This window comes from Suricata suricatta, chromosome 2, assembly GCF_006229205.1.
Source record: "Suricata suricatta isolate VVHF042 chromosome 2, meerkat_22Aug2017_6uvM2_HiC, whole genome shotgun sequence".
NCBI classification, from domain to species: Eukaryota; Metazoa; Chordata; class Mammalia; order Carnivora; family Herpestidae; genus Suricata; species Suricata suricatta.
The window spans coordinates 63,105,281-63,176,835 of record NC_043701.1 but is presented as its reverse complement, the minus strand read 5'-3'; the positions used below and the strand labels follow the sequence as shown (position 1 = coordinate 63,176,835).

Sequence of the window (71,555 nt, the reverse complement as noted above, 5' to 3'; positions counted from 1 at the left end):
AGGCAGCATTAATACTAGGCATAAGCCCTAATACTCATAAAGGAAAAACAAGAGATGCTCCTCAACGAATTATGCTTTTAAATAACCCAGGCGAGGGAGGATCGCCTTACATAGCAGCTCAAGTCGTAAAGCTGAAGATTTACTAGAAAGTCAAGCTAAAAAATGAAGTAAATGTGTGATGAATTTAAAGTTGTTAGTTTATATATATGAGTGCCAGCTTTTTATAATAAAATGACTCAAAGCTAAAGAGAGAGAGAGAGAGAGTGAGAAGTGTAGGAAAAGGAGAACAAATAAAAAGCCCAATGTAAGACGGAAGAAAAAAACCAAATTCGACAACAAAATAAAGAAAAACATATTAAATTTGTCAAAGAGATTTCGAGATCAGATTTTTTAAAACCCATCAGTATGCTACTTATAAGAGACATATAAAACATGAGAACACAGAAAAATTGAAAATAAAATAGAAAAATATTCTAGACAAATATGAGCCAAAAGACCAAATATAAACAATAAAAATATTTTCAATAAAACAATCCCCACATGATAATGAAAGCTCCAGTTCGCCCACAAAATATTAATAGTCTAAGGTTGTGGGGTGCCTGGGTGGCTTAGTCAGTTAAGTGTTGAACTCTTGTTTTCAGCTCAGGTCATGATCTCACAGTTCATGAGATCGAGCCCCATGTCAGGCTTGGATTCTCTCTCTCTCTCTCTCTCTCTTCCCCTCCCTACCTCCTCCACTCATAGTCCCTACCTCCCCCACTCATGGGTGTGCTCACTCTCTCTCAAAATAAACTTTAAAAAAGAGTTTTAAAAAAAGGAAAGAAAGAAAAAAGAAAACTACGGGCCAATCGGTATCCTAATACAAACATCATTCTGAAATACCTTTAAGCAAGTCACCACATGAAGAGGCTAAGAGATAAAAACTGTATGATTGCCTGATAAATAAAAAAAATCATTTAATAAAACTTAAAGCCATCTACAATAGCAAGAATTTTTTTTACAAAACTAGGAATAAGGACAATTTTCCTAAGAAACAATTTCTACCACACAATATTCTTTTACTTAGAGCTGTGACATATTAAAAGTAGACCCTTTAAAATAAAGGACTAGACAAATAAGCCCACCATCAGTTCATCTGTCCACATTATTGAAGGCAACACAGTAAAACAAGAGAAAAGAAGAAAAGGTTAAGAATTTGAAAAGAGGGGCGCCTGGGTGGCTCAGCTGGTTGGGTGGCCAACTTCGGCTCAGGTCATGATCTCACATTTGTGGGTTCGAGCCCCGCATCGGGCTCTGTGCCAACAACTCACAGCCTGGAGCCTGTTTCGGATTCTGTGTTTCCCTGTCTTTCTGCCCTGTCTCTCTCTGGCTCAGAAATAAATAAAACATTAAAAAAAAAAAAAAGAATTTGAAGAGAAAAACAAAACTGTCACTATTTTAGGATTGTTATTGCCCTCATATTAAACTGATAAAAATAGATATTACACTTGATCTTAGCTAAAGGCCAAGAGGTGATGTTTAGTTGCCCTCATAAAAAACAAACAAACCAAAGCTACAAATAAAATTTATTAGAATCTGTAACAAAGTAACAACGTGGCTAGATTTAAAATCAATGTATTAAAGTTGCATTTCTCTAGCATAGTAGCAACCAATTAGAAAACATAACTTCAAAAAATATCCTTAACAGTAGCAACAAAAATTATGATACCCAGAAATATATCTAACAAAATGTGTACAGAATCCTTATGGAGAAAATTAGAAAATTTCATTGAAAGACTTTAAAGATTAGTTTGGATGCCTGGGTGGCTCAGTCAGTTGAGTGTCAGACATCAGCTCAGGTCATGATCTCACGGCTCCTGAGTTCAAGCCCTGAGTTGGGCTCTGTGCTAACAGCTCAGAGCCTAAAGCCTGCTTTGGATTCTGTGTGTGTTTCTCTCTGCCCCTCCCCTCCTCACACTCTGTCTATCTTTCTCTCAAAATAAATAAACATTTAAAAAAATGTTAAAGAAAGACTTTAAAGATCTTTAAAAATATAGATATACACTATATTCACTGATAGGAAAATTCAGTATCATTAAGTTCTGATTCTCCTCAAATTGTACAATCAATGACATGCTCACCAAAATTCCATCAGAGCTGAGGAAGTTGACTGGCTGATTCCCAATTTTTGTAGAGATATAAGCTACATGTCTGACTCAGTCAGTAGAGCATGCAACTCTTGATCTCAGGATTGTGAGTTCAAGCCCCACATTGGACATGCAGCCTACTTAAAATATACATATATATTCATATATATACATTTTTGTGGAGGCTCCAGATGCCAAAAATAGCCATGATGCTTCTGAAAATGAACAAAGTAGAAAGATTTGCTCAGATATTTTTTCTTTCTTTTATTTAAAAAAATTTTTTTTAATGTTTTATTTATTTTTGAGACAGAGAGAGACAGAGCATGAGCAGAAGGAGCAGAGAGAGAGGGAGACACAGAATCTGAAGCAGGCTCTGAGCTGTCGGCACAGAGCCTGACCTGGGACTCAAACACACAAACTGTGAGATCATGACCTGAGCCAAAGTCAGAGGCTTGACTGACTGAGCCACCCAGGCGCCCCAATCAGATATTTATTTATTATAAAACTATAATAATTAAGATAGACAAACCAATGAAGCAAGATACAAAGCCTAGAAGTGTATGAATGTACTTTTTTGAAAATTGATATCAGAAGAAATAGCACAATACCTTGGTCCAAAGAGTATACTAGTCACTAAATGGTGCTAGAACATTTGACTGCTTGGGGAGGCGGTTTTACTTGAGACTTCTGTCTTTGCCCGTCTTGTGAGCAGGGACACGGACTGCCTTTATTCCAGGCTGTCTTTCCAAGATTCTCTGTATAGCAAACAGCCTGGGAAGACAGAGATGAGGCCTCCCTCCAGAACAAAGGGGAGATTTGTTTATTGTTCTTTAATAGAGATAATATCTCCCTCTAAGGCAAAGTCCGATTGGATTCTTGCCCATTATAAAAGATTCAGGTTCTCTAACACTCAGGATTCCTCTCCGGCAATGCAGGTATCACCCAGCCCTCCCTTCATAGCCCTCTGGGAATGTGACAAAGGGAACCAATGCTGACATGCTACTTGCTGGGCTGTGGGTGATGAAGTCCTTTGTCTCTGACCAGGGGTCTCGTGTTCTGCCGATATCCACAGACTGTGGCAGTCCAGCTTCTTAGTTTGCAAGTAGAATTACAATCATAGTGCTTCAGTTATCCCCTTGAAAAAAATATTTAGGGATGCCTGGGTGGCTCAGTCAGTAAGCCTCTGACTCTTGATTTCAACTCAGATCATCATCTCACCATTCATGGGATTGAGCCTCACATTGGGCTCTGCACTGACAGCCCAGACCCTGCTTGGGATTCTCTCCCTTCTTTTCTCTCCCCCTCTCAAAATAAATAAATAAATATTTTAAAAAGAGAAAAAAGGAAATTAGACATCTGATTCACAGTGTACACAGAAATCTACTCCAGATGAATTAAGGTCTTAACTCTGAAAAGCAACATTTTAATTTTTAGAAGAAAATATGGATGGTCTCAGGAAGGGGAAGGATTTATTGAACAAAACAAAACATAAAGGAAGTCATTGATAAATTCAACTAGCCTCAAATAAGAGACTTATGTTCAACAAAATATTCCACAAAGAAAACTAAAAGCCATAAATTGAGAGAAGATGTTTGTTGAATATATTACTGGTAAAAGTTAACAATACAAAATATATAGGGAAATCTTAAAAATTAATTTCCTAAAAGCCAAAAGAAAATGAGCAAAAGATATATATAGGAATTTAACAACAATAACAACAAAAAACACACGGGTGCCTGGACAACTCTGTTGGTGGAGTGTGACTCTTGACCCCAGGGTTGTGAGTTGGAACCCCATGGTGGGTGTAGAGATTACTTAAAAATAAAATCTTCATCACTTCTTGGCCTTTTGGCTAAGATCAAGTGTAGTATCTGTTGTTATCAGTTTAATATCTGATACGTCCTCTATCCAAGGACAATATATTAAATGGATTTTTGGAATCAGGAGATGGCATAGGCACTTGCTCCGTCCACTCCACACATCGACCTGGTATTGCAGTACTGCTGGCGACGGTGCACCAATAAATAAATAAATGAATGAATAAATAAATAAATAAAATCTCCAAAATACACACACACCCAAATGGCAAACATATGACAAGACATTCAGCAGCAATAAAAAAATGTAAGTTAATTGCAAATGATAATATTCATTTTATTGGCGTAAATTACAAATCTGACAGAACTAAGTGTTAGAATGGGTGCTCAGCAGCGAGGGTTCTTACGCTATCAGTGAGAGTAAAACCTGGCTTGATCACTTTGAAAAACAACTGGCATTATCTTGTAAAATTGAACATTTGTATATACGAAATTCATTATATTCCTAGCTATATGTGCTGGAGAAATTATTGAACATAAGCAGCAAAAAAAGAAAGGTACTAAAATGCAAAACACAATATTCATCAACAGAGAATAGATAAAGAGTGGATTGTTCAAAATTTATTTTTCTGTTAATTAATTTACCCTTACTATAGACAGGGAAATGAATAAGCCAAGTTCATAAACAACTACATGAGTGATTAGATCTGTAATGTTGAAAGGGGAAAAGAAACAAGTTGCAGCAGATACACTGTGGCTCCATTTTTACAAATATAAAAAACAAGCAATACTAAACAATATGTTAGTTAGAGATAAATACCTATATGGTAGGACTCTAAAGCACAGGAATGATAAAAACAGATCTCAGTATTGTGGTAACCGGGGCACCTGGCTGGCTCAGTCGGCAGAGCATGCGACTCTTGATCTGGGGTGGTGAGTTCAAGCCCCAGGTTGAGTGTAGAGCTTACTTAAAAAAGAATTAAAAGAAAAAAGATTGTGGTTACTCATGGAGAACAGGGAAGGATTGTAATCAAGGAAAGGCATACAGGCAACTTTAACAGGTCCTGATCTTAATGGAGAGAAGGGTTCATAGGTCCATTTGCCTCATGTTTCCTAAATTATGTATATGTAATACTTCTGTATCAAATATTATCTAATAAAATAAAAGCCACAGAATATTTTTAAAAATAACTGACAATTGTGAGGAAAGGAAAAGGTCAGGAAGGTCAGGAACAGGGGTGCCTGGCTAGCTCAGTTGATAAAGCATAGGACTCTTGATCTCAGAGTTGTGAGTTCAAGCCCCATGTTGGGTGTAGAGATTATTAAAAAAAAAAAAAAAAAACAAGAAGAAGAAGGTTGAGAGGAGAGGCAGGGGGATAGGAGGGAAGCTGTTGAGGGAAGGTGCTGGCTGAAAGCAGAACAGAGTAGAGATAGAAGGAGGGGAATAAATGGAGGGCGGTGTTGTAGAGTGGGTTTCCTGGGAAGCCAACTGGGAAAGATCAGGGTGAAAGAAGTTTATTGTGCAGGGTTCTTGGGGATCCGCACCGATGAAAGGGAGGCAGCAGCAGGGCGGGCACGAGAAGGCGGCCTGCGATGAGGCAAGCAGGCTCACAGAGGTCTCGGCTGACCCACAGGAAGCACAGACACTGGGATAGCTTTCAGGTTGTCCTGCATTATGTTGGGGCCGGGCCTCAAGTGTCCGTCACTGTATGTGGGTTGCTTGCCTCCAGGAAGGAGGTGTAATCTTGGATGTGGTGGCTCTCTTCAGCTGAGGGCAGTTTTTAGAGAGGGCAGAGGGCTGTGAGGTGGCAACCCATCCAGAAGCTGTGGGAATAAGGCCTAGTTCTGAAGAGGAGGGGGCCTGGGTGCCTCACATTGGGGAATATGAGACTTGTTGGTGGACTGAATGTGAAAGATGAAGAAAGAGAACTACTGAAAAGGCAAGTTGGTTCCTGACACAGGAATAAGAGGAAGAGTGGGGAGGGGGAGGAAGAGGAGGAGGTTACAAGTGCTTTCAAGTCCATTGTCTCATTTGCCTTCACAACAGCCCTATGAGTTAGTATTATGCCCTTTTAACAAACGAGGGATGTGAGACTCAGAGAGGCTAAATGATTTGCCCATAAGGTCACAGAGGATCGGGGAACCTGGCTGGCTCAGTCAGAGGAGACTGTCACTCTTGATTTCAGGGTCATGAGTTCAAGCCCCATGTTGAGTGCACAGATGACTTAAATAAATAATTTAGGGGTGCCTGGGTGGCTCAGTCGGTTAAGCATCCAATTTTGGCTCAGGCCATGATCTTGCAGTTCATGGGTGACAGCTCAGAGCCTGGATCTTGCTTCAGATTCTCTGTCTCCCTCTCTCTCTGCCTGCCCCCTCTTTATCTCTCTCTGTCTTTCAAAAATAAACATTAAAAAAAAGAAAGGATCACAGAAGATGGTCTTCACCACAGACATCCTCACTTCTTATTTTGACAATGGCTTTCAGGTACACTTTAGCTTTCGGTGGTCTGTGGGCAGGAGTCAGCCTGTGTCTGCCTTTCAAATGTCCTGAAACTTCAGTTTCTTGGAGGGATTAGCTGAATTTCATTTCTTCAGTGCTGGTTCCCTGTGATCCTTCTAGAACAGACTAATAGTTTGCATATGATAGCTACAAAGAAAAAAAAGAGAATGCATTTCTAAGTCAGTTTTTCATTTTAAAAACATTGAGCATCAAGGCACAAGTATACTGCCTTCTCTGAAATACATTATTAATTCTTTCTCCAAGGTATTATGCCAGTTAGATCATTAAAATTGATTCTATGATGGCCACTCCTTGGTGAACTGAGATGAGGAAATGGGTTTACCTTACTTCCTGCCACTCACTCTCTTAAATAAAAAGCAGGGAGTGCTTGGTTGGCTCAGTTGGCTAAGTGTCCAGCTCTTGATCTCAGCTCAGGTCTTGATCTCAAGGTCATGAGTTCAAGCCCAACATTGGGCTCTGCATTGGGTGTAAAGCCTACAGTGAGTGAATGAATGAATGAATGAATGAATGAATAGTTGGGAATTCCCTTCTAATGGGTGATATCTATTTCATTATCTCACTCAGGCTCAGATGTCATCACCCAGGGCTCAGATGTCAAACCCACCTATGGCTCAATCCCAGTTTCCAGAATTACTTCAATACTGGCCTTCCCTCTGGCATTAACTGAAAGTAGTTTTTCTTTTTTTTTAACTTTTTTAACATTTATTTTTGAGAGATAGAGAGACAGAGCATGATCGGGGAGGGGCAGAGAGAGGGAGCAAGCACCAGGCTCCGATCAGTTAGCACAGTGCCCAATGAGGGGCTCAAACTCACAAACTGCGAGATCCTGACCTGAGCCGAAGTCAGACGTTTAACCGACTGAGCCACCCAGGTGCCCCAAAAGGAACTTTTCTTAAGGACCAATTGGCAAATATGTTTGCAATTTTGGACTAAAGGCTGATTCTTGGACAAGCCATCATGGTGAACTATAAGATTCCTTGAAGTATGTGGATGTGACATTATCTTGCCAACAGTTTCTGGAGTCCAAACATTTACTTAAAACTGTAGCTTCCTCCAAAGCAGGAATTTCTAAAATTTTAGAAGCAGCTTTCCTTATCAAAGCCTTTACACTGGTCAGGTCTTCTGATTTTAAAAAGCTTGTGAATTCTCTTCTATGTGATTAAAACCCATTTGGAATTAAATACAGTTGCCCTGATCATGTAAAAAATGATGAAGTTGCTGTTCTAGAGCTTACTTTACTATACAGACTTAGAAAGCGGCTGATTTTTTTTTAATTGATCTGGTACTGCCATCTTGTGGTGTGTTTCATTGCAAATTTCATCACCCTTTAGTGCATTATCTGTAGATCCACTGGGTTACCTTAAAAGCATCATAGAATCAAGGGTTTATGCTTGCAAGTATAGAGAGAACTAGTTCCTCTGTGCTATATACAAGTCCCCCCATATGCCTGATAGGCTAAGAAAAAATTAACATAATTATGGAAGGAAGCTCCCAACAGAGATCCTCTTAAACAACTGAGGCTCCTAATGTTAGTTTTGGTTTTTACTTATCTTCAATTTTTACCATAATTATCCCCCAGAAGCTGTTTCTTTCCTAGATAAATCAATACAATTTTTGCTGGCTGATTTAACATCCACTCCATTTGGAAAGACAGAATTGTATAAAGGGGGAACACACGAGAGCTAATAGGATACTATCTGTGTGCATTTTTTTAAGTTTACTTATTTATTTTGAGAGAAAGAGAGCAAGTGGGGGAGGGGCAGAGAGAGAGGGAGAGAGAGAATCCCAAGTAGGCTCCACACTGTCATCCCAGAGCCCGATGGCAAGCTCAATCCCAGAACCGTGAGATCATGACCTGAGTTATCAAGAGTTAGACACTAATCAAGAGTTAGACTCTTGGGTGCCTCGGTGGCTCAGTCGGTTAAGCAGCCAACTTTGGCTCAGGTCATGATCTCATGGCTCGTGGGTTTGAGTCCCGCATCAGGCTCTGAGTTGACAGCTCAGAGCCTGCAGCCTGCTTCAAATTCTGTGTCTTCCTCTCTCTCTGCCCCTCCCCCGCTCATGCTCTGTTTCTCTCTGTCTCAATAATAAATAAAAACATTAAAAAAAAAAAAGAGTTAGACTCTTAACTGACAGAGCCACCCAGATGTGCTGATGCTGTTTGGGTTCAAATCCTAGCTCATAACTTGCAATCATGTGTACCTTTGGACTAATTATAAAAAATCTCCATACCTCAGTTTTATAATCTGTAAAACAGGGATAATAATCAATTCTACCTCATAGAGTAGTGTAAGAGACTCTATGAGACCAGGGTTTGTGGGACAATGGCTCTTTAACTCTAACCTGGGCCCTCCTTGGGCCCTCCTTTTCCCCTTAGGCTACCTCAGCCTGGTAAATCAAGGTTAGGCTTTTAAAAGTACAAAATATCCCCCCAAAAGTGCACATGATTCTAACTTTCATTTGTAGGCAGAGCAAAGAGTAAATGTGGATGATCTCCATGCCTATTGATTAACGCTGAGAAACAGCTTAAATGAGCCAGTGAACCAAAAGATAAGCCCGGTCTAGAAGCAGCTGTGGCTCTAAGCCCCAGCACGGGACTGGAAGTCCATGAGACAGCTCAGCAGATGGAGAGCCAAAGCCCTGCTCCTATAGGCTTCATAGCCGAGCTAAGTAAATATACACATCCAAAAAAAAAAACAACCCTATGAAGTAGATATTATTAGCCCCATTTTGCAGTACAAGAAACTAAGTCTCAGAGAAGAAAATGTCTAATGTCAGGTACCTAGTAGGGGGCAGCGTAAGGACTCTGACCCTTGTGTCCAAGCCCTTAACCCTAAAACTGCCCTTCCTGCTAGAGGTTATATTGCCTTATCTACAAGTATATGCTGGGAGTTCAAGTTCCAGGTCTGTTTATGAATATGCACAAGTTCTTCAAAAAATGTTTCTTAATGTTTATTCATTTTTGAGAAAAAGTGTGAACAGGGGAGGGGTGGAGAGAGAGGGGGACAGAGGATCCGAAGTGGGCTCTGAGCTAACAACAGTGAGCCCAATGAGAGGCTAGAAGTCACAAACCATGAGATCATGACCTGAGCTGAAATCAGACTCTCCTCCAACTAAGCCACCCAGGCACCTCCACACCCCACCCCATTTTTTTTTTAATTACAGGAATATTAGGTTCTCTGCTCCTATACTAATGAGTGGAGCTTCAGGGCAGGCTGTGTAGGAATATTAAATGGCTAGACAGTACCATGTCCACATGCAGCCCAAAGTAGACATGAAGGGCTTTATATGCCTCTAAAGAATAAACCCAAGAATCACCACAAATCCGCCAGTGCCCTTGGCATAGGAATTTGCCACCACAAGGACCTTGTCCACTTGACCCCCAAAATGAGTCCAATTATTTCTGGTAGCCAACCTCCAAGACAGCCCCCAGTGAACCCTGCCTCCTGGTATCCACAGTTTTGCATAATCTCCCATATTCTACCAGAGTTGGTCTAAGTGATCAACAGCATACAGCAAAAGTGATGGTATGTCACTTCCAATCCTTGGTTTTAAAATACTGTGACTGCAGTGCCTGGGTGGCTCAGTCAGCTAAGTGTCTGACTCTTGATTTTGGTTCAGGTCATGATCTCACATTTTGCATAGATTGAGCCCCCTGTGGGACTCTGCACCAACAGCGAGGAGCCTACTTAGGCATTTCTCTCCCCCTCTCTCTCTGCCCCTCTCCTGCTCACACACTCTCTCAAAATAAATAAATAAACTTTAAAAAATAATAATTTAAATTAAAACAAAATAAAACAAAACAAAATACAATACAATACTATGGGGCACCTGGGTGGCTCGGTTGGTTAGGTGTCCAACTTGGGCTCAAGCATGATTTCACAGCCTGGGAGCTGAGCCCTACATCCGGGCTTTCCGCTGTCAGCACAGAGCCCACATCAGATCTTCCTCTTTCTCTGCCTCCCCCCACTCATTCTCTCTCTCTCTTTCTCTCACTCTCAAATACATAAACATTTTTTTAAAAATAAAATACTATGACTTCTGCCTTAAGCTCTCATCACTCACAGAAGAAGCAGGTGCCATGTTTTGTGGACATTCAGAAAGGCTATTGAAAACCTACAAGTTAAGGAACCAAGACCTCTAGCCAACAGCCAACAAGGAACTGTAGCCCAGCAGGACCCATATGAGTGAGTTTGGAAGCAGCTTCTCCAGCCTCAGGCGAGCCTTTCAGTGACTGTGGCCCCACTGAACAGCTTGCTCCAACCCCAGCTATGCACTCCTGGGTTCTCCACTCTAAGAAACCACGTAAGATAACTAATGTCTATTGCTTTAAACTGCTACCAGAATGGGTCATTTGCTACACAGTAATAGTATCCATGCAGTAGAAGAGCTGACGCTTCGGAGACCGGCACACTGCTTTCAACTCTGGTTCCCTACTCCCTGAGCACATAGCACAACCTGTCCGAGCCTCAGGCTTCTCAAGAGCAAAAAGGGAGGTAACACTGATTGTAAAGGGTAAGGATCAAAGGAAAGAAGTTAGAACAGAGACTATTCCTCTTTGCAACATTTTTTCCCTCTTTGCAACATTTTAAAGCTAGAGTTAGAATTCCCTCAGAACAAGTAGGGGCGCCTGGGTGGATCAGTCTGCTGAGCATCTGACTTAGGCTCAGGTCATGAACTCCTGGTTTGTGAATTCCAGGCCCCCATCAGGCTCTCTGTTGTCAACACAGATCCCACTGAGGATCCTCTGCACTCCTCCTCTGTCCCTCACATGTGGGGGCTTGGGGGGGCGAGGGTGTCCTCTCTCTCAGTAATAAATAAACATTAAAAAAAAAAAAGAATTCCCTCAGAACAAGTACCTGTGTGACAATAATAATAGGTGATAATTGCATGACCAACATTGCAATAATAATAATAATAATAATAATAATAATTCCTTATTTCACATCAGGCTTTGTGCCAAGGACTTAAATTTCAGGTACAAACCTCTTGTACTATTCAGATATAGTTTTATTCTCTTTATAGATACGATAGAGTGTAGCATTAATAGTAGCACATCATGTATCCTCAAATTTTGGTCTATAATGGTGCCTGGATGGCTCAGTTTGTAGAGCGTCCAACTCTTGATCTTGGTGTTGTGAGTTTGAGCCCCACACTGGGGATAGAGTTTACTTTAAAAAATAAAATTTTGTTTAAAAAAATAAAGAAAGAAAAGAAAAAAAATTTTCTTTTATAGAAATGATACTTAAGAAAACCCGGGCACCTGGGTGGCTCAGTTGGTTGAGTGTCCGACTTCGGCTCAGGTCATGATCTTATGGTTCATGGGTTCGAGCCCCACGTCAGGCTCTGTGCTGACAGCTCAGAGACTGGAACCTGTCTTCAGATTCTGTATCTCCCTCTCTCTCTGACCCTCCCCTGCTCGCACTGTCTCTCTCTGTCTCTCAAAAATAAATTAAAAAACATAAAAGACCCACCCGATCTACAGGGGCACCTGGGTGGCTCTGTCAGTTGAGCATCCGACTTCTGCTCAGGTCATGATCTCACAGTTGTTGGGTTCGAGCCCTGCGTCAGGCTCTGTGCTGACAGCTCAGAGCCTGGAGCCTGCTTCGGATTCTGTGTATGTGTCTCTCTCTCTGCCACTCCCCTGCTCTTGCTCTCTCAAAAATAAACATAAAAATAAAAAATAAATAACCCTGTCTGCAGGGTGCCTGGCTGGCTCAGTCATTAGACCATGTGTCTCAATCTCAAGGTCATGATTTCAAGCCCCACATTGGTCATGTAGCCTAGTTTAAGGATAAATAAAAAATAGGGGCACCTGGGTGGCTCAGTCAGTTATCTCACAGCCATGAGATCGAGCCCCGTGTTAGGTTCTGCACTGAGCATGGACCCTGCTTGAGATTCTCTTTCTCTCCCTCTGCCCCTCTTTCTCTTTTTTAATAATAATTTATTTAAATAATAAATTTAATTAATTTATTTATTTAAAAACCCTATCTTATAGAATAAGAAAGACGTTAAATTATTAAATAAATCACACAGTGTATTTTCCTTGCTTCCCATATACATATAATCATTCAATAACTCATAGCAAAGTATTTATATGCAAGACACATTATGTGCAAGACATTGTCCAAGGTACTGCAAGGTATGAAAACTTGTCTAATGGATTATCTCTGTTCAAGGAGTTTAGAGACTTCTCAAGATAAAATAATATGAGGGGTGCCTGGGTGGCTCAGTTGGTTAAGCAGCCAACTTCAGCTCAGGTCATGATCTCATGGTTTGTGAGTTTGAGCCCCAAGTTGGGCTCTGTGCTGACAGCTCAGAGCCTGGAGCCTGATTCTGTGTCTCCTTCACTCTCTGCCCTTCTCCTGCTTACACTCTGTCTCTCAAAAATAAACATTTTTTTTAAAAAAGAAGATAAAATAATATGAAAGCCTAAACACTGTAAATAAATGAAGTTGCAAGGAAGTAAATGACTAAACAACATAGCAAACCAGATTGGCCTTGAATGTATCTGGAAAAAAATTTGTTTTTTCTAGCTTTATGGATTTAGGATTTAGGCAAAATCACTTACCTGTCTGCCTCAAGTTCCTCATCTGTAAAATTGGGCTAATAAGGTGTAAGTTAATGAGATCCCTCACACAGTCATTGTAAGGACCAAAAAAAACGTAGAATGTATTTTTTCCTGATTTAGGAAGAATCTTATTCTATTTCTAATGTATGGGTCATAGGAAATTATAAACAAAAAAATAAACCAGGCTGGAATATGGAATGTGCTGGGAGTTATAGAGAAAGTGGTTCTTGATTTGGCCTTAAGACCAAACCAGCTTTAAATGATCTGGGATGAGATGCACCTGGCTAACTCAGAGGAGTGTAGGACTCTTGATCTCAGGGGTTGTGAGTTCAATCCCCACGTTAGATGTAGAGATTACTAAAATATAAATAAACTTAAATAAAATGGGGGGGTGCCTGGGTGGCTCAGTCAGCTAAGCGTCCAACTTCGCCTCAGGTCATGATCTCGCAGTTTCGTGGGTTCAAGCCTCACATCAGGTTCTGTGCTGACAGCTCAGAGCCTGGAGCCTGTTTCGGATTCTGTGTCTCCCTCTCTCTCTGCTGCTCCCCCACTCATGCTCTGTCTCTCTCTGTGTCAAAAATAAATGAACTATATTTTTAAAAGTTTTTAAATAAAAAATAAAATGAATGATCTCGGAGGAGAAAGTAGGGGGTGAGGGTGAGGTAGGCAAACCCAGCATGTTCTGTGCATGTGGGGTAATTGGAAGGACAGTCTTGACGTTTCCCTGCCACAACAATACTGTCACCAGTAATGATTCCACTCTTTAATAAGTAATAAAACAAATCATTATAATAGCAAACTTTATGTCACGCTAAAGACTTTGTGTTGATTAGCCCACTTAGTCCTCACAACAGCACTATGAGGTAGTAATAGCGTTACCAGCCCATTCTCCAGAGAAGAAACTGAAGCTCAGGGCTGAAATCATGCGCCCAAGATCTTGTGGTCACCGAGCAGCAAAGCTGGGCCTGAACCGCCACTCCTCTTGCTCACCCCCCAAACCCCCCCACCCCCCAGGGCTCTTAACTGCTGTGTTCAGCTCTCACTGGTTAATCAGTGACACATTTTTCACTCTATTTAACATTTTCCCACCACCTAGCCAAATCCCAAGACAAATGACCAGAAATATCTCAGGAAAAGTAAAGTAGTTTTAAATTAGCTCAAGTTAATATTAAGCCAACAAAACAATATCTGCTTTGTCCCCAAGTGATGGCTCTTAACCTTCAGGAGTTGGGGACCCCTCCAAAAATCTTACAACAATTAAAGTCCCTTTTTCAGGAAAGATGTGCATATATATACAAATATAAAGTGTGCATAGAATTTCAGGGATTTCCCTGAAGCCCAGGGAACTTAAGTTAACACCTCTTGACCTCACAATTTCCAGAGGAGATAAAGCCCCCTCCCACCCCCGAGTGTAAATGGTTCGGGGAGCTATGTGGGGTCCCAATGTCCTCATTAGAAGAGATCATCAGGGGTGCTGCGACAGGAAGCTGCCTGGCCTGCATACATATTCAAATCACAAACTTTCTCTTCAAGCACATGCATTTTATTGAATAAGCATTTGCGTTCTTGGCAAGCTTCCTGGACTGGGACTGTTGATGCCTTTGTTCTGCCTGTGTGAGGGGGGCTGGCTGTGGGTCGGCCTTCTGGCGGGAGCCTGTGTAACCAGACGGTGTTGCTGCTGCCGCACACACTGCAGGTGCCACCAGCAGCTGGAGTGGGCAGAAGCCACTTCCAGCCAAGGGACCAGAAAAAAGCCAGAATTCACCCACCTCCAGACCCATCCTCAAACAGTCCAGCCCCATGTGCACTGGGGCGGGTCAAAAGCATAATACATAGTTTCTGTTCCCTAACTCTGAGCTTAGCAGGAGTGCCTTTCTCCGAATTTTCTTTTGTGCAAGGAACAAAACTCAGACAAACATTAAACAGTAAAAAATGAGTTCAGGGACACCTGGGTGGCTCAGTGGGTTAAGCGTCCAACTCTCGAATTTGGCTTCTGTCACGATGTCACGAACCGATGAACTGTGTGGACTCCTCACAGTCAGTGCAGAGCCTGCTTGGGGTTCTGTCTCTCGCTCTCGCTCTCTCTCTCTTTCTCTCTCTCTCTCTCTGCCCTTCTCCACCCCCACCCCTGGCCCCACTCACATTCTCTGGCTCTCAAACTTAATAAATATTAAAAGAAAAAAAAAGAATGAGTTTAGGGGACAGATGTAGGTTCAAATCCCAGCTTTACCACTTACTTGAGCTAGTTACTTAGCATCTCGGAACCTCCCGTTTCTAGCCTAGAAAATGTGGATACTAATGTTCATATTCCAAAATTGATCAGAAGATTAAATAATAAAACACTTAAGTTCCTGACACATACTGAGCATTTAATGAGCAGATGCTAAAATCAGACTTGATGGAATTTCTGGCTGTCAAATTTCCACTGAGAGTAGTAACCCCCTTAGAAGGGTGTATTTAAATCCTGGAAGGGCGGCTGGGTGGCTCAGTCAGTTGAGCGTCCAGCTTCAGCTCAGATCATGATCTCACGACTCGTGAGTTCAACCCCTGCGTCAGGCTCTGTGCTAACAGCTCAGAACCTGGAACCTGCTTCAGATTCTGTGTCCCTCTCTCTCTCTCTCCCCTATTTGCACTCTGTCTCTTTCAAAAATAAACATTTTTTAAAAATCTAAAAAAGAAATAAAGAAAATCAAGAGCTGTTGTAATCTCAAGGAAATGTAAATGATCCATAAATCCTAAACCTTCTAGGTCAGAGGCCATAGCTGCTTCCTTCGAGTTTTCACCATTCCTGGCACAGAGCGTGGTGGACAATTAAATGTTGGCAAGTCCACATAGGCCAGAAGGGAGTCACAGAGAGCTAGGATCCCTTCACAAGTGGAGCAGATTTCCTGTTTGCTGTCAGAAGACAGCGTCAGTGTTAAATCATGACTACACTCAAGAGTGCTGTGGGCAGGGGAGAAGATTGGTCTTCTGCAGCTTTCTCTGATTCTTTGGCTCCCAGGAGTTTACTGCAAAGCACCTTTGGGTGAGCTCTTCATCTCTTAGTGTGGAGGTAAAGGAAAGGCCTTGGGGAAGTCAGTTGGATTTATTTATATCCTGTATGTTTAAAGCAAACAAACAAAAAAGAATTTGAGGGCACCTGACTGGCTCGATTGGAAGAGCATTGGAATCTTGAACTCAGAGTCCTAGTTTGAGCCCCACATTGGGTGTAGAGATGACTTTTAAAAATTAAACTTAGGGGCGCCTGGGTGGCTCAGTCAGATAAGCTTCCAGCTCTTGATTTCTGCTCAGGTCATGATCTCACTGTGTGTGGGTTCAAGCCCCCCACTGGGATCTGCAGTGTGGAGCCTGCTTGGGATACTCTCTCTCTCTGCCCTTCCCCTGCTCGCTCTCTTTCTCTCTCTCTCAAATAAATAAACTTTTAAAAATAAATAAACTTAAAGAAAAGATTTTGAAGAGAATTTACAGTAAAAGACATACAATAAACTTAACAAAATAGAATCCAGGATTGAAGAAAAAAGAAGCAGCAGATGTGATGTCCCTAAAACATACCAAAATTATAAATATCACGCTAAGCATCATTTTGTTTGGTTGGTTGGTTGGTTGATTGGTTTGGTTCTGTTTTGTTTCTTAGTGAGCTGTGCACCCATCGTGGGGCTCAAATTCACAACCCCCAGATCAAAAGTTGCATACTCTACTGAATGAGCCAGTCAGGCGCCCTTCACTCTACACTTCTTGAATAAAAAGAAAGACAATGAATGTCATAGCTCTCATCAGAAAAACATAAAATGAAAAAAAAATTTTTAAACAAAAAAAAAAAGAAAGAAAAGGGGCACCTGGGTGGCTCAGTCAGTTAAGCATCTGGCTTCAGCTCAGGTCATGATCTCACTGTTCATGGGTTCGAGCCCTGTGTCGAGCTCTGTGCTGACAGCTAGCTCAGAGCGTGAAGCCTGTTTCAGATTCTGTATTTCCCTCTCTCTGACCCTCCCCTGCTTGTGCTGTCTCTCTGTCTCTCAAAAATAAATAAAAAACAAAAAAGTTTAAAAAAAGAAAAACAAAATGCCAATTTTTAGAGGGAGACACAACTCTTGTGGCACAAAATTCTGATGACAGTCTCTCGGACGGAACATACATAAGAAACTGCAGTCATGCCAGTTCCTGTTTTCAACAACTGTTTTACGATAAATAAGTGGTTTCATGTGGCTACTTATCATAATGACCTGAAATGAAACAACTCAGGGGAGATGATCAGCCAACACCAGGATGTGGGACATTCTAATGTAGCTTCATGACTTCAGAAAGTCAATTATCATGAAAATAAAAGGTTGGGGAACATGCTCAAGAGAAAAGATACAAGATACTTGATGAGACATAACCATTTTCTTTTTTAAATGTTTATTATTTTTGAGAGACAGGAAGAGCACACATGCAAGTGGGGGAGGGGCACAGAAGATGGAGGAGAGAGAGAATTCCAAGCAGACTCCACACTGTCAGCACGAGACCAATTTGGGGCTCAGTCTCATGAACCGTGAGATCATGACCTGAGCTGAAATCAAGAGTTGGACGCCTAACCAAATGAGCCAGCCAGGTGCCCCAGAGACATAACTATTTTCAATGCATGCCATCTTGGTTGGTAAAGAAATTTGAGTACGGGCTTTTATTAGGTGATAATAGGGAGTGATTGCTTGGTATGATAACGTCAGAGTGGCTGTGTAAACGAATGCCGTTTTTCCCTTCATTTGCTTTTAGAAATGTATCCTGAAGTATTTAGAAGCAACTTTGAAATGATTCCAAAAATAGATAGATACATACAAATGAATGATACCTGACAAAATGTTAAGCAATGTTTTACAATCAGAAGCAAAAAAAAAAAAAGACACAAGGGAAAATCTCAGAGGTGCATGTACCCTACATGTACCAGAGAGAAAAAGCTACAGATTCCCCTGGGCCCACCAGACCAGGAGGAATGAAATTGTTATAAGACTGACTTATGCGCCCCCCCCCCAAATTTGTATGTTGAAATCTGAAGCTCCAGTATTTCAGAATGTGACCATATTTGGAGATAGGGCCTCAAATGAGATTATTAGGCTGGATCCTAATCTAATCTGTCTAGTATCCTTGCAAGAAGAGGAATTTTGGACACAGACGAACACAGGGAGTGATGTGAAGACACAGGGAGAAGACAGCCATGGACAAGCCAAGGGTAAAGGCTGGAACAGATCCATCCCTGTGGACACCTTCATCTCAAACTTCCAGAACTGGGAGAAAATAAATTTCTGTTAAGCCAGCCCCAGCAAACTAATACAGAGCTCCTGGATTTGTTATCAAAGCCCAGGGTCTTGTCCCATGTGCCCACCCAGTCCTGTCCCCCTGATGCTGCAGAGCCTGACAGTGATGCCCTGTGAACCTGGCAAACGGAGATCTGACTCAGCAGAAGGCGGTTGTCCTGAGTGGTATAGACACACTCCTGGCCCCGGAGCTGCGCACCTGAACAGTGGCAGCCCCCATGTCTGACACCTGTTGTCCCCCTCCCTGTCCTAAGTGCTTTCTGGTCTTTCTGTCTTAAAAATTAAGAAGTACACACGTGAGCATGTATTGGAGAAGAGGAGATCTAGCTCTAAAAGCCCTGTCGCTAACATTTCTTTCTTTATACTATTTAAAAAAATTTTTTAAATATTTATTTATTTTTGAGAGAGAAAGAGAGACAGAGCATGATTGGGGGAGGGGCAGAGAGAGAGGGAGACACAGAATCCAAAGCAGGCTCCAGGCTATGAGCTGTCAGCAGAGTCCAATTCGGGGCTTGAACCCATGAACCACCATGAGATCGTGACCTGAGCCAAAGTCGGAGGCTTAACTGAGTGAGCCACCCAGGCAGCCCTAATATTTCTTTATACTAATTAATAACTGATACTTAACACTTAGAATTCAATTAATATTTTGGAGCTAAGCTGCCATAATTAGATTCTTAAAATATTTATGTAATTTCATACTTCCGGGTGAATAGCATTACCCTCCTCATCACCCCAGCCCCTCTCCAGAAATTCCCCACAATCCAGCAGCTAACGAGTCAGTGAGTCAATGCCTGGCGTGGAAAAGTCCTCCAGCACATGCTCCAGCAGTCGTGCCCTCTAGTGTGGCGAGGAGGACACTGTCTTTGCCCTTGCTAGTTGTGACATGCCTTTCAAGTTCATCTCCGCTCAGTGTGCTCCCAGCACTGTCCTCTAAACTCTTTGGGATGCATTATTCCACAACTCCAGGGTATCTTCTGTTCTTATTTCCTTTACATGTGAAGAATTTGAAGCTCAGAGAAATTAAGCAATTAGCTAAACTCACAGGCAGAGCTCGAAAGCACTGCTCCATATTTTCTGACTGTACGCCCTGGGACTGGTATGTCAGAATTATTTTATCCCTAGAAGAAAAAGCAAGCAGCCAAGAAGAATTCAGGTCCTGGGAGTCTGGGTGTCCTTTGGGCTCCCCTTTTCTCCAGGTAAGAGCCCCCCCTATAAAAACACTGGGTGGCTTGCTCAATAGATTAAGTCTGACTCCTGATTTCAGCTCAAGTCGTAATCTCACAGTTTGTGAGTTTGAGCCCTGTATCAAGCTCTACCCTGCTAGTGTGGAATCAGCTTGGAATTCTCTCTCCCTCTCTCTGCTTCTCCCCTGCCCATGCATGCTCTCTTTCTCTCTCTCAAAATAAATAAATAAATATTAAGGAAAAAAAGGAGGGGTACCTAGGTGGCTCAGTCAGTTAAGTGTACAACTTCAGTTCAGGTCATGATCTCACAGTTCAAGAGTTTGAGCTCCGCATTAGGCTCTATGCTGACAGCTCAGAGCCTGGAACCCATGTTCGGATTCTGTGTCTCCCCCTCTCTCTCTGCCCCTCCCTTGCTCGCACTCTCTCTCGCTTCCAAAAACAAATAGACGTTTTAAAACAATCTTAAAAAAAAAAAGAAAGAAAACACTAATAAAGGTGCTAGCTCATAGTAAAAACTCACACAAAGAACATGCCATTCTGCAACCAAATAGCTTTCTAAAGCTTTGCAAGGGAAATTCCTGGAACTCCAGAGGACCCCTCACCCGCAGGTGTGCTATCCCTCAGAGGGCGAGGCAGGAAGGGCAGGTGGGGATGACTCATTTGACCTTTCAAAGCAGCTGCAAAAGGCTGCACATCTGTCTGAGGAACGCCAAGACCTGCTTGTGGCCCTAAGAATATTGCTGCGGGGGACCCTATGCTCCAGTCCCTGACCACGCCCTGTCTACTCCCTGGACCCTCGCCCCAACCAGGCAACGTGGGGAGGCCCTGGGCCTTTCCCCTTAGTCCCTGGCGATCTTCTCCTTTACTTGTGCCTTTCTCGTGGCACTTAACCCCTATGTGACCTGAAGACTGTCCCCCTAAAAACCAGTCCTGCTCACCAGCTGGCCTGGGTACAATAGCACTTGGAAAGCAGAGTCACAGGACTGAAACCAGAAGAAAACTTATTCATGAGAGGAGCAGCTGGCAGCTGGAAAACAGAAGGAGAGAGAAAGGAAGGCCAATTCCTACCCACTATGGGACCCTATTAACAGGGGATTTTGGAGCAACTGTCACTAGACCTGCCTAAGACCCCTCCCTCTCTTAATGAAGGCAGTGGTGCTTAACACCGCTCACCCCCACCTCCCACCCCGGCCATTCCCAGCGGGGCTCCGGGGAGCAATCCCCCGCAGATGCTTTGAGATGGAAAGCGGTGGGGGTGGGGAGCAGGGCTGACTCGGGCAGTCCTGAGACGCTCTTCCTTTAGTTCTGCTCTCCAGTTCAACACCAAAGAAATATTTCTGAGGGCACATGCTACTGCTAAATAATGTTATTCGTTTTTGAACTTCACAAGTAGTATATTTTTGTTGAAGAAGAAAATATTTTAAAAAAGAAGAAAAATTACTTTAAAAGGTTAAAAAATAAAGAAAAGTCACCCATAATTCAACCAGGGCATAGCCACTTCCAACATTTAAGATACATACGCTCTTCACACGAAGAACTAGATACTACTTAACATGTCCTCAGGAGGAGATCGTGAACATTTTTCCAGGATAGCTGCTCTTGTCCTTTCCTTTCTGGGGGCCACCATGTGTTTCTTTTTAATTTTTTATTTAATATTTTATTTTCAAGTGATCTCTACAGCCCCACATGAGACTTGAACTCAGATCCCCAAGATCTTAGAGTCATATGCTCCATCACATGCTCCACCAACTGACCTGGCTAGGTGCTCCTCACTGTGTGCTTCTTGATAAAGGAGAAGGTTTTAAGCCAATCCCCTATTGTTGTCTATTTGGATCCTTACTGGTTGCGGTTTACATTCTTTTATAGAGTACCAGAAACTGACACTAGAGGGGGTGACATCCTGGGCTCTTCAAGTGGATGACCGTCGCGTCATCCCCACCACTCACTGTCTCTCTTCCACCTCACTACTCTGCGTTTTGTACACCGTGTTCCCTTACACTCCACCTCAGGTCCTTTCCTGGGTAGCCCTGTCCAGGAACATGTGTCATAGAGGCCACGGCATCATGTCTTACTTTGGCTTTCCCCCACCTCGCCCTTGGAGATAATAGGTCATAAAAAAGGCAGTTTCAGCGAGATCCCGCTTCCAGCATATTGTACTCATTAGTGGGCAGTGACTTCCAGATTACACTGTTGGCACCTCTCTGCCCACCTTAGAGTTTCTGGCCAGTCAGACAAGGGGCTCTCGAATTGGCTAGCGCAGGGTAAAAACGCACCTGCAGAGAGAGGGCTGACACAGGGTAGGAAGAAATGCCAAGTCAGAAACATGCGTGAGCGCACACACACACTCACACACACAGACGTGCACACAGAGGCACATACACAAGCACACATATTGCTGGAGGCCCGCTCCGATGGGTCCAGGGCTCCCTGAAGGGGTAGCGGTGGACGAGAGCAATGGAGACACACTCACGCAGTTTCTTAATTGGTCCAGCCCAGCATCGTCTTGTCCTAGCTCCTTATTATCCCCGTAACTCCTATCTCGCCAGGTCTTGGGCCTTTATTTATAGATTTATGACATCAAAAGGTGGAACTTTTACAAATCTCAGTGATAAAGATGCTTTGAAAAGGGTGCAGAAACAGGTTTTACAGAGACATTTCTTCAGAACTATTCTAATTACAATGAGGTAACTTACACATCATAGGATAACAGGATATTCTCAGTGAAAAGCAGATAACATACACATTTGTTTGAACTGGTAGTAAATCTTACAACTAAGAAGACATTTATCTTGAATGTATCATAGATAAGCTGCTATATAAGGATCGCCACTTCAGATAGCTGTAAAATTAGGTGGTTAACTAGTTGTTACCTAACCTTCTAATTTCTGTATAAGTCTAATTACATGAAACAGAAGTTAGTGTTTTGATTTTTTACTTTGCTTTTCTGTTTGGAGTGTCATTGCAACTACTGTATTGTAAATGATGAAAAATAATTGCATATGTTAAAAAATATGAAACTTTATAAAGTAAAAAAATAAAATAAAATTTCAAAAAAAAACAACTAAGAAGATAGCAGGATGTTTTTAATGAGAAGCAAGATAGCAAACACATTTTATAACCATGATGCTAAAATTCAATCATAGACAGGGCTAGGAGGCATTCTATTTGGCTCACAAGAGGAAGAATACATTCGTGATGGTTAGTAAGTAAACCTTTTGTCAACCTTGTTCTTTGATGTTGAAGGTGTAAGTGCCATAGGTGCCCTAGAAGAGCCGGCCTTTGCATATGAGTTTAAGTTGTAACTACTCTTACCCATCCTCACAATGGACACCAAATTAGCATATGTATGCGCAGTAGCTTATGCCTGGCTTTTGTTAGTTAGGCTTTCTATCTCCCGCCAGGGTAAACATTATCTTTGTGTTCTTTAGCCCCCTTTATTTCCCTGTCTTAAGTTTGTGAAGCTCAATAGAAGAGCCTTTCCAACAAACATCTGCAGTGCCTTGTTTAACTTCCTCTTCATAGAGGTGGGAATATGCTTCCTCCCATGAGGTATCTGGGGAATATCAGTCTAATTTGGAATATAGTGAGGCCTAATCAATAGCAACAGCCTTAATTTTACACAAGCAATCATTTACAGAAGGAGATGCCAGCTTCCGCCCCTGTGGCAGGAGCCGTGCTACGTCTACGATTTCCTTACTGTGACTGTGTCATCCAGCAAGCCCGGTGCGGCTCCCAGCAACATATATAGGCACACACAGAGGTACACACAGGCACACACATACAGTACATATAACACACATACACAAGCACACATAGAAGCACGCACACATATATAGGCACACACAGAGGTACACACAGGCACACACATACACATACATACAGGCGCACACATCGGCACACATACACACACGTGGGCACACACACACCAGTATGCACCCACAAATACATGCACACAGACACACACAGGTGCACACAGGCACACATACAGGTGCACACACACATAGGCGCACACACATACACACAAGTGCACACACATATAGGCACACATAAGCACACCTACACAGGTGCACTTACACAAGGGACACTCCAGACCCTTTACCAATAGGAGATGAGAAGCTTTCCTGAGGAGACAAAAGTTGTATCTTTCGCATTTCAGAGGGAGAAAAGCCAGAACCTAGGGACTAAATGCCTGTCTATCTTGCCCCCAAAGAAGAGAAGACTTGTGTGGGAGACATCCTGCTGGTGCTGAGCCAGCATAGGGCTGAGATTATATTGTCAGATTTCACACGAGTGTGATCTCTGTGTTTTTTCTAGTCTACATGATACTGCTTTAAGGTCTCTCCCTTTCTCATTTCCTCCTTGTGGCATTAAGAACACCCTCGAGGGGCACCCGGGTGGCAGAGTCGGTTAAGTGGCTGACTTAGGCTCAGGTCATGATCTCACGATTCATGGGTTTGAGCCCCGCGTTGGGCTCTGTGCTGACAGCTAGCTCAGAGCCTGGAGCCTGCTTCACATTCTGTCTGTCTGTCTGTCTGTCTGTCTCTCTCTCTCTCTCTCTCCCAAAAAAATAAATAAAACATTAAAAAAAAAAACCACCCTCGAGACACCAGTGTGCCTTTAAATGACTGAGATGTGGGGCGCCTGGGTGGCTCAGTCGGTTAAGCACCCAACTTTGGCTCAGGTCATGATCTCATGATTTGTGAGTTTGAGCCCCGTGTCAGGCTCTGTGCTGACAGCTCAGAGGCTGGAGCCTGCTTCAGATTCTGTCTCCCTCTCTCTCTGTTCCTCCCCTGCTTGCGCTCTGTATCTCTCTCACTTTGTCTCAAAACTAAATAAACATTTTAAAAATTTTTTAAATAAATAAATAAATGACTGAGATACAGCCTCTGAGGTAAAAAGAGCTGGGGTAGAAGTCTGGGGAGGCCACTCAGCTTTTGCTTTTACCGGCAGGGGAGGCCACTCCTCCCGGAGGCCAGGCGCATCTGGCAAGGAGTGGGAGTGGAGCAGAACCGCCACACCCCTGACTTCCCTGTTTCCTTCTCTTCCCTGTACCCACTCTTTCCAAATAGCCCAGCAGAGACAAGCAGAAGCCCCCTCTGTCTTCTCCTTTTTCTCCCACACCTAAGCATCCTCACCTGTCAAGTGGAGGGGGGAGGGTGTCTTTCTTCCCACTTCTCCGCTCCCATTGCTGCCATAGCCACTGCCCTGTCCTTAGCCTCCCTTGGAATCCAGCCTCCTGTTTGTCCTCACTGTTACCGCCCCACCTTATTAACTCCTCCTAAGCCAGGGTAGCCTAGGTGGTTGGGTGGGTTAAGCGTCTAACTCTTGGTTTTGACTCGAGTCATGATCTCACAATGCATGGGTTCAAGCCCCAAGTGGGGCTCTGTGCTGACAGTGTGGAGCCTGCTTGGGACCCTCTCTGTCTCTGCCTCTCCCTGCTCCTGCTCTCCCTCTCTCTCAAAAATAAATAAATATTCATTAATAACAAATGTGGGGTGCCTGGTAGCTCAGTCCGTTGGGCTTCCAACTTTGACTTGAGGTCACAATCTGGCGGTTCATGAGTTTGAGCCCCCTGAGGGCTCTGTGCTGACAGCTCAGAGCCTGGAGCCGGCCTCAGATTCTGTGTCTCCCTCTCTCTCTGCCCCCCCCCACACTCTGTCCCTCTCTCTGTCACTCAAAAATAAATAAACATTAAAAAATGTTTAATAAAAAATAAAATAAATAAAAAACAAAATTTAACTCCTCCTAGCCCATTCTCATGGCTGTACTAAACTCCTTAATTATGCATTATGTTGCCCCTCCTGCTAGAAAGCTCTCAGTGGGTCCCCCTGGCCTGGCAGGAAGAGCCCACCACGAAGAGGCCTTGCCCTGCCCTCACACCTCCCCTCGCTTCTTCCCTCCGAGCCAGCTGGTCTTCCCTGGAATGTCCACCTTTCCCTGGAATTCCACCCCTGGGACGCCTCACCTTTGTCATCTTTACCTTTGCTATCAGATGAGCCTTCAAAGCAAATCTCCGTGAATCTTTCACTTATCTCCCAACCACAAGAAAGCTCTCCCTCCTCTATGGCTTTATTCTTTGTACCTTTCACTGCTCTGTATTTTGTAATCTGGGCAATGTCTTATCTCTCCTATTGGATTACATTTCCTGAAGGGTGGAGGCTGAGTTTTGTTGGTCATTGTATTGCCTGCAGCCCCAGGAAATTGTGAGCTTCTGGGAGCTGGCTTGGTAATTACCCGTGATTACCCTGGCAGTTGTGTCGGACACACTACCCACTTCTAGATATGGTCACTGGTCCTGGGAGGCTCAGAAGCTCACCCATGTCCTGGATTCCCCAGCACAGGAGCAGATGCCTACGTTGCAATAGCAACGTAGGCTAATGTTATGAAGCTTATGCTGATATGTACCCCCCAACCGTATGTTGAACTTCTAACCCTCAATATGACCTTATTTGGAGATAGTCTTTACCAAGGCAATCACATTAAATGAGATCTTTAGGGTGGACCTTAGTCCAAGCTGACTAGGGACCTTATAAAAAGGAGACATGTGGACCCAGAGACTGACTTGCGCAGAGCAAAAATTAATGTAAAGCTCCAGGAAGAGTATCCCCTACATGCCAAGGAACTCTGGAGGCCACCAGAAGCTAGGAGAGAGGCCTGGAATAGATTCCTCCCTCACTGCTCTTAGAAGGAACCAACAGTACAGACATCTTGCTATCCAGCTTCCAGCTCCCAGACTGTGAGACGTTGCTCTAAGCCACCCAGTGTGTGGCGCTGTGTTAGAGCAGCCCCGGCAAACTCTTGCAGTATTCCTGAAAAACACGGGGAGGGCAAAGCTGAGGGCAGCAATTAGCCCATGCCACCGCTGAACAGCAGTGGTGGGTCTGCTTCCGAGGGCAAGGCCAGCAGTTGGTCTGCCCTACACAGCTCTTTGAAGAATGTTTTTCTTCTGCATTTGGGCAGGGGAGGGTGGCAGTAGGGATGGGGACAGGAAACCCCACTGAAAGGCAGATCCTCCTTCCAGGCTCTAAGGGCTTCTAGACAAACTCTTTTGAAATGGAAAAAAAAAAAAAAAGTAAAAAATTAAAAGGAAAGGCAATGTCTTAAATTCAGCAGAGACTTCTTGCTCTGCCCTGGAAACTCCTCCCTAATTACCACCTTCCGCTGTGTCTCCCAGGGCCTTCCTCCTCCTCAACAGGGGGCCCAGGGATGTGGAAATGCCTTTCCTCCAGACTCTAAGGGGCTATTTCCTGAACCCTCCTTACCCCAAATATGTCCTCCCACCGCTGGGGAGCCCCCACAGTCATGCTCATTATACTAAGAGGGATTCCACATAATTATGTTAGCTAGTGTAAGGGCTCCCCATTGGCAGACAGGAAAATGAAGGCAAGGCGGACTCACATTACAGAAGCCAGAGTTTCTGTGCCCCCGCCCCTCCCCCCCAGACCTCTCCTAGAGAAGGCAGGAGGCAGGGAAAGCGAGAGCAAAGCCTGAGGGTGTGAATGAGCAATGAGCTCAGCTGGAACCGCCTGCTTGGGGTTGGGACCCTGAATAACCAGCCTAAGGGCCAACGCTTGGGCTCCGGCCCTTGCTAGAGCACTCTGAACCGGTACCCTAGCCGCTGGCCGCGCGTGACTACTAGACACTTAAAACCGAGATATGTAGTAAGTGTAAAGGACACACTGGACTTTAAGACTTCGTATGAAAACAGGAATATAAAATATCTTGCCAGTAGTTTCAAAATATTGCTTACATGTTAAATGGATGCTATTTTATAAGTTGTGTTAAATCAATTATACGAAAATGAATTTCACTTTTGCCTTTTTTAATAAGGTGACTGGTGAGGTTTTGGGGTGATGGTGGGGTGGTCGGGAGCCAACAGCCAGGAAAGAATTCTCGAAGATGTCTTTGTTGCAACAAGCTGATTTTATGAAAGCGTGGGGACAGGCACAAAGTGCTGCACTGGGATTGTCACAGGTAACTCATTATATACCCTCAGGTTGGGAGGGGAGTTAGGGACAGCATAAGTCTCTAAGGAATTTTGCAAGGTTTCCAGGACTATGAGGGGCTAGCTGTTGCTAGGGAAATGGCATTTACTAGCGTTTAGTAAAATCTCAGTTGGGGCGCCTGGGTGGCTCAGCTGGTTAAGCATTCGGCTTCGGCTCAGGTCATGGTCTCATGGCTTGTGAGTTCAAGCCCTGTGTTGGGCTCTGTGCTGACAGCTCAGAGTCTGGAGCCTGCTTCTCCCTCTCTCTCTGACCCTCCTCTGCTCTCACTGTCTCTCTGTCTGTCAGAAATAAATTTTTTAAAAAATTTTAAATTAAAAAACAACCCTCAGTCATGAGACCCTTCAGATTGTATCAGGGAGCCATAGTTTGAATTATGATTCCATTATATATTTCGAGAGAGTTGAGATAAAGGAAGTTTTATATGTGAAAGTAGACTTACAAGTTCCTGGGGGACAGGGGGGCATCAGAATAATGTGAAGCCAAGATTCCTCTTGCCCCCAGCAGAGTGTCACCATCCAGGCAGCTGAGCTCCTTGAGGGAGGTCACTCTGCCTGTTTCAAGGACTTGTCGATGAGTTGTAGGCAGTCAGGGAAGTTCATTTTTCAATTGCCTTCGATTTGCCCGTTACCATGGCACTTAAGTAAACCCTCTTTTCTTTGTTCTTAGGGAACCAGGAGTGTCAGAGGAATATGACACATCTTCCACAAGGCAGGGGGGTGGGGGGAAGAGGGGTGCTGTTAGCCTGTACTTTGCCCTCAGCTTGCCCCACGCTCCCTCATCAGTGACTAGATAGGTTTAAATGGCGTGAGTCTCACACTTGTATTTCTCTTGGAAGGCACTGCTCTTGGGACCGACTGCTCTAAGCACAGCATGACTGACAAATCCTTAGCAGGGCCAATGAGGTGGTGCTATTCTCCTTTTCATTTTGCAGAGATAACCCTCAGGCCCTGAGAGGTTAAGAAACTTGCCCTAGGACACACAGCCAGTAAGAAGAAGGAAAAAAAAAAAAAAAAAACAAGCAAGGGAGCACAGGAGTAGCAACTGAGAGATCCTAAGGAGGTGAGCCCTGAAGGGTGGGCTGGCGCTAGGAGGGCTGCGAGGACATAGAGAACCAAGGGCAGATTTGAGGTCTATTCTTGGGTAGAAGTGCTCAGTAGAAGTCGTGTGTAAGGAGGAAAAGGAGGAAAGGAGGACTTCAGGAACCCGAGGCACAGGAGCATTTGGGGTCATGGGGCTGAGTGACACAGGAAAAGGGCACGGGTGGAGGTTCAAGTCCTAACTTTTACATTTACTGACTGTCTATCTGGAAGTTATATCACCACTCAGGTCTCACTTTCCTCAGCTAGAAAATGGGGAAAAACAGAACCTCTCATAACAGAGTTGTCATGAAAACGAAATAGGATGATGTTTATAAAAGTGCTCCATTGATGTTTTGTTTAAAAAGAGAGAAAGTGGTGCCTGGGTGGTTCAGTTGGTTGAGCTTCTGACTCTTGATTTTGGCTCAGGTCATCATCCCAGGGTTATAGGATCAAGCCTGGAGCCACCTAAAGATTCTCTCTTCCTCTCCCTCTGCCCCTCTCCCCTGCTTGTGTCCTCTCTCTCCAAAACTAAAATGAGAGGGAAAGGGGCACCTGGGTGGCTCAGTTGGCTAAGTGTCTGACTTCGGCTCAGGCCATGATCTCGTGGTTCGTGAGTTCGAGCCCCGCTTAGGGCTCTGTGCTGACAGCTGGCTCAGAGCCTGAAGCCTGCTTCAGATTCTGTGTCTCCCTCTCTTCTGACCCTCCCCTGCTCGAACTGTCTCTCTGTCTCTCAAAAATAAATAAAAAACATTAAAAAAAATCAAAATGAGGGGAAAAATTTTTTAATAAATAAAAAGACAGAGAAGTTGCAGGATCCATTCCTGGCTTCCCTCTCTTGTCAGTTCCCAGGCTTCGACATCAGTGTGTAGCTCCTGGGACACCTTCCTGGGAGGCACATCAAGTGGAATGGCTTATCTCTCCCAGGGAGGCTGCCTCACTGGGGTCACAGCCCTTTCTCACCAGAGGACTTGGGCCAGGGCCACAATGGGAAGCAATTTCCCACAGTGCAGGCCAGGGCTGGGCAGAGATCCAAGAAGTGGGGTCCATCTGGCCTCCTCTCCCCACACCCCAAGGGACAGGATTCCTTGTGCAAGGCTCCCAGATGCAGAGCCACATACTTTCAGGGGAAAGTGCCAAAACTCCATTATCTAGATAAACAATATTTAGATGTAATCATTTCAAAAATTGAAATCAATGCAAAATAATCCACAGTGAACAAAGTATCAAAAGTTTTAAGGATTACAGGGGCACCTGGGTGGCTCCGTAGGCTGAGCGTCAGACTTGGGCTCAGGTCATGATCTCATGGTTCGTGAATTCACCTGCCACATCAGGCTTGCTGCTGTCAGCGCAGAGCTGGCTTCAGATCCTCTGTCCCTCTCTCTCTCTGCCCCTCCCCAGCTCTCTCAAAAATAAACATTAATTTTTTTTTAATTTTAAGGATTACATTAAAATATTACTTATTTTGGGAGTGTCTGGGTGGCTCAGTCAGTTAAGCTCCCAACACTTGATTTCAGCTCAGGTCATGATCTAACAGTTCATGAGTTTGAGCCCCCGAGTCAGGATCTGGGCTGACAGCACAGAGCCTGCTTGGAATTCTCTCCCCCTCTCTCTCTGGCCCTCTCCTGCTCGTGCTGCCTCCGTCTTTCTCAAAATAAATAAATAAACATTTTAAAAAAGGAAAAACTTTTTTTTTTTGATGACTGAGGTTTTTTTGCACCTTCTTAAATTCTGTACTGGACTGGGTAGTCACTAACCTCATTCTAAGTCTATCTCCCCCAAGGTCCAGTTGGGGTCTATAACTGGTGTTGGCCTTAGTGCTGACTTCAATTGTTGAGAGCCACTTCAAGGAGGTCGGTAGGAGGTAATTGGTCTGGGGTCCCATTTAACTCTTTCAGAAAGTCATGCAAACAGGTAGGCAGGGGGCCAAGTCTATTGTTCTAAAGCTTCCACAGACCTTGAATAGCACTTGGACTCTGAAGTCTGCTGATCAGAGGTGCAAAGTTTTCTGCACAATCCAAGGCCTTTGATATGGTTGCCAACACCCACATTTTCCATTCTGGGAACAATGCCATCGAAGGCCACAGCCACCTTCCCCCACCTAAGTGAGGAAGTGTCTGCTGGTTGCCAGTAGGGACAGGCCCTGTGAGGGCAAGGGTCAGAAGGACAGAGGACTCTTTCACATCCTGGCTGCCTGCCCTCTTCCCTCTGGTACACACTGACATCTCCAGCCTTTTTGCACTTCCAAAACCTTTGCTTGGTTCACCTTACGCCTCGTGACCTCCCTGCCAAAGCAAAGCAATTTCTTTTTCCAGAAAATGAAAACAAAACAAAACAAACAAAAAGCAACAGTGTGCTACCTTGTGATGCGGGCAGGGAGGCACAACCTCCAGTTTCCCTACAGAACTCTTTTCTGAAAAACCGGGGCATCAAATTCGTCGACAAAGGCATTTTGGGGGCTGCACCATCTGGGAATACACCCCAGAAAGGCAGGTATTTGGACTAATTTGACTGCTGTTTGGGAGGGATGCAGGTGAACAAAAGGTGGTTTCCAGAAGGCAAAATGTTTTTTCCACTTCCTGTTCTGTGCTAGTTTGCTTTGTTCCGGCGTTAAACCGCTGAGTTTCGGAATCAGATGAAACTTATCAGAAGTCAAGGCCGGGCACAAGATCTCCATCGACCCCGTGCCCTGGTAACTAAACCAAAGGGCAGGCTTTTGTAGTGGCAGAGAATTCGCTGCTCTGGACCAGGCTCTTAGGCGAGTAAGCCTGGATCTCTTGTGATCTTTATTTTTCTTCCTTAGGCCGACCTGGCAGAGATGTGCGTTTTTTCTGGGAAAGCCCGTCCGTGGTTTCACTCCAGCCAGCACAACCCTGCAGAAATGGCCCCGGGGATGGGGGTGGGGGTGTCTGTCCCTGTCGTCGGGCCCCCTTGAGGTCGCTGGGGGGCGCTGCAGAGCAGCGACCCCGGAAAGCCGCCGCCGCGCAGCCCCTACTGCGGTTTGCGTCACTCCCTCGGAAACGGAAGTGTGGGTGCCTGTTTTGTTACTATGGCAACAAAGGGAAGGGAGCCGCGGACCTCGGAGGGCCCAGCCCTTTAAACAAGGGCGAGTTTCAAGCACCTTGTCCTCGCTAACTGGGCCTCGCTCAGGCAGGGGAGAAGTCACCCTCCGAAAGTCCGCGGTGACGCAGAGGAAGGCAGGGGAGACAGTCAGTGGCTGGTCACCACTGACTCACGGCCGCAGACCTCGGAGCAGGAAGGAGCTGCAAGGAGCAGCCGGTGGGACCCCCCACGTTACCGGTAAAGGAACCGGCAGGCGGACGGAGGTCGGAAAGCACTCGTTCATGGTCCATCTGCCAGGCAGGGAGTGGCGAAGCCGGATCCACCGCTCCAAGGCCTTGTGTTTGTAGGGCTTCCGCTGTTGGCCAGCTCTCGAGGGCTCTCGTTTCACCCAATCCTGACCTGAGAGCAAATGTTCACCCTTCTTTGCTCATCTGGGTGAAGGGGAGTCTCCTAGTGAATTTTTGTTAGTATTAAACAAGGGAATCGTTTGGGGATTCAAGAAGCTAGAATAAAGAGTCCCCCCCTCCCCCCATCCCTAACAGAGCTCTTTAAGAGATGGGCAAGAAGCAATCAGACCTCCAGGACCAAAAATAGTAACGTTATCACCGGTACATTTTCTACTGGAGCCAGTGGTTTTTTATTTGTAGGGAAGTGAACGGAATTATGCAGATCCCACACAGGCGGGCCTCCAGACTGGGAACTGTCCCGGTTAACCCTGGAGAACAGAGCCGGTAGCGCGTTCACAAGGAGGTCAGCTGCCAGGGAGGAGAAGGGAGGCGGCTGAGCTGTGCCTTTGGGGTTCCTTCCCCCAGGCTCGCCACTGAGAAGCTGCTGCTCTTCCCCATTCCGAGGGAGGAGTGAGCCATGGAGTAGAGAGAGGTCCGAAATCTTAGGCTAGAAGAGCTTCCTCTGTGTGGAAGGGAACATTAGGACTGAGGAGGAAATTGTTCTGAGCCTAATGAATAAGCACTAGTAGTTGGTATAATAGTAAGTGTTCGATAAATGTTGGCTGTTACTGTTATTCAGGCTTTTCCCTGTTAGGCGTACCAGAGACTCTTTACCTTCACCGGTGTGACTTCTGTGTCTCTGTCCTTACTAGATGTGTGAGCTCAGGCATGTTATTCATCTCCCTAAGTAGTTTGAGTTTTTCCCGTAGCTAAGGCCCCAGGTACCACGAAGCAGAGACAAGCCACACCTGTTTCCCTTTTCCACATTCCTGACCTATAATATCCCAAACAAAATTTAAAACATTTTTAAGCTGCTGAGTGTGTGGATAATTTGTTATGCAATGGTACTAACCAGAATGAAAGCATTTTGTACCCCCCCCAACATGGGGAGGGGGCTGGATCTTACCAAGCCTCCACGTATAATTCCACCTACCAGTTTACAGGATTAAGGAACATGTAGAGGAACATGACACCACAGAAATACAATCAGAAAAGTCCAGAATGTAGAAATATCTGTGGGACAAATGATCCGGTTTTTGCAACAAAAAAAGTTGCAAGAAGAGGAAAAGAGAAGGGGAATTTGTAGGTAAAAAGGCTTGAAAGGCAGAGCAACCCAGGCAAACTTGACATGTGGGCTGTTTTGGATACTGATTCAGAAAAACCGAAACAAAAATATTGCTTATGATACAACTAGGGACATTTGGATACTAACTGAATATTTGATGGTATAAAAATTATGGTCAGGAGCGCCTGGGTGGCTCAGTCAGTTAAGCGACCAATTTTGGTTCAGGTCATGATATCAGTTTCTGAGTTTGAGCCCCATGTTGGACTCTGTGCTGACAGCTCGGAGCCTGGAGCCTGCTTTAGATTGTGTGTCTCCTTTTTTCTTTCCCCCTAAGTTTGATGATATTGTAGTTTTGTTTGGTTTTAAAGGTCTTTATCTCAAAGAGATAGATGCTGAAGGAAATGGATGAAATGATGTCATGTATGGGGGTTTTGCCAAAATAATCATGAGTGTTGTGGGAGTGGGGGGGTGGATATGGGAGAGGGGTGGGGGAAGGGTCAGGAGGGTAGGCTGTGGAAGGGATCTAGTTCCGGGCTGGGTAATGAGTGCATGAGACTTAATTTTACTGTTTTTTTCTAATTTTGTATGTCTGGAAATGTCCATAGTAAAAAAAAAGATGGGGTTTTTAAAAGATTTTATTTTAAGTAAACTCTACATCCAGCATGGAGCTCAAATTCATAGCCCTGAGATTAAGGGTCACATGCTCCACTGACTGAGCCAGCTAGATGCCCCAAGGCTTTTTTATTTTTTTATTTTTTATCCTTCAAAATATTTGAAGATATAATTCACCGAATAAACATTGCAGGGGTTCTTGCAGGGATCAAGCATATGACTCTTGATCTTCGGGTTTTGAGTTCGAGCCCCACATTTGGCATGGAGCCTACTAAACAAACCAAGGGGCGCCTGGGTGGCTCAGTCAGTTGAGTGTCCGGCTTCAGCTCAGGTCATTTTCTCATGGTTCTTGCATTCGAGTCCCATGTCAGGCTCTGTGCTGACAGCTATCTCAGAGCCTGGACCCTGTCTTCAGAGTCTGTGTCTCCCTCTCTCCCTGACCCTCCTCTGCTCATGCTGTCTCTCTCTCTCAAAAATAAAACACTAAAAAAAATTGTTATTTAAATTAACCAAAAACAAGTGTTTCATTCAACATTTATTGAGCACTTACTGTGTGCCGGGCACTAAGCCACTGAAATGGAGCAGTCAGGGTATGGCCTCCTTGAAGCTCATGGTCTAGTGGCAAAGAAAGCCTGTACACAAATGAAGTATAAAGGGAAAAGCCTGCTATTTGCCGCAGAAAGTAATAAGCTGTCTGTCTAGGACAGTTTCCGGGAAGAAGGTATCTTCGTGGAGTCCCCTCCCACCCAACAGTGACTGAGAGCTTTACCCGGCATCTACAACTAAGTGTCCCAGGACCTGACATCACATCGGTTTGCACTTGTGTGGAAAATATGACCTCAAACTCTCTGAAAAAGTCTCTCTGTCCTGGTGGCTGCAGCTTTCCCAGCATCGCAGAGGTGGTCAACTTCAAGTCTCTACTTCAGAGTTGTCTTAGCTCACGTTGTCATAACAAAATACCACAGGCCGGGTGGTTTAAACAACACGTTTATTGCTTATAGTTCTGGAGGCTGGGAAGTCCAAGATCAAGGTGTCAGCCATTTCAGTGTGTGATGACAGCCCTCTTCCTTGCTCGCAGACAGCAGCCTTCAGCTGTGTTCTCACTTGGCGAGAGAGAGAGAAAGAGAGAGAGCAAGCGAGAGAGAGCGGGCGCGCCCCCTGTCTCTCCTCTGATCCCATCAGGAGGGCCCCTTCCCCAGGGGTCTCACTTAAAGCCAGTCTCCTGAAGGCGCTAGCTCCAGATATTATCACACTGTGGGGACGGCTCCCATACGAATGTGAGGGGGACATAAGCGGGAGTGGTCTACTTCAGTGTGTCTTCAAGATGTGACCCACAGACCCAGTGACATCAGAATCACCTGCTTCTTAAAAAGACTCAATATCCAGGCACCTGGGTGGCTCCATTGGTTACACATTCAATTCTTGATTTCACCTTAGGTTATGATCTCACAGTTGGGGGGTTTGAGCACCTTATGGGGCTCAGCACTGGCAGTGAGGAGCCTGCTTCGGATTCTCTTTGTCCCTGTCTCTCCCTACCTCTCCGGCTTGCACACACTCTCCTCTCTCTCTCAAAATAAATAAACTTAAAAAAAATTTTTTTAAATACTGAGAATCAAAAACTTTGCTCCAGATTCAATAGGGCCCAGCTGGGCCCTGGCGTCTGACTATTTTAATCGTTTCCTGGTCATTTTTTTTGAACCTCCTTGGTGAACCAGTGACTGAAAATCACCCAGGCCATTAGGGGCCCCCATGCCTGGGATAAGGAGTAACTTAAACATTATATTTCATAAGATCAGTATTTCCATGCCCCAATTACTTTTTATTTTTAATTTTAAAAATGTCTTTAAGTTTCTAATTTTAATTCTAGTAGAGTTCTACTAGCTGCAGGTATACAGTGGAGTGACCCAACAGTGCTGCACGTGACTCCGTGATCATCGTGATACGTGCAGTCTTAATCCCCTTCACCTATTTCACCTAACATCCCCACCTCCATGCCCCAATTCCTATTTTCTAGATTTTTTTTTTAAGTGTATTTATTTTGAGAGAGAGAGAGAGATAGCAGGGGAGGGGCAGAAAGAGAGGATCCCAGGCTGGCTCTGCACTGCCAATGTGGAGCCTGATGGAGGGCTTAAACTCACAAACCCTGAGATCATGACCTGAGCCAAAATTCAGATGTTTAACCAACTGGGTCACCCAGGCACTCCTATTTTCTAGTTTTGATTTTAGATGTATCTTACATTTCTTTTGCTTTCATAGTTCCAGGACTGATGACCAACAAATCTCCTGACACTGGGTCCTAACACCCAACCTTCTCTCCTGGGCAGAAACTAATTCTTCCATGTGTCATAATCACCCACATGTGAACATGCTCACTGTTTTGTACTCATCTGAGTTAATCCAGTTTAGGCTTGTGTTGTTTTCTTTGGCTGAAGACTTTGGAAAGCAGCATCAAGTTTGGAATTTTTCTTTTCTTTCCAGAATGAGAAAACTCTTTGTCAACAGAGGCCTTTAGTATTTTAATTCCTGGTCTTTCAACTTCATTTAACATCTTTGCAATGTAAATTTAGGACAATGTATATTTGTCCTAACTGTGACTTGGCTTTAGGTCACTCAAATGTGCAGTGCATATCACAGGATTCATTTCTTTCTTTTTTTTTTTTTAATGTTTATTTTTGAGGACAGAGGGTCAGCAGGGAACGGTCAGAGAGGGAGACAGAATCGAAGAAGCAGGCTCCGGGGTCTGAGCTGTCGGCACAAAGCCTGGTGCAGGGCTCAAACTCACAGACCATGAGATCATGACCTGAGCCGAAGTCAGATGCTTAACCAACGGAGCCGACACCCCGGGATTCGCATCTAAAACACTTTTAGGTCTTGGAATGGGTTTCAAGCTGAGTTTTAGGTCTGCTGGGACTTTTGCTTCTTCCCCCTTGTCTTGCTATTGCCCGCCTGTGTGTGGTTTCCCTGCTTCAAACCACCAGCCTAAAAGGTGTATCTTGTCCCCTGTGTGCCAAGCACATTGAATGACAGCATAAAAGGCAGTTGCACATTCCCTACCTTTAGTATTAAAATGTAGTTGGGGAGATAAGGCGATCACAAGAGAGTATAAGACAATATAAAGCAGTTTATATAGGAATGACCATGTTCCAAGTTGTGCCTTTATTGGAATCTATATTAGTCTGCCAGTTTCATTGACTAGCTAGACCCAGTGGTTGGTTTTCTTCAGCCCTCTCTGACCAAGTGAGTGAGCTATTGGAGAAAGCAACCTGGCACTTCCTCAAGGGCCTGTGAAACCACCTAAGCTTTGCATGAACCTGCGGGAAAGAGAAGGGAGCAGCCATGGTCTTTTTGTCACCAGAACTTGTACACAAAGTGAGGCGTCACTGGAATACTTTACTGAGAGAGAATCTGACTTCCAAGCAGTGCTTGGAAAAAGCCATGGCCAGAGCTGCTCTTCACCCTCCTCCCCTCTCTCTTTCACTTCAGTCATGGCTGTTATGTAAGCTCAGTCACTCTTTCCCTTCCAGCTCAAGTTCACTCATCTAAGAGTACCTTTTCCTAGCAGGCCAGCCTTCAGTAACCTCCACACTGTAAAGTCTGCAGGGAGCCTTGTCACTAATGCTGGTCATTGAATCACATCAGGTACTGCCCAAAGCATCCTTAGCTCTCATGTACATTTCTTTTTCAGCAACAGTTAGTAATTCTCTGGGTGCCTGGGTGGCTCACTTGGTTAAGCATTTGATGTTGGCTCAGGTCATGATTTCATGGTTCGTGAGTTTGAGCCCCATGTCAGGCTCTGTTGCTGACACCTCCGTGTCTGAAGCCTGCTTCTGATACTGTGTGTGTGTCTCTCTCTGTCCCTCCCTCACTCACACACACACACTCTCTCTTTCAAAAATAAATACAAATTTTTAAAAATTATGCAACATTTAATAATTCCCAAATTCTGAGAAAGCAAAACCACACCCAAGGCCCAGAGAGAGTCTGAGAACTGGGGGCAATTCATTTTCTCTTTGTTTTATTTTTATTTTTTTTAAGTTTATTTATTTATTTTGAGAAAGAGAGAGAAAGCATGTGCAAGCAGGCGAGGGGCAGAAAGAGAGAATCCCAAGCAGGTTCCAAACTGTCAGCCAGGAGCCCAATGCAGAGCTCGAACTCACGAACTGTGAGATCATGACCTGAGCGGAAAACAAAAGTCCAACACTTAACCAACTGAGTCACCCAAGAGCCCCCTTCTCTTTGTTTTAAATACCTAGCTTGTCACATCATTTCAAAGCACTGACTTTCATTCTTGGCATTTTCTGGCTTATAATCTGCCAAGTGGACAACATTGTAAGAGAGCACTTCTGGACTCTGGTCCCTGAGTTAGGCTCTGATGCTCTGACACCTCTCCCCAAGTGCACATTTGGTGTCGTACCCTCTGTGTCTTCCTCTTATTCAACCAAGACATAGAAATAAAATAAAATGCCTGTTTGGGGTGCCTGGGTGGCTCATTCGGTTGGGTACCCAACTCTTGATTTCATTAGTTTCGGCTCAAGTCATGATCTCATGGTTCATGAGTTGGAGCCCCCATCAGGCTCTGTGCTGACAGTGCAGAGCCTGCTTGGGATTCTCTCTCTCTCTCTCTCTCTCTCTCTCTCTCAAAAATAAATAAATAAACATTTTTTTTTTTTGAGTCTGGCGCCTTAGCCCGCTCGGCCATCCTGACACCTAAACATTTTTTTTTAATGCTTCTTTGACACTCACTTGATTTCCATTGGGAAGAGAGCTCTGAGTGGTAAGGGAGGTACTTTCCTAAGAGCCACATCTTGAAGCTGCAGCCAGAAATTTGACTGCTGGCCTTCCAGACAGAACTGTTGAATGTGCTCTTATGCCTTGTCCACTAAAAGCCTCTTGGGAACTCTTTGAATTGTAAGTCAGATTGACACAGAATCCAGAATTTCTACATGCTTAGTGTTGCTAGACATTCAGGCTTTCTGTCTTTCTTACTGCATAGATGCTTTTTTGCCTAATTCACTAAGCTGAGTAGTGTGACCAGTATCCCTCGGAAGTGAATGCTTGGTCTGGTAATTTTGTTGTCATGACAACATCTAAGCTTATTTTACCTTTAAAAGAATGAGTCAGAAGCACATATTTTATGACTCCATTTATATGAAGTGTCCAGAATATGTAACTGTGGACAGAAGACAAAGTAGATTAGTGATTGCCTAGGGTCTGGGGAATGAGGGGTGAGGAGATTAGAGTGGCTTTTTATGGATGTGTGTTACTTTGGGGAGTGACCAAATGGTCTAAAATTGTGGCGATGGTTACACAACTCTATGAGTATAATGGAAACTATTGAGTCATACATTTTAAATGTATTTAAATTGTATACAGTGTGGATTTTATCTCAATAAAGAGGTTATTTTTAAATGCACAGGTAACACTGACCTGGGTGTGTACAAGAATTTGTTCCAGTGAAGGAGACAAACCACCCTGTGTCACTAAAGGAGAAGGGTCTAGGCTCTTATCCTGTCTGCCCTCGATGTATACACAGTTTCTATTTGGGGCCTTTTTATAGTTGCATTACAGTTAGTGAGCAGCAGTTAAGTCAAAAACCACAAAGGCCTTGGTTACAGCTTACCCTTGTTTTTGATCAACAATAACATGACTGATGTCACCATGGCTCAACTCAACCACACACAGGGATTCAGGAAGTTCTGGAAATGTGCCGAGGGCTAGTGGAGATGGCTGGCTGGAGATAGGGCTCGTTGGAGAGACAGTGGTTGGCTAGCCCTGAGTTCCAGGGGAAGGTGTTGGTACAGGCTGGAAAAAATGTCTCTCCTGACCCGGAGCTAGAACGTTGCTATGGAAGGAATCCTGAGGGGAAAAAAGAGTTCTCTTCCTTGGCCTAGACATACAGACTGGGGGATTCCTTTTTATTTTTTTAATTAAAAAAATTTTTTTTGAGAGAGAGAGAGAGAGAGACAGTGTGAGCAGGGGAGGGTCAGAGAGAGGGAGACACCGAATCTGAAGCAGGCTCCAGGCTCTAAGCTAGCTGTCAGCACAGAGCCCAACGCGGGGCTTGAACCCACGAACTCTGAGATCATGACCTGAGCCGAAGCCGGACGCTCAACAGACTGAGCCACCCGGGCGCCCCCAGACTGGGGAATTCTTGAGAAGAGCTCATTTGAGCCCAGCATTTTTCTAACTAACTTCCAGCCCAGCACCCCTCTTTCACTTCACTCCCCCAGCCCTGACCCCCCAAGGGAAACCGTAGCAGATTGGGAGGATGGCGATGCTGGGAGGAGGCTGGGGGGACACCTGTAGTGAGGTGACTGTAGAGCACGAGAACATGAGACAATTCTCCCATCACTTCGTAATAAGGCCCTGTGGTGGTGAACTTTTATGTGTCAATTTGGAGGGGCTACAGTGCCCAGAGAGTTGGTTAAATTTTTTTCTGGATGTTTCTGTGAGGGTGTTTTTGGATGGGATTTACAGTAAATCAGTGGGCTTTGAATAAAGCAGATTGCCTTCCTTAATGTGGGTGGGCCTCACCCAAGCAGTGCTTCTCTGAGTAAGGATTCTGCCAGCAGACTCCCTTCATTTGCAACCCTGGCTCTTCCCAGCTTGCTGGCAGAGCCTTTACACTCACACTGCAACTGCTCTCTGCGTCTCTAACCTGCTGGCTTGCTCTTTCAGATTTTAGGCTTGCCAAGCATCCACAATGGCATGAGCATAATCCTGAAAATAAATTTCTATATATGTATATATGCCCTATCCTGTTCTCTGGAGACCCCTGACTAATACAGGCCCATATTTCTCTGGCTTCAGGAGGGACATTTGGAGCAGAAAGAAAATCCTGCTCTGATCTCACTAAAAGGAGACTGAAAGCAGCAATTTAGTGAGAGCCTAGCCAGTGAGAGAGCCATGTGAGAAGCATGTGCGTCTCTAGCTAGAAGACGGAGAGCCGTGTCTGTAGATGCGCCATGGCTTAGGGAGCTTGGAGAAACGTGGGCTTACTAACATCCCAAAGCAAGCCCTGCCTGCCAAGTCTTCATATAGAAAGTGCTTCTTCTCTAAGGAGGATCAGTCCCAGGTTGGCTCTCCAGGCTTGGAAGGGGTTGCTTCAAATTTCTGTTCTTTGTGGACATAGCTAATCAACTTGTTGTTAGGCAAAGACAACAACAGACATGTCCACATTCAGCCCCAGGAGCCGCCTCAGCTGGTGGAAGCTGGCCCTTGCAGCTTCTGTAACAAGTAACAGCAATTCTCGAGAGTCCTCATGCACACAAGATCGTGCTTAGCAGTCAACAGGAGCTCACATTCTGGAATAAATAACATCCACTTGGTCACTCTTCCTATAAACTATAAACTTCTTCAAAACACACAGACACATGTATATCCTGAAACAAGACTCATGCTGGTAAAAAAAAAAAAAAAAAGGAAGGAGAAAAAGGCTTGATATTTAGGACAAAGGGATGAGAGCTCCCTGTGACCAGTGTTACACAAGAGAAGGTACAGAGGAGGAAATGGGGCAGCAGAGAGCAAGGCCAAGGCCAAGTGAAACAGGAACATCAGCCAGGAAGCACGTGTCTTGGTCTTTGAGACATTTCCTTCAGGTTCCTTCTTGCCCTCAAGCCTAACCAGGGCTGGGATGGCGAGTGCTCTCACCTCTGAGCGTCTGAGATGTGCAGTGTCCACACTGCTCCTTTGGCACCTGGCATGGTTTTCTGGAATCATAACTGTTCCTGTTCAGTGGTTCTGACTCTTTAGTTAAATGTAAAGGCAGACTTACTTTCTCCTTTTTGGAATAGTGTGTTCTTAGTTTAAGAATATGTTCTGGGGCTCCTGAGTGGCTCAGTTGGTTAAGCGGCTGACTTTAGCTCAGGTGATGATCTCGCGGTTCGTGAGTTGGAGCCCCACGTCAGGCTCTGTGCTGATAGCTCAGAGCCTGGAGTCTGCTTCAGATTCTGTGTCTCCCTCTCTTTCTGCCCCTCCCCTGCTCACGCTCTGTCTCCCTATCTCTCAAAAATAAACATTAAAAAAAAAAAGAATAGGTTCTAACGTGGAGCACCTGGGTAGCTTCTTAGCTGATTAAATGGCTGACTCTTGATTTTGGCTCAGGTCTTGATCTCCCCATTCATGGATTCAAGCCCTTCATCAGGCTCTGTGCTGATAGCACAGAGCATGCTTGGGATTCTGTCTCCCTCTCTGCCCTTGTCACACTCTCTCAATAAATAAACTTAAAAAAATTGGTTTTAAGTACAAGGTAAATTAATACAGGGAAGTTGATGCTTACAAGACAGTTGGAAGTTCTGAAGGAACAGTCATCTAGCCTGAGGCCTTCTGGAATGCCCCCCTGAAAATCAATGAACTAACTTGTACCCCTCTTCCCCAGGAGCTACAACCTCTACCCACGTTAGGGTGAAGGATCTAGAGGCTGCCGCTGGAACTACTGAGCCCATGAATACACTGCTGTTGCTGTACTCAAGAAATGTGGAGGTTGGGATCAGGAAACTTGACCAGCAAGCCAGGAGAAGATGGCTGAGAACCTCCAGCTACTTCTCTCTTCTGAGACTGGCACAATCAGGAAGTTGCACATCCACAACTAAAAAGGAGTCTGGGAGATGTAGTTTTAAGCTTTCTAGCCTCCGAAACACAGAAAGGCACCACAGGAAGAGGTAGGAATGGATACTCACTGCTAATGGGTTTCCAACACAAGTAGTGATTGTCACTGAGGTGTTGCCCTTGCCCTGGCTCAGGAGTAAATTGTGCTCCTTCCATTCCCCTTCGTTCAAGATCAAATGCAAGGCTTACTCTCTCTCCACTACCTCTCATGCCACTAGAGGTCCAGGGCTCACCGCCTTCTCAAAGGCTGGTGACATCAAGCATGTTGCAAGGAGGGCTTATGCATGTGGAATAGAGAGGACAGAAACCCAAAATTTCTCGTGCCTCTGGGGAAATGGAGAAAGACTGGTTGCTGTGAATTGGAAGTCCTCACCAGACACCTGCCAGAGGCAGCTGGCATAGCCCCGTGGCACAAAGCATAGGGCTTACTCAGATTTTAGGTTTTTTCCAAATCTTTTTAATTTTTTAATTTTTTACATTTATTTATTTTTTGAGAGACAGAGAGACACTGATCATGAACAGGGAAGGGGCAGAGAAAGAGAGGGAGACACAGAATCTGAAGCAGGCTCCAGGCTCTGAGCTAGCTGTCAGCACAGAGCCCGACACAGGGCTTGAATCCACGAACCGTGAGATCATGACCTGAGCCAAAATCAAATGCTTAACTGACTGAGCCACCCAGGCACCCCATGGCAGGATGGTATTTTAGCACTCATTTCACAGATGAGGACAGGAAGGCTCAGAGAGGTCACACCACTAGCAGTTGGGGAGTTCATGACTGGATCCCAGTGTTGTTTGGCTCCTGGTTCCGGGCCCTTCCCCCATCTTCATGAACTGGTGTCTTTTTGCATCCCCAGCCCATGGGACAGAGACCTTCAATAGGAGATGTGCAATCACTGTGTGTGCACTGGTTCCCCAGTAGGTGTTAGTCTCTGGGCCAGAGCTTTATGAGACGTGTCACTCATGGTGGGGACAGGAGGACCACTGTTTTCTGTCCGGGAGGCTCATTCCCTGTGTTTGTTCATTTCTGGGACATTTCTTTTTGAAAATGAACTTGGTGGGAACTTAGGTTTTGTTCCAAAAAAATCCCACAAAATTCCCAGCAAACCCCAAATTGTGTAGATTGGAGGGATGAGGCATGTTATTTTTTGGCAGAAGAAGTCTGGCAATAAACTTCTAAAAACATAATAAAAGTGCTTTTTAACATCCTGCCCCCCCCTTTTGTTGATTTTTGAACATTTCTTCCCAAGCAAGGAGTTATGCAGCAAGATCTGAAAATTGCCAAAGTTTTATTTTATTGGTAGTTAAAAAATGTTTTTAAAATATTTTATTTTATTTTTGATACAGAGAGAGACAGAGCATGAGAGGGGGAGGGGCAGAGAGAGAAGGAGACACAGAACCGGAAGCAGGCTCCAGGCTCTGAGCTAGCTGTCAGCACAGAGCCTGATGCAGGACTCAAACCCACAAACTGTGAGATCTGACCTGAGCCGAAGTTGGAGGCTTAACCGACTGAGCCACCCAGGCACCCCTATTGGTAGTTTTTATTCCTTCTCTGTTTCTGTGCACCTTATCTTCTCTGAACCTTCACCTAGGAATTGAGGTGACTTTATAGCGCTCTGAGAGTGGTCCAGAAACCACATGGGGCTAGATAACAGTTTTCTGACTGTGAAAAAAGGAAAGCAAAGTGAAAAAGCTCTGAAAAGGTAACTGTAGGCTATCAAGCTCAGACATGATCTGTCAGTGGGTAGCTAAGCCTTAAATAAACCTAGGAATATGGATATGTGAGAACTGGTTCTTGCTCTGCTCCCTGAACCCCCAAATTCTAATCTCCATGTCTTGCTGAGGGTCTTCAAAAACTTCCGGGGGAGGAGTGAAGGGGGTGATGGTCATGGGGGGGTGGCACTGTGGGGACAAGCACTGGGTGTTATATGGAAACCAATTTGACAATAAACTATTATTTAAAAAAAACACACAAAAAACCTTCCATTCCCCATATCCCATGAAAGCCAATCTGGTGCAGGGGTTAGGAGTGTAGACGCTAGAAGTAGACCAAGTGTGTATTTCTTCAGATCTTAGTTCTGCCTCTTCCTAGCTGTGTAATCTAGAGCGAGTTACTTGACTCAGCTTTCTTATCTGTAAAATGAGGCTGATAAGGTTAGGGTTGATAGGGTGGATAAGGTGGATTGAATAAGTTAATATATAGAAAATGCTTACTTTAGAGCAGTCCCTGGTACATGTAGTAAATGCTCAATTAAAGTTGCTATTCTTATTGGTCTTGTGGTATGAATTAGATCACAATGTGTGAATACTTCTATGAATACTTTGCTCGTTTCCAGAATGGTAATGGACTCACAAAGTCCTGGTCCTAGCCAAAGATGTGTCATAGCAGCAATTCCTCCAGAACAATTTGCTCCTTTTTTTTTTTTGAAATGTTTTATTTATTTTTGAGACAGATTCAGAGCATGAGCAGGGAGGAGCAGAGAGAGAGGGAGGCATAGAATCAGAAGCAGGCTCCAGGCTCTGAGCTAGCTGTCAGCACAGAGCCTGACGTGGGGATCGAACCCACGAACTGGGAGATCAAGACCTGAGCTGAAGTCGGAGGCTTAACTGACTGAGCCACCCAGGCGCCCCACAATTTGCTCCTTGTAAGCAGCATTTGCTATTCTTTTATTTTTAAAAAATGTTTACTTATTTCTGAGAGAGAGAGATAGAGAGAGAGAGAATCCCAAGTAGGACCTGCACTGTCAGCACAGAGCCAGATGCGGGGCTTGAACTCAAGAACCATGAGATCATGACCTGAGCCCAAAACAATAGTCAGATGCTTAATCTACTGAGTCAACCCAGGTGCCCCATAATCCTTTGTTAGGTCTCCTTTGCTGCTCCACGTCAAGAGATTAAGACACAGAGGTGAAAGTCACACATTCAGGTCGTCTACTTTGCTATCAGACACTCTGCTGTGAAACAGGATTCTTTCCTTTTTTCCAGCCCAGTCCTGACCTAGACATTTCTATTCACAGCTGCATGATATGAGACAAGTTACCTCACTTCTCTAAGCTTCAGTTATAAGTAGGACAAGTAAAGCCTTGGGCCAGAACCCTAAGATGTGGGGCTTCCTAGATCCCAGGGAAACCTGCACAGGCTCAGAGCTGATGGGTGACGCACTCAGGTGTGAAGTTCAATCATCGCCACTAAGCTCTATCTCCTGGCAGCGGAGTCAGCTGGAGTAGGGGCAGCATGGGTAGGAGGGGCAGAGCAATGACCTGCCCTTTCCATGCTATGCTGGGAGGCAGCGGAGTTGAGATTCTGCACAGCCTGAGAGAGCCCCCCTCCCTACCCACCCCCAAGCTCCCACCCCAAACATACGGTGTCTGGGAACAACGTGTAGGCAAAGTGAATATTGACAACACTTGGCCCATGTTTAAGAGTACTTAGCTGGCATGATACTGCGATTCACAGTAAGAAATATATGTTTGGTCTTTGACCCCATTCCTGATGCAGTGCTCTAACCCCTCCTGTAAGATCTAGAAGGGTGTCTTGTTATGTTAACATGGTGACTTGGGGATCCCTACCTAAGGCTAGGGTTTGGTTGCCAACCAAGCCGATTAGAGTTGGAACTTTCAGTCCCACCCCCGCTTGATGTAAGGGGAGGGGAGAGGGGCTGGAGCTAGAGTTCAATCACCAGTGGCCAATTATGCTTAAGTAACGAAGCCTCCATAAAACTCCAAAAGGATGGGTTCCAGAGAGCTTCTGGGTAAGCAGGTGGCGTTTTGAGGGGATTGCTGTGCTCGAAGAGTACACAGACAGTGCTCAGCCTCTCTCCAGACCTGCCCTATGCGTCTCTTCTGCCCAACTGTTCCTGAGTTACATAAGAAGTCAAAATCTGGTAAGTAAAATGTTTTTTTTGAGTTGTGTGGCCATGCTAGCAAATTAATAGAACATAAGGAGGGGGTAGTTGGAACCTCCAATCTATATATAGTTGGCCGGAAGCACAAATGACAACCTATACTTGCTTGTGATTGTTATCTGACGGTGGCAGGGCGCGGGGAGGGGCAAGAGCATTGTCTTAGGGCTGAATCCTTAACCTGAGGGATTTCCAGGTAGATCGCGTCAGAATTGAGTTGGATTGTAGGACATCTAGTTGGTGACTGACAATTGCTTGGTGTGGGGAAAAAGCCTGTATGTTAGGACAGGGAACAGAAATATACCTGGCATCAGAAGGATCTAGGTTCAAACTCTAACTGTGGGTGACCTTGAAAGAATCATTTATAACCTCTCCCAGCATCCATTTTTCCAAATGTTATAGTCACCACTAAATAAATTGAAATACATTAAGCACCTAAGACAGTTTGAGACAGGCTATAAGCTCCTAACTATGATTAATTACTGCTGTCATCAACATTTTAACAGTGTCAGCAAGTGGGAAGAGTGCGGCAGTGGAACTAGCTTGGCTAGGCTTGTTCTGGAAAAGATAATCAGGTGGGGTCAGTCGAGAAGGTAAGCTAGGATCAGGTTCAGGCAATCATCAGTAACTTCGGGGGGCAAAGGAAGCAGGGAATAATTATATCTAGATGGTGGATCACAGTCAGGGCTCTTGAGCATGTGACTTACTCCAGCACAGGCCCAGCAAGGGAAAGGGTGGAAAGAAAAGCTGGCAAAGCACAAGACAGGGTAATTAAACCCTAGCAGGGGGTGCAGTTCTTCAGTTTGAATGAGGGAAACTGAGGCACAAGGCAGCTGTCAAAGGAAGGAAGGAGAGAAAAAGTTGTGATGTAGGAGACCTAGTGAGCTCTCAGAGCCCTGCTGTAGCTCAGGAGATCATCACCAGCCCAACCAGTTCTGGCCACCAGGGACTCCAGCACTCAGAGCGCAGCTCCTGGCAATGTGGTCGTCTGATGGCCAGGGTCAGTGCACGACCGGCTGAAGAAGATAGGGGCAAGAGTATTACCCAACAGTGATAAGAGCTTGAGCTTGGAATAAAAAGACTTTTCCTAACTATCTTAAGAAAAACATGTGGTATCTCTTATCAAACCTGGTTTGTTCTTGGAAGAGAGCTCCTGCCTGTTTTTCTTAACAACTGCTGCAGAAAAAGGAAATGGAAAGGCTTGAATGTAAGAAGTAAAATTACTTGGCCTGCAGATTTCGTGGAATTTCCCCAAATCATTCACCAAGTTTAAAATGTTTCAGGATCAAACTGGGACTCGTTTGTTTCTTTTAGTTTAGAACAACCCTGAATACTTGAACCCTGTTATAAACTGTGTTGCCAGAAGTCTGTAAGTTTATACTGCAAATTTCCTGTCATTTGTAGACCTGCTCTGCTCGCAAGGAGGGGGTGAGGATCCATATCTGAGATAGGTAGCAGTTTTTCTAAACTTCTGGTTTTTTACTTGCTCGTAAGATTTTCGTTGCACATCTCTTTATGGTACACTTCCAAATATCTATTGCTCCTGTACAAATCACTGCATGATTTTGGCCTCTGCTTTCAGTTTATTAAGCTTGTGGTTTCTGCTGCCTTTGCACCAAGTGTCCATATAAGGTTTCCTTAACTTCAGTTGTGTGTCACAGGATTTCATCCATGCCTCTACTCTGAAATGAGTTCTCTAAAGGAGTTAGCTGTCTCTTTGCTGATGGAATGAATAGTAGCACAACCATTTCTTTTCATTTTTTAAAATAGTGTTTACTTATTTTGAGAGGTGGGGAGGGGCAGAGAGAGGGGGAGAGAATCCCAAGCAGTTTCCTCCCTTCGGTCAGTGCAGAGCCTGACATGGAGCTCAATCCTCCAAACTGTGAGATCATGACCTGAGCACAAATCGAGTTGGATGCTTAACTGACTGAGCCATCCAGGCTCCCCTCTACTTTTTTCTAAGAGGAAAGGCTTCAAAGAAGTCTGAAGTTTGAAAAGTTGGAGAAAATGGCTCATAGTTTATAGATTAAAATACTTAACAGATTATTCCTTTCAGTGTGGATTACACACTTGGCTTTTTAAGGCTGACTTCATGGTCCTCTGGTGATTAAAAAAACTTTATCATACTTCTTTTTTAAAATTAAATTTTATGTTTTAAGAGGAGGGTAGGGGCAGAGGGAGAGGAAGAATCTTAAGCAGGCTCTACACCCAGCACAGAGCCCCACTTGGGGCTCGATCTCACAACCATGGGATTGTGACCTGAGCCTAAATCAAGAGTCAGATATTTAACCTACTGAGCCACCCAGGTGCTACTATCATACTTCTTTTAACTCTATCTGCAATAGCATCCAACTCCCTTCTGGCACCAAAATTTCAATGTAGGTACAAGATCTGAGAAGATGGTTTGGGAACCACTGGGTAAAGATGATTGATTATACTTTATGAATCTCATCAAAGCCTATTTTGAAAATGTGCTCTTGGGGCACCTGGCTGGCTCAGTTGGTGGTGTGTGACTCTTGATCTTGGGGTTTTAGGTTTGAGCTCCATGATGGGTATAGAGATTACTTAAAACTAAAATCTTAAAATAAAAAATATTATTTTTTGGAGTGATAGTTAAGTGAATCTAAAGTTTTACATAAATAACTAAAAATTTCATTCAGCATTTGCATAGATATAATTTTACCACTTATTAACAAAATATAAAATATTCTCAGTTGTAATTTTGACTTTAAGCTAGCTTTCTATCATTGTGAGCTTTATTAGATTGAACTGGCCTTAAATCAGCTAGAAAAGGCTCTCTTATAGCTCTGATTTATTAGTTTTACATTCACTGAGTCAGAAGCTTTTATAAAGGCCTATTTTGGGGACACCTGGGTGGCTCGGTTGGTTAAGTGTCCATCTTCAGCTCAGATCATGATCTCATGGTTCGTGGGTTCGAGCCCCGCATTGGGCTCTGTGCTGACAGCTCAGAGCCTGGAGCCTGTCTTTGGATTTTGTGTCTCCCTCTCTCTCTGATCCTCCCCTGCTTGCGTGCTCTCTCTTAAAAAAAAAAATTAAAAAAATTAAAAAAATAAAGATCTATAGGTCTATTTTGTAGGTAAATCATATTGTGGGCTCAACACTTTTATGAGTACAACCTTTCATTATAAAAACATTCCCTTTTGGTTCTGTTAACAAAAATTTTGGTTATAAATATTGGCTGATTTATTCTTGGTTATCGCATAAGAAGTGAATGAGCAAGAAATGTGTGCGTGTGTGTTTTAATAGACTAAATGTAAATTGTTTCCTTGAGTTATCATAAAAACATGTTTACAATGGTATTTCCAGACAAATGATAAGAGTTGGATCATAAACCAGAGATGATTATTGATTTTCATTCTCTGCTCCTGAGGTCTAGTTTATTTTTATTTCTTAATTTTTTTAAATGTTTGAGAGAGAGGAAAAGGCTGTGAGGGGGGAGGGGCAGACAGAGAGGGAGAGAGAATCCCAAGCAGGATCGTTCTGGCAGGCTGACAGCACAGACCCTGAGACGAGCCCGATCTATGAACCGCGAGATTATGACCTGAGCCAAAACTGAGAATTGGATGCCTGACTGAGCCACCCAGGTGTCCCTTTACTTTGTTTTTAAATATTTTATTTTTAAGTAATCTCCACACCCAACACACTCACAACCCCTAAATCAAGAGTTGCATGCTTCTCTGAGCCAACCAGGTGCCCCTCCTGAGGTCAACTTTAAAAATAGCTTATACAAAAAAAAAAAAAAAAAAAACCATAAAAAAATAGAAAAAAAAATAGCATATACACATAATGTAAAAGCGAGACCCCTAAATCGTGTGTGTAAGGTGTGTATATTTGCATGTGTAAACAGCAGTCATGAAGCAATATTTAAGTTCACTAACCTGTGGAACTTAAAATTGTGGAATTTCACCAGAGATGCCAAAGAGAAGGAAAAGAAGAGAAAAAAGTGAACCAAGAAAACCTGGCAGTATTATTTCCTACTATTCAGTGTTGCTGGTAAAACGGTAACCAGAGGTTTTTATTACATGTAACTAAAAAGGGCCAATTAATAAGCTGCTATATAACGATTGCCATTTCAGATAGCTGTGAAATTAGGTGATTAACTAGTTGTTACTTAACCTTCTAATTTCTGTATAAGTCTAATTACATGAAACAGAAGTTGGTGTTTTGATTTAAAAAAAAAAAAAAGGGCCAATTAAAGTGTGGGAAATGTTTCCTTTGCAGAGTCCGATGCTAGGCAGGAAAATAACAGTGTCACCAGAAATCGCCATAGCAAGTTTCAGTAAAGGATTGTAGAACAATGAGGTCTTGTTAATCCCATACTAGTTTATTCAAATAGTGTGTAATTCAAAGCAATTGCTGCTCCCCAGGCAGGAATTTACAATTGCTGCTTTGGAAGGGATGATGATGTGTCATTCCAAGGCATCGGGTCTGGAAAGGGCCTCAAAGTTGGAGAACCGCCTATATCCCGAAACAGCTCCCAAGCAGGCCAAGTAAAACAAATGAATGGAGACCCACCCTGTGAAGTCAGTCTGCCCCTCCCCCAGCTGAGCTGTATTTCCCTTGCTTCTCTCCTGCCTTCCTGGTGGATTGCAGAAGGTCCCCAGAGCAAGGAGCAAGGGGGAGAAGGCAAGGCAAGGGCATACAAGTTCATTCGTGAGAACGCATGTGTGTGTGATCTGTAAGTATATGTGATCAATAATGATGATGAATACAGAGCATCCTCTCGGCATAAAAACATTGGACAAGAGTCAGACATGAGTCAATGGCAAGAGTAGGCTTGAATCTTAACACATTTTGAACAATATGGCCAAGTCTTTCAGAGAACAGTCTTTCCAGCTTTAAATGGTCATTTTCGTGGAATCTGAACAGTTTAAAATTCCATGATTTTTAAAAACTCTGCTTTTAGGGGCGACTGAGTGGCTCAGTCAGTAGAGCGTCCAGCTTTGGCTCAGGTCATGATCCCACAGTACGTGGGTTCGAGCCCCACATCAGGCTTCTGTGCTGACAGCTAGCTCGGAGCCTCGAGCCTATCTTCAGATTCAGTGTCTCCATCTCTCTCTGACCCTCCTCTGTTCATGCTGTCTCTTTCTCTCTCAAAAATACATAAAACATTAAAAAAAAAAAAAAAAACCTCTGCTTTGAGTCCAGTGATTTAACAGGGACACCAAGCTGAGTCCATCTCCCAGCAACACTGAGGCTACCTAATTAGGGAAATAAAAAAACAGGAGTGGTGTGGTGGTGGGTGGGCTGAAGTAAAACCCTTATGTGAGTCACCTTAAATGGGGCAGGTTGTGTTTGACCTGAGAGCTCCCTGTTAGACACTGAGGAAGTTCTTAAGAGAGACATTTAGATGAGACCTTTCAGCAGATGTGGATTCACATGATCTTTTCATGGTATGGGATTCTGAGCTGCCGTTAGAGGTTGTAGTGTGCACTTAGCTTTCAAAAGCTGCTAGGGCAGAGGCATTTATTTGGCATCTACGTATTCTTCCATCTATCCCAGTCCCTTTGGACTTTGTTCTGTCCAGCCACTGAGACAGAAGTTACACAGGTCCCTTCCAGACGGAAGCACAGAGGAACATGTGTGAATTCCCCAGGCCTCGTCTTTTTCTCTTGCAAGGATGCTGGAGACCTTTATCCAGTGATACAGCTCCAAATGTCAGAGCCTCTGTCAGCCACAGGTCTTGAGCAGGATCCCACCACCAACTTGGCACACGCTTCATGTAACGAAAGCAAGAATACATTTTACCGTGTTAAGCTAAGATTCTGGACTTTGTTAATTGCAGCATAGGCTAGGCTAATTAAGCTGATCTTCTAGACTTTTTTTTTGGTAGAAAAGGAAACTCCATCTGGAGAGAGGATGAGTGATCTGGGCTATGCAGTTCTTGAACAAGCCCCTGAGGCTTTGCCAGACTGCCTTTGCGTCATGTTCTCCCCAGAGTCATTCTGTGCCATTGTCGGTCACTGTTCTTCAGGGGCTGGTGAAGGAGGAAGTGAGGAGGAGCCCTAGTCAGCGGGGGGTCGACGTGACAGTTCCCTTCTGGTAGTTTCTCTTCTTATTCACAACCTCCTCTTGGGATTTTAGTCTTGCTTAACATACGGTACAAATCAGTGAAATTATTCATTGTGGTTTCCATTTGAGTGAGCTAGTTTCCGCTCCTAAGACGGGTCTTAACAAAACAGGAAGTTTTTCTTGGATCTAGAATTGGGACTGCCTTCTGATATTCGTTTTTACCAACTTCTGTAAATCTCTATTTTCCTACTTCCCTGTCAGAAAGTGGAGCACAGAAGAGTAGGTGTAACTAAAAAATGCTGATTTGGTACGGTATTCGCTTTGGTGGTTTGGTTTGGAGGAGAGGTGGAGAACAAAATGACGGCCTGCCCAGGCCAGACCACATCCTCTCATCTGACAGCGTTATCTCCTACCTCTTTCTCCACTTTGGCCTTGGCGAGGGGTGTGAAGAGCCAGGGAACACTTTGATGATTAGTAGACACTCCTTGGTAGTAATCCTTGATGTTTCCCAGCTGATAGTCCTCAAAGGATTTTGATCTGCATCGCCCATTAGATTCCACTGGGAGGGAATCTTATTCTCAATACCTTCATGTAGAGGGCACCCAACTTCAAATACCCAAGAGTGAAGGAATGCAGGAAGGCCTGATGCTTAGAACTATGGTTTAATGGGGACTGAGAAAATAAATACATTTCCATTTAATGAGTGGGGAAATGGAAACACTATGGATTTTTTACTTGTTCAGGGTCACAAAGGGGTCACTTAAGAGGCAGAACTAAAATCCAAGCTTCTCAACTTCCATTCTTTCCGTTGTAGGGCAGGTTAGATTTAAAGTCCTCTCCCCATCCCAGCCTACACTTATTTAACATAGACCATGTATCATTACCACCATCACGTAATATAAATTCTCACCCTGAGATTCAATATCTACATTTGTATCAGGCAAGTCTATCAAGATTCCTGATAATCCTTATCACTAGTAGTTAGAGTCTAAGGATGCTAATTCTTTTTCTTCCCCCTCAAGTTTTTATTTAAATTCCAGTTAACATACAGTATAGTATTAGTTTCAGGTGTATAGTGATTCATAAGGATGCTAATTCTTTTTTTTTTTTTTTTGGTTCCACCCCAAGGATGGTAATTCTTAAAACTCTTGCTGACTCATATCTGCTAGATGTTCTCTACTCTACTTTTCTTATATAACAACAGAATTTTTAGCCAGTACATGATCACCCCCAGTTTCCCTGTTCCCCTTGCAGCTCGATATGGCCTAAGTTGGAAGTAGAAGTTGATGTATACAACATCCAGATTATTGCCCTTTGAGAATAATGATGTCTCTCCCTTTCTGCTGGAATGTAGATGTGAGCGTTGGAGCTGGAGCAGCTATCTTGCACTGTGAAGCAGAAGGCATGTATTGGGAGTGGCAGCACAATGAGAGAAAATAAATTGGGCCCCTGACACAGCTGAACTGCCACTACATTTTGTCATCTCATTGTTAGTTGTTGAACCCATATCCTAAGTAATACCGGCTCTAATACTAGAACCATGTTCCAACTTTCTGGCCTGAAAACAAATGGGCTGTTTGGAAAGAACACACAACTGAGTTAGTCAAGCTTTCTGTGTTACTGAGTGCAAGTATCCAATTCTACCTCAGCAATCAAGAGCGAGTCTTTCATCCACACAAGACATGCTATAAGGATGGTTGAAAAGCCATGGAAATTGATCTAGCATTTTCAGCAGCCCATATATACTTGGGCTCTCCCCTTATACAATTCAGAATTTGAGCATGTGGTGCCAAGGGATTTATGTAGGAGGGCTGCCTCAACAAGTCATCTTGCTAGGTAGCCTCTCCAGCAATATGGTAAATTTCTCTTTTAGGAACACAAAATAGGCTTCCCTTCTGAGCCAAGGTGCTTAGGGGCTGGACTCCAGCCACAGTCTCAAGTCTGACCTTTCTGGGTCATGCTGAACCTCTTAATAATCTATAACCAGAACGTTGTAACTTAAAGAGAGGACAATGAAGCTCTCTCCCTTTTTTTTTTTTTAAACGTTTTGTTTTTGAGACGGAGACAGAGCAGAGCATAAGCAGGGAAGGGGCAGAGAGAGGGAGAGACACAGAATCCAAAGCAGGCTCCAGGCTATGAGCTGTCAGCATAGAGCCCGATGCAGGACTCGAACCCACTAACAGTGAGATCATGACCTGAGCTGAAATTGGACAATTAAACTGAGCCACCCAGGTGCACCGATGAAGCTCTCCAAAACCTAAGTGAATTAGCAGCCCCAGTCTACTCATGAAATGCTAAATGTATCTGAGAATTGCCTCACAACTTCCAAGGTTATTCTCTGATGCTATCCGTGGTCAAGGCACTTGGTATTTCATTTTTCCTGATGTTCAAAAAATAGGAATCTAAAACTCACACAGCAGCATCAGGATTTAAACCTTACTCAGAGGCAAAAGCCCAGTTTGTTTGCAGCCTTCAAGAAGCAGAGTTGGTCCAGAGGATAGAGAAGTCATTGGACAGCATTCCAGCCCCATCAGCATCTTCACAGAGTAGCTTTGTTATTTGCTGTAAACAACTGTAAGTTCCCAGAACCACAGACACACCCATATAAAAATGTTAATTACCAGAATGCCTGGTGAAACCAAATGTAAATAAACAGGGAATTGAAGTCACATTGGAATTCTGTCTAGGGAGATCCTTTCCTAGCACAGCTGGGGTGAACTGACAAAATTTGATTTTTCTTAAGTTATAGTTAGTCAGATCTTTCAAATCTGACCACTTCTGTCATTTCGCGAAGTTTCTGGGTTACCGAGAAAATGATGGTTGACGCTATGCTTCAGCTGCTTTTCCAATAGCAAACCAATTTTTCTGTGGGAGAAACTGAAGCTTGTTTAAATAATCGAACTTCTTTAGGCCCCCAGTTTTGTTGAAACTCTTACAGAGCATACACATATGGACGAACTCAGATAGTGCTTATGCTTTCTAAAAGTTCCAGAAACCATAGCTTCTGGTGAAGTGCCCTGCTGGAACAGCAGGCTTTAGAAAACAACAAAAATTCCACTGGGATGAAAGAGGCTCATCTGTTTTCAAGTTGTGGTCCTTGAATCCTCTGGGGCACTCCCCTCCCCCCTCCCCCCTCCCCCGCCCCCAGCAGTGTCTGCGGCTTTAATTTATAATCTTGCACCCACACAAGCCTTGGTATTCATTGGGATCCTGTAATGAGGTTAAGGTGTGAACCTGGGAAATCATTTAAGGACAAGGGCGAGGTGGGGGAAAGGGAGGAGGGTTAAAGAGAGGAAAAGCAATTAGGGGACCACATGCTTAGCTTCCATGAATGAGCCCAAATGGTGGAAAGCCCACCTGGTGGAAGGGCTGCTGAATGTGGTTTTGGCATCCAAAACCATGCCTTTGCACAATCTCTGGTGGGAAGAACTCCTTGCCCAATGCACTGTGACCAGGAAAGCCAGTGTGTGGACACCCCTCCCTCTTTGTCAAGATTCCTTTTATATGCTAGCAAAGCCAGATCTCTGTTCCCAGCTGTAAGGTTTGGGATTTGCAGTATATCCCCTGGGGAGTGATGTAAATAATAGCAGCTGCAATCCCCGCCAGAAAAGAACTTTATGCCCCATCGTGGAGGTTTAGTGCATGATGAATGCAAAAGGTTTTCTGGAAGAGACAATGAGAGACTCCACGGGTCAACCTTGTAAAACTTCAAGGTGCCAAGCCTATGCAAGCCATCCTGGGTCCTAATAATTAATACGGCATGGCTAGATAGGTGGGCACTGTTGAAAAGGAAGAAGCCTCATAACTGAGGTCTTCGTGCCTGAGGAGAGTTGCAAGATTCTCCTTGCACTTCTTAAGGTTGCATAACTCACAGTTCTCACTTTTTGGAAAGTGCTTCTGATGTGATGATGAGGCCAGGGGCTCTAGAAGCTGACTCAGGTTGGAAGTCTGGCTCTAACACTTATCTGGGTGACCCAGTGTGATCTTCTTCACTGGAAAATAGGGATAATACCCTCTACTTTACTGGATTGAGGTTGTAGGAGTTAGAAGTAATATATGTCAAGTCCTCATAAAAGTGTCCAAGCTTATAACAGAGGCTCAAATTAATGACTAGCTGGTATCTGTTCATGAGAAAATTAATCTGGTTTAGCAGTGAGACAGTGGAAGGGAAGGAGAAACGATACTGACTTGTCTAATAGAAGACACAGAGGAAAAATAGCATGGTGACAATTTATTTTATTAAAATTTTAATATTTTATTTGAAAAAGAGAGAGTGCAAGCAGGGGAGGGCAGAGAGAGGAACAGAATCCAAAGCAGGCTGCAGGCTGTCAGCACCTAGCCCAACATGGGGTTCAAAACCCATTACCTGTGAGATGGTGATGTGATGTGATCTGATCAGAGCCCAACTCAGACACTCAAACCAATTAGCCACCCAGGGAGCCCAGCATAGTGACATTTATTATATGCAAAACCAAACAAAAGCCCCAGAGGGGCTTGACTAGGGGAGTCAGAAGCACCCAATGCTTTTTCTTCAGGTAACTGGGCTCTTGGAGGAACTCAGGAGGTAGTGATGTTAAGCATCAAAGTCCATGTCTGTTAATGCAGGGAAAGCACTACAGGTGGTCTCCTAGAATGTCTGGAAAGAGAAACTATCTCTCAGACTGTGTTAGAAGACATAATTTTTAAGTTCAATTTTTTTTTCTTGGTAATCTCTATCTATACCCAGTGTGTGTGTGGGGGGGGGTCACACTCATGACCCAGCGATCAGGAATTGTATGCTCTGACTGAACCAGCCAGGTGCCTTGGAGAAAATAAATTTTGCCTAAGCAAAGCTGGAATTAACTGAGAATAGATGAGCATTCTGGAACCTATTACTCTCACTGATTTGTAAATCCTGATTCAGATGGGTTCATTAGCACCAATTATTCTCTCAGACTTGTACACAAATCAAACAACTACTGTCCACAGCTTGTTCAGAAACTAATCCAGAAAAAAAGGAATTTGGAGCTTCCAGCTTAAAGTCTGAATCCAAATCTCCCAATTTTTAGATTGTTATCTCTATCTCTCTACATCTTATATTTTCTAAGATTTACCCTATAATCATTTACCTTCAACATTAAAACAATACATATTTTTAAGGGTGTGTAATTATAGGCAACGTGAAGGGTGCAAAAAATGTTTCCAGGTTTGAGAATGGACTCAATAAGATGGAACCAGAGATTAGAGTCATAACTAGGCTTTTATTCTTTATTTTCACACGGCTCTTTAACATTCTTCACATTCTCAAATTGTAGATTGTAACAGAGGAGTCAAGATAGAATACTCTCTCCAACCATGTTTAGTATTGGCTGGATCTATTTATATATATTTTCAAAAGCTATAATTATTGAGGTCCTCCTACGTACAGGGCATCCACATGACATGTAACGAATGGCTCACTTAGTCCTCAGAGGAACCATATCTAGTTCTTGTGATTGTCATCCTTACTCTACAGATGAGGAAATTGAAGTCTTGGAGATTAAGCAACTGGTGCAAGGTCACAGACTAGTTAGGATGTTGTGGCTAGGAAATAATGTGTAGGTATAAAGAGGAATAAATCTCTTAGGATGTCATGAAAAGCAAGATCAATCACATTGGAATGCAATTTATATCTATTTTTTTATTTTTAAAGTAGTTGCTTTGCCCAATGCGGGGCTCAAATTCACAACCCCAAGATCAAAAGCTGCACACTCTACTGACTAAGCCAGCCAAGTGCCACAGGGAAAACGGAAAATCACATTTTATTTTCCAGCTAACAGCTTAGCAAGGAGAACCTGGCTTTTGTCATTTAAAATGATGCACTAGAGGGCGCCAAATACAAAAGCTGACTTTGAAATTGTTTTAGTGATGCAGTTCCCACAGTGCTACAAAAGATACATAAAAAGTTAACGGCTTCAAGCCAAAAGACCATCCCCAAAAGAGTATGACACACATCATGGTAAGTAAGAAGCTGTGTTTTCATTTCTTCAATTAAAAAAAAAAGCAATTCGTAATGTGTTTCCAACTTGAAACTTATTCAAAAAGTATCTTTCAGCTAGTTTACTCTGCTGAGTGGTGAAGGGAAAGAGTAAACTTGGAGAGATTAATCAAGATGAAAACACATCTTAAAATATACATCAGTGTAATTTTTAATCTTTTAAAATTTAGCAGTATAAAACATGCATAAATTTTTAAAAGAAAAAAAAATCTATATCCAAGAGCTTACAATGAAGACACCCTCTTCCATCTCAAACTTGAGAGGCAGTATCTTTTAGAGATAACTCCAGATTTCTAAATAATGTTTGTATTTCTTGATTTATCAAACTGACATTATGTTCTTTGAAAACTGAGGGGATAGCTAACAGAATAGACATTTAAGTCATAGTTTACAAAATAACTTTTCCATACCATTAGGTGGTCTTCCATTTTGGTTTTTGTTGTTGTAGTGTAACTTACAAATGAAATGTTCTAAAATATAAGGAACTTCCAACTGTTCACGACTTTGGGATCAGATAATTTCACCCCACAGTGGGAACTGTGGTGTTTGAAGGTTATTATTCAGTTTGAGTTATGGGCTGCTTAGAGTTTGAAGGGGCAAAAACTTAAGAGTCCTGCAAGGACTACAGACACCAACCAAAAAATTAAGTAGCAACTCAGCCTGGAAGGGAAGAGTTCTAAGTATTCCTTAACATCTCAAGGATTCAGTGGATCAACCAATGAGTCAGCCAGAGGTTTGTGGAGTTTCTCCATTTTTTGTAGGGATAAGAAGCTCTTTGGTATGTTTCATTCTTTCATATAAATTACCACCAAATTTCTCTATACTTCGTTCCAAATCGTGAGGGATCAATGTAGGGAAGCATTATAGCCTGCTGTCAGGCAATAGCCTAAAACACCTGGGAAGAGGCTGGTCTACCTTTTCATTCATGTGACACTACAATTAAGCCAAGGCTTGTCTACCGTCCCTACAGAATACACATCCAGTACAACGCGCTGTAACAACAAGCAAGTTTCAAGTAAAAACAAACTTGAACTAAGAGCACGAAGGGCTGCCTGGGAGATGGCAGGCAAACTCCGGAATTGCCAACCTTCTGCTCTTTCAGGTGCTGGAAGGCCATTCCTGTGGGGCTGACGAGACAAAAGGATTCTACATACCTAACACAACATGGCTTGAGGAAACGTGCTCAATAAACCCTCATAGCTTTATTTTACTTAACTTTTACTACTACAGATACTACTCTATGCCAGATACTGTCCCTAAGGGCCTTGTCTGCATTAATTTGAATCCCCAACAAATAATAAAGTCTCAGATTAAGTCCTTTTCAACTTGGGACACACAAGCACACTTAAGGAAGTCAAAACTGAAATAGGTCAGTCCCACTGTACGGCTGTAGTTTCCGCCTTCTCCAGCAGAGCATCAGCAATATGGCCAGTTCCTTCCTCTGGGCACACAGGACAATGGCCGAACTGGCCGCTACCAGCATTTCCGGAAGATGGGGGCTGCCCTAGGCCCAGTGCCTGAGCAAGTGCCTCACGGGAAAGCCGGAAGTGACGCTATACCGTTTTTTGTAGGAAGCGACGAGCAGAGAGGATAGAAGGGGGAAAAGTCAAATGAGGCCCCGAATACCGAAAAAGCTAAAGCCCTGTACCCCGGGTGCCACAGAAAGCTCTGGGCGGAAGCGCGCCTGGCGGAGGCAATCCAGCACCAGCGGGCGCTAGGCCGCCACGGAAGTGCGTTTCTGGCGCTTCTCCGAGATGGCGCGGGCAGGAAGGCAGCGGCGCGTCTCTGCCGACCCCTTTCCCTCCTCGGTTCCCCCAGTACTAAAGGCCGTAGACTGGCTGGGCCCTCGGGACTTCCAGCCCGGGAGAAGGAAAGCCGCTTTCCAGCGGAACCGCAGGGCGAGGCGCGGGCGGGCGGCTGGGCTGGGCCCGCTGGCCCCTCCCCCGCCCGCCGGGAGGGCGGCGCTCCTGTGACGCAAGAAGTTGTCCGGGATACGCCCTTTAGACCGCGGGCCAGCCCTCTGCCGGGACACAAACATTGGGTCCGGACTTGGTAGGGCTGGCAGCCAAGCTCCGAGTTTGCATCTACTGGCAGCCCACCCACAACTCTTCCAGACGCAGGGCAAATGTCTGGACGGCTTCATAGAATTCACGAGAGCAAAAACAAAACAAAATACCCCACCGAGAGAGCCAGAGGTCTCAAGAGGTTTCTCAAGTGTAAAGTGGTGGTGGGCCCTTAAGGTGATCTTAAGTGTGCACGTAGTCACGGTAAGCCAATTACCGACTGTGTATAGGACTAGGGGCTACTTCCACAAACCGTCAAAACTGGGTTACGGGAACCCCTGTCTCCTCGACAGAATGTTTTAAACGCGTTTTTTCCTTAGTGTTTCTTACTAAAGAAAAATTCCTCACTGGCTTCTCACTTAAGCCACTTAAAAAAAAAAAGTTTTATTTATTTTTGAGAGAGAGAGAGCATGCCCGAGCGAGCGTGAGCAGAGGAGGGTCAGAGATAGAGGGAGACACAGAATCTGAAGACAGGTCCCAGGCTCTGAGCTAGTGGTCAGGTCAGCACAGAGCCAGACGCGGGGCTCAAACCCACCACTGTGAGATCGTGACCTGAGCCGAAGTCGGACGCTTAACAGAGTGAGCCACCCAGGCGCCCCCACTTTAGCCTCTTTAAGTGTGCGTGTTTCTCCTTAAGAGAAAGGATCCTCCAGCCGGAACAGGGTGCTCAAATATCATTGTTCACAGTCCTCATTAATTTAGTTTACTCTCAGAATTTTAATACCGGGCAAAGGATTGCTAACTAGATGTCCGTAGGTTGAGCTGTGTGTGCAGTATGTAAACACACTTAAAACATATGGAGAAAGGATTTATAGGTTTTAAGGGGCTGTCCAAAGGCCCAGGGCACAAAACTATAGAATCTGTGTAGTTCGAGGTAAGAGAAGTAATTTCTGGAACTAACTCATGTAAAGGTTATTTTCTGGGAGCTTCAACCGAACAAATGAAACTTACAATGCTAGCCATTAAGTGTTTTGGGAAAAGGTTCTACCCCAGAAATCAGAATGGTCATGTTGCCTTTAACTATTTTCCTTCCTCTATTGGGAATCAGATGGTGGGGTTCTTCAGTGCAAATAATTCATTCCACAAAACCACCCCAAATAGGATTCCAATCACCGTCCTGATCCATACTTGGAGGGTGTTTAAAGCTTTAACCTCTTTTTTAAGTAAACAATTTTTTAAAATGTATTTTTATTTTTGAGAGAGCGTGGGTGCACGACAAAGGGGGAGGGGCAGAAAGTGGGAGACAGAATCCGAAGCAGGCTCCAGCTCTGAGCTGTCAGCACAGAGTCCCAACCGGGGCTTAAACTCACAACCAAGAGATCACGACTTGAGCTGAAGTCAGATGTTTAACCAACTGAGCCACTCAGGTGCCTCTGAAGCTTTATTCTTTAAGGTAAAAGAACCTCGGGGCGCCTGGGTGGCTCAGTCGATTAAGTGTCAGACTTGGGCTCAGGTCATGATCTCCTGGTTTGTGTTCAAGCCCAGCGGCGGGCTCTGTGCTGACAGCTCAGAGCCTGGAGCCTGCTTCAGATTCTGTGTCTCCTTCCCTCTCTGACCCTCCCCCGCTTGCGCTGTCTTCTGTCTCTCAAAAATAAATAAAAAACATAAGGTAAAAGAACCTGATTTTTGTTCCTGGATTACCCTGGACTATTCTGAGTTATGGTTGGGTTCACAAGGTAGTAATATAACTTGCTAGAAACATTTTTAAGCCTGTCAACAAATGGTCATTTGGATTACAGCATCAGTTTATGTTGAACCTACTATATGCAAATAGGTAACTTCCTTTTACAAAAATTGTCTTGATGATTGTTAATCCCCTTATTTTAACTCATTTGGCCAAGCAAACCCCCTCCCCTGACAACCAATGTTAAGAGTGTTGTTATTCTCTCCTCTCCTACAATTAATATGTTTATATCAAGTTACCTTTAATTGCAGTTTTCCTATGTAACAAGAATAGAGAGACTATCAAATCTCAGATATGATGCAATTCTTCTGTATGCAGCTCAAGATATCATTTTCTTTTCCCTCTTTTCCCTGTAGAATTCCACTATAAATTCAGAGCTCTCTAAAAAAAAAAAAAAAAATCTGTGACTGCTCAAAATACATTCCTCTTTACAATTGCTTATGCAATGCCCTATTTTTCCCCCTTCCTAAAGGCTTATTAAACTATTGATTGGGGTTTCATAAAACATCCCATTAATATTATGTATGGTATCATTCTTCATTAACTTTAAAAGAGGAGTCCAGTCCTGCATTGCAGTTTCAGTATCAAAAAAGAAGCATTTATTTTGATTATAGTTACTTTTTCAAAATACAGAAATGATCTGATTTTGATGTGATAGGTTTGTCAGGAATCTGAACTCTATAAACAGGCATCACATAATTCTGATGCAGGCTGACCCTGGATCTATATTTTAAGAACCACTGGCTTAGAGACAAATAGATCATGCTTGCTTGAAATTATTTCTGTGGTTGGTCCCCAAATCCTGGCAACTTGTAGATTTTGTAGAATCAGATGGAAAACATCTGATTCAGAGGTAGACAGCCAGAAAACCAAATAACCTGCAAAAATGCAAATAGTTTTTAAAATTCTTAAAGTTGTACTGTATTATAAAGGAACATAGCCAAATGAAATGTGCTAGATGGAAACTGTGGCCTTTCCATACAAAAACCTATTTCACAAAGGCTTTGTTATTTAAGACGTTCAGGCTCAAACATCATATATTCCAAATTTATTAAACCAGTCTAATTCTAGATCTATTTATGACTAAAATTACAAATCTTTATTAACTTGGTTAATGCTAAGGGCTTACAGGTTGAGGCAAAGTAAATTGAGCCTTAGCAGACCCAGGACTTGAATCAATGTAAAAAGGAGCCTACCTGTACTACAGTCACACTGCCATATACCTGACAAAATTCACTGGCCTAATCCAGTAAGACATTCCCCAAAGATGTTAGACAGACACTGTACCTTCTCTATAATGATGTCTCTGTGACAAGCAACTACAGGTTTGGTTTTTTTTAATGTTTATTTAATTTAAGAGAGAGAAAGAGTGGTCCCAGACACAGGTAGGAGAGGGGCTGAGAGAGCAAGGGAGAAACTCCCAAGTAGCAAATGCAAACATCCTGAAGTGGGGCTCAGTTCTCAGGTTCCTGAGACCATGACCTGAGCTGAAATCAAGAGTGGGATGCTCAACCACCTGAGCCACCCAGACACCCTGCAACTACAGGGTTCTTAAAGGAGACCTTGCATTAAGGATCAGTGCTACATGGCAGAACATAAAATCAGACTGTATTTGGTACATCCTAAGCAAGAATACACTTGCTAAATTTATATAGAGCCCACAACTGCTAAGCTGTTCTGTATAAGACTTTTAGAGGAGGAAACTTTAGCAAGACCAGGCAGCTGTGAGAAACAAAAGCTGGAGAAATACTGTACAGTGCATTTTAAAATTTAAGAGGGTAGCACCTATGTGTTTCATTACAATTAAAAAAAAAAAAGAACTACATGGGATTTTATAGACAATCTAGGGTATACTGCAATTTAGACTCTCTACTCCAGTCCATCTTGTGAGATCATAAGTAAAATAAACACTGTTTATGCCTCCTGAAATAAATTTTTTGGGGAATGTGATTAAGTTTACCAACCCTGTTTTACATTTTGGCATGAGTCAAAGGCTCCCCAAGGAGGGCAACTACATTTAGGATGTTTCGTGCATGGATGACAAATTTTTTTTTTTTTAATTTTTAAATTTATTTTTGAGAGACAGAGACAGCACAAACAGGGGAAGGTCAGAGAGAGGGAGACACAGACTCTGAAACAGGCTCCAGGCTCTGAGCTAGCTGTCAGCACAGAGCCTGATGCGGGGCTGGAACCCACAAACTGTGAGATCATGACCTGAGCCGAAGTCAGATGCTTAACTGACTGAGCCACCCAGGGGCTCCGGATGACCAGTTTTTAAGTTCAATACAGCCTTGGTAATTGCTTTATAAAATCCTTACATCTCACTGAAGAGTCCCATCATCTTAAAAGAAAATCTTGACAATGTTTATTATGTCATATTAACGTCAGTGGTAGCATCAAATAATAAAAAAGCATTTATAGTAATTGTGATTCCACTGCAGTAAAAACTTAGTAGTGCCATATTTTGAAGGTTAAGTTTTTCCAGCAAGGAGGGAAATCTACTTCCATTAGTTAATGTCACTTATCCAATCAGTTTATTCGTTTTGATTACTAGTTGCCATTTCAGGCCTTGGCTCACAAGTTACTTATTAGCCTAGTAGTTTCCAAAAGAAGGATACTGCCAACGTGACAGTTCAGAGAAATACTGTTGTATAACCAACTACCTAATACTCAATAGGTAAGAATGATTAAAACTCCTACTAGAGAACTATGCATTAAATCAAAGTTAGTATGTATGTATTTGCTGTTTTGATCGATCTTCTTTAATAATGTTTTCTTCCTTTAGGTCTCTAACATAATTGGGTATAAAGCCCTATCCTAATAGTTTAAACGTATCAAAACAATTTTTACATGTTCTTATAAATTCATTTTAATGACATAGTACTCCATGTACTGGCTGTGACAGGATATACATAATTATTTGTATTCTGATATGGTTAAGGTGGTTTCCCTTTTTTCTTCAAAAAAAATTTTTTTTAATGTTTGTTTTTTTATTTTTGAGACAGAGACAGAGCGCAAGTAGGGGAGGGGCAGAGAGAGAGAGGGAGACACAGAATCTGAAGCAGGCTTCAGGCTCTGAGCTCACAGCTCAGAGCCTGACGCAGGGCTTGAACCCACAATCAGCAAGATCATGACCTGAGCTGAAGTCTGACGCTTAACCAACTGAGGCACCCAGGTGCCCCTGGTTTCCTTTTCTATGTACTGCTTGATTCCTCCGTGAACAGCAGGCTCTCTGTAAACTAGCTGCCATTTCAGCATTATTTGGTTTTAGAAGTCTTGCATTCAAAAGATTTCCTTTAACTGCTCTAGTCCAGGAATCTACTTTTTTGTCTAAGGCCACCCAGAAAATATTCTAGGCTTTTCAGGCCACAGTCTGTCACATGGGGGGCCCCTCAACTATTCCACAACTTTATAATTCTATTGTAGTCTTATTGGGGGGGGTGGGGAGGGCACATCTCAATTGCATGCATGTATGATCATAGTAAGTTGAAAAGTTCCTGGCTACAGTAACTTAAAAAGTTCCTGACTAGAGATTTAATTCAATTTGGTCTTCACCATAATGCTTTTTGGCATCTCACATTGTCCCTGAATGCATCTGCTTGGCTAAATAAAACAGCAAGTACTAAAATACATGCATACTATACCCTGGGGGAAGAGAAACTTAATGAGTAAAGTAAGAAATCATCGAAACTGAGATTTAACTTTACTGCAATAATGGTATAATCATACACTTAAATGTATGATTTTAGTGTTACATGTTTATTAAATCTTACATTTCGAATATCTCCTAAAATTTGCCACTGTAATTCTAGTAGCTAACATAAGGAAAGCTAGTGTTATTTCATGAAAATATTCAAAACAGATTTGGTAATTACACTGATAAAAACAAAACAAAACAAAAAAAACCCCAGTAAGGTTAAATTTCTCGGTTTCTTGTTTATGTGGTTAGTTTACCTGTGGAGTGAGTTACATTTACTACTAACCCATGCTGTTTGCCACTTACCTACCCAATTCGTCATTTTACTCCTGTTTTTGTGGGACAGAATAAATTTAGGATATTAAGTATTTAGTTCTACAGGCCCAAAGAAAAAAGAGGTATCCAAAGATGCAATAAATTGCCCCAATATCACGGTGGCTATTTAAGCAGAAGTCAACTACTTTTTAGGCAAACTAATGTTTGCATGATAGGGAGAGGAGATACGTTAGAGGTTTATAGGTTAATCCCAAATTCCATCAGTCTTCACTAATATATGTTAAGTTTATGCTGAATGGAGCGAGACTGACCATTTTGATAGCCCGCAGATACACCTGGCTGTTTTAAGATATACCATGTGGTGTGTGTGTGTGTCTGTGTGTGTGTTTAAAGTAGGCTTCATGCCTAGCACAGTGCCCAATAACTCATGACCCTGAGAAAAGACTTGAGCTGAGATCAAGAGCCAGACGCTTAACTGACCAAGCCATCCAGGTACCCCAAAATACACATATGTTTTAAGGAGCACCTGGCTGGCTCAGTTGGATGGCTATCAGTGAAGTAAGACTCATAAACCATCAAATGATGAACAAAGAATGAAGGCCAAGGGGTGTATGGCTTAGGCTCAGGTCATGATCTCACAGTTTGTGAGTTTGAGCCTTGTATCGAGCTTGCTGTAGTCAGTGCAGAGCCTGCTTTGGATCCTCTGTCTCCCCCTCACCTCTGACGCTCCCTTGCTTTCCCTCTCTCTCAAAAATAACACATATAAAAAAAAAAAAAGGAGGCCAAGTTCTCTTTGACAACCGTAACTCCATCCTGATTTCTGCCATTGAGTGCTTATATAGCACATTATTTATAACTGCAGCCACTCAAATTACTCAATTCCTCTTTGAACAGAATGATTAACACAATGGAATGTTGGAAGGACTAAATTCCACACCTCATTTATCCTTTCCGCCATGAATTAGGCAGGATGAGTTAAAATACAGTCCTGTTAAAAATATTTCTTTCCTGGGGTGCCTGGGTGGCTCAGTCAGTTGAGCACTTGACTTTGGCTTTGCACTGACAGTGTGGTGCCTGCTTTGGATTCTGTCTCCCTCTCTCTGCCCCTCCCCTATTCGCATGTGCTCTCACTCTCAAATATAAACATTAAAAATTTTCTTTCCCACACAATTCCTTATTTTATTAATTTACTTTTTTATAAATGTCAGTATTCTTTTTAAAAAACTTTTTTTTTTTTTTTTAAGAGAGTGGGCATGAGCAAGGGAGAGAGAGAAAGAGAATGAATCCCAAGCAGGCTCCAGACTCAGCCCAGAGCCTGATGTGGGGGTCTATTCCATGACACTGGGATCATGACCAGAGCCCAAATTGAGTTGGACAATCAACTGAGCCACCCAGGTGCCCCTATTCATTTACCCTTAAATGCAATTGTGCTGTCTTTTAATTTTCACATTAAAAAATCCCATAGCTAATGATGTGGACTACTCTTTTCTAATTTGGAGAAACCCTGTGCTTTAGATAAAGATACCCAAGTCCCCCAAACTAATAAGTGATTTCCGCCCAGTGCTCTGAAAATCAAAATGAAAAAATTCAGTGAAGTGAGGAAGGGTATCAGGGAGTAAGTATAACTCTCAGGGTAGTCAAATACCTCATCACCTAAATAATGATGCCTATGAGATGAACAATATTCCTACTGTTCCTACCTAGTATTCAGCGAAATGCAGCCAAGGAACGAGCTTGGCAGAATCAGCAGGGAAAGGCCTGGCTGAACTTAACTTTGATCTAAGGGAGATTAAATTTTATTTTTTGTTCCTGGTTAATCTTCTGAATATAGTGACCATGGTGGAAGTTACTCCAGACTAAGACATGTTCACATCCTCAGAAACAATCTCTCTCTCATACACACAATGTTTATTGCCAGCTTGATGAAAGACATTTTTGTATTTACTACATTTTTTCATATGCATCTCTTCCTTTGTTTTGGCTGTACCATTGACTTTCTGATGTAATTTGTAGTTCCTTATATTTAGCTTTAAAAAATAATGTAAAGGGGCACCTGGGTGGCTCAGTCGGTTAAGCCTCTGACTTCGGCTCAGGTCAGATCTCACGTTAGTGGGTTCAAGCCCTGCGTCAGGCTCTGTGCTGACAGCGAGCTCAGAGCCTGGAGCCTGCTTCGGGTTCTGTGTCTCCTTCTCTCTCTGCCCCTCCCCCCTCATGCTCTGTCTGTCTCTGTATCAAAAATAAATAAAACATTAAAAAAATTTTTTTAAATAATGTAAAATTCAAAACAGTGCTTATTTACCGATCTAAGGTGGGGACCTCAAACATACAGCTCAAGACATCTGACTTAAGCAAACTGATGTCTCTCCAGCTGAAGGCATACTAACCGAGAGACAGGTGTGTTTGAACAAGAAATCAATTTATCAGTTTATAAAGAAAAGAAACTTAAACCTCTTTGGTCAGTGTATTACCTCCATTACTCTGCAGAAAGTCTAATTATACTCATAAAGTTGCTTGGTGAACAGGATACCCAAATACAGAACTCTCTGATGAGAATATTTATTGGCATTAAGACTAATTTTTTTTTTTTTTTTTGAGAGAGAGTGTATGAGCCGGAGAAGGGCAAAGAATCTTAAGCAAGCTCCATGTCCAGCTTAATATCAAGACCCTGAGACCTGACCTGAGCAGAAAACCATGGTTAGGCGCTTAACCAACTGAGCTACCCAGGCGTCCCTGGACTTAATTTTTCTATATTGAAGTGGATCTTGAAAAGTCCTAGCTCATGACTTCTATACTTCTTAACATCTACTACTTTTAAATTACTAATATTAAATGAAGCGACGCTTCATTCTATTCTGAGTTGCACTTCTAGGATTTAAAATTACTGGTTTGAGCTTCAAGGGAAAACATTAACTTTAATTAAAAGATCACACTGTCTAAACATCTCAGAATGACTCCTTGTAAAAGTAAGATGAAATGTCAATATGTTTAACAGTTGATAGCTCCTCCTCCCCCCTTTTAAATGTTTATTTTTGAAAGAGAGAAAGCACAGGTAAATAAGTGGGACAAGGGCAAAGAGCAGGAGACCAGAGTAAAGCAGGCTCCATGATAGCAGAGCCCCATGTGGAACTCGAACCCAGGAACCATGAGTTCATGACCTGAGCTAAGTCACTTAACCTACTGAGCCACCCAGGCATCCCACCCACCTTAAATTATTTTTATTTTTTAGTTACAACCCCAAGATCAAGAGTCCCCTGCTCTAGCAACTGAACCAGACAGGTTCCCCAATAGCTCCTCCACTTTTAAGATGCTCATATACATTAAAGGTGGGGAGTTTAGAAATAAGACCCTAAACCTAACCATCCTCAAAACAAAAGCCACACAGACTGGTTTCCAGCCTAACAACATTCGGCTCTTATCTACTAGAGAAAAAAAATTCAGACCATCAGAATATACTAATTTCTTTGAAAACAAATTGTTGCTGCTGTCCTGATGAAGTCTCTAAGAAATGTAAGAAATGGTTCATGACGACAGCACTTCTTAAGCTTTTTAGGTTGGAGAGGTCTATGTCAGCAACACTTCCCAAAAAAGTGAAAAAATACTGTTTTTGCACTGTAGTTTTATATAACCATTTCAGTGAAATACTTCATTTCATATACCTAAGTATTTATTAAATAGACATTTCCATGAAAAGTACTGGAGGTTTGTCAAAAATGCAGATTTCTGGGTAACAAGTAGTTCAGCATATGGTTCATCAGGAATTGCTACATCCTAAGAAAATTATGAATGAGGATACCTAACATCTTGTTCTGAAGTTTGGGTGTGGAGGGCAGGAATGTATAGTTTAATAAGCTTCCCAGATAATTATGGTGATCAAATTGGCTTGGGAACACTGACTTGTAGCATTTCAACATTCCAATAGTAGGGAAACTAACTTTAAAAAGTGGATTTTTAAAAAAAAGGCTTAGTAGTCTTGACGTATAACCCTGGGTGTAAGAATTTGCCTTTACCAGGGGACCCTAGGTGGCTCAGTTCGTTAAGCCGACTGATACTAGGCTCATCATGATTTCATGGTCATGAGATGGAGCCCTGTGGTAAGTGAGCAAGGAGCCTGCTTGGGATTCTCTTTCTGCTTCTGCCTGGCTCTCAAAATATGCTTAAAAAAAAAAAAACCTGCCTTTAATGAAAAGTTGATTGGCGATGGATGACCAATTAAGTTTTACTTTGAGAATTAAATGCATCATATTTCTACCAGTTCTTGACATAGTACCTGCAATTAACATCTTGGAAAAGAAATTTGGTGATGCAGTTTAATAGAATATAACATTCTATATTTAATGTTGCAAATCTTAGAAATTATTTTTAGGGGCACCTGGGTAGCTCAGTTGGTTAAGCCTCCGACTTCAGCTCAGGTCAGATCTCATGTTCGTGGGTTTGAGCCCCACGTCAGGCTCTGTGCTGACAGTTAGCTCAGAGCCTGGAGCCTGCTTCCGGTTCTGTGTCTCCCCTCTCTGCCCCTCCCCCTTCTCATGCTCTATCAAAAATAAATAAAACATTAAAAAAAAGAAAAAAATTATTTTTAAATTACTGCCAAATCTTTCCAAAGAATATAAAATTGATTGTGTTCCAGATTTGTTAGCACATTAATGATTCAAGTTTATAAAAATGGGAAGTAACAGGGCACCTGGCTGGCTCAGGTGGTACAGCAAGTGACTCTTGTTCTTGGGGTTGTGAGAGAATACTTCACTAAACCATACAAGTGCCCCTATAAATTTTTTTTTAAAAGAGAATGACAGTAATCTGTTGATTGTAAACCATTCAGAATATAGGCGAAATAACTTTCCATGAAGAGATAAAAAGATATTTTCACCAATGCCACTTTGGGATGTATACCTGTTTAGTACCTAAGATTGTTGGGCATACTGGTAAACATTAATGGATCTCCCATCAGTATTTTTGGGTCCACAACTATTCTATTGAAAAAAGATGCCAGAATCCAGGCACTTCCATCCTTTAGATAGGGGGTTGTTTCACTGTTAAAAAAAAGTCAGCAGTGGGAAAGTTCTCTTCTTTAATTAAAGTACCTTTACAGTTATTTTTTTTTATGCACTGGAAAGGGAGATTAAATGTGAAAAATAATTTATAATCAAACAACAGAGGATAGGAATTTTCAATATGCCTAACACAACTAAACACTCTTTTGAGAGGCTTTTATCTGCAGTGGGTAGAAGTACCAAGATGTCTGACCTGGGATTATTAATCTTTGGAGATAAATGGACCTGAAGAAACCTAAGAGGAACAGGGAATTTTATTTAAGGATAAGGATGGCTTTGCCCTTGGGCACAACATTTTTAATGGTTTTTCCTAACTTTTAACTACAAAAATCCATCTCTAATCTTTCCTTCTCTTCTCAGTCTAAGTTTAAGAGATACTTTACAGATTCACACTTATAACACAGGGAAGATACCTACGTAAGCCAAGTATATATAACCTAAGTATTGTTTGT

The 71,555-nt window shown here is 43.4% G+C and overlaps 1 protein-coding gene, 1 long non-coding RNA gene, 1 other non-coding gene and 1 pseudogene across 3 annotated transcripts; 3 read left to right on the top strand and 1 right to left on the bottom strand.

Annotated features, from left to right (window-relative positions):
- LOC115306421 overlaps positions 1 to 166 on the top strand; it is a 278-nt pseudogene extending 112 nt beyond the window's left edge.
- Positions 167 to 3,958: 3,792 nt separating this feature from the next.
- Positions 3,959 to 4,149, top strand: LOC115286213. The gene has a single exon (XR_003905954.1). It is a non-coding gene; the product is annotated as a U2 spliceosomal RNA (small nuclear RNA).
- Positions 4,150 to 6,377: 2,228 nt separating this feature from the next.
- On the bottom strand, positions 6,378 to 24,813 carry LOC115306415. Its single transcript, XR_003915333.1, has 2 exons — positions 24,645 to 24,813; positions 6,378 to 6,589 (listed from the first exon to the last, which is right to left on the bottom strand). It is a non-coding gene; the product is annotated as an uncharacterized LOC115306415 (long non-coding RNA).
- A 5,846-nt stretch (positions 24,814 to 30,659) lies between these two features.
- Positions 30,660 to 59,381, top strand: LOC115275135. Its single transcript, XM_029918754.1, has 4 exons — positions 30,660 to 30,721; positions 31,395 to 31,891; positions 42,156 to 42,438; positions 59,303 to 59,381. Exons 1-4 carry the CDS (start codon positions 30,660 to 30,662, stop codon positions 59,328 to 59,330), a joined length of 870 nt encoding a protein of 289 aa, XP_029774614.1. The 3' UTR covers positions 59,331 to 59,381.
- Positions 59,382 to 71,555: the final 12,174 nt, after the last annotated feature.

Excerpts from the sequence above, each read along its gene's own strand:
- LOC115275135 (XM_029918754.1), top strand. The coding sequence starts at position 30,660 with ATGCCATCGAAGGCCACAGCCACCTTCCCCCACCTAAGTGAGGAAGTG. Across the intron at positions 30,722-31,394 it reads GAAGTGTCTGCTGGTTGCCA|GCCGACCTGGCAGAGATGTG; the intron begins GTAGGGACAGGC and ends TTTCTTCCTTAG. Across the intron at positions 42,439-59,302 it reads GAAAGGCACCACAGGAAGAG|AATACACATCCAGTACAACG; the intron begins GTAGGAATGGAT and ends CCGTCCCTACAG.